At 41.6% G+C, this 60,948-nt stretch overlaps 2 protein-coding genes across 7 annotated transcripts in view; one reads left to right on the top strand and one right to left on the bottom strand.

Moving 5' to 3' along the window:
* Positions 1-9,043: 9,043 nt before the first annotated feature.
* On the top strand, positions 9,044-43,318 carry zmym2 (zinc finger, MYM-type 2). Of its 4 annotated transcripts, XM_082507902.1 has the most exons (26): positions 9,084-9,148; positions 16,698-16,790; positions 19,681-20,370; positions 20,811-20,979; positions 22,350-22,504; positions 22,833-22,981; positions 23,226-23,388; positions 24,430-24,642; positions 30,299-30,449; positions 30,897-31,012; positions 31,611-31,736; positions 32,162-32,312; positions 32,511-32,683; positions 32,778-32,943; positions 33,148-33,176; positions 33,636-33,777; positions 34,786-34,907; positions 35,072-35,222; positions 35,400-35,531; positions 36,413-36,591; positions 36,673-36,865; positions 37,034-37,176; positions 38,100-38,214; positions 39,027-39,269; positions 39,663-39,804; positions 40,163-43,318. In XM_082507902.1, the coding sequence occupies exons 2-26, from the start codon at positions 16,737-16,739 to the stop codon at positions 40,395-40,397; spliced, it is 4,302 nt and encodes a 1,433-aa protein (XP_082364028.1). In that variant the 5' UTR covers positions 9,084-9,148; positions 16,698-16,736; the 3' UTR covers positions 40,398-43,318. The 4 variants fall into 4 exon arrangements, with proteins under 4 accessions (XP_082364029.1, XP_082364028.1, XP_082364027.1 ...); XM_082507903.1 differs by lacking the exon at positions 16,698-16,790 and having other exon boundaries at positions 9,044-9,148; XM_082507901.1 differs by lacking the exons at positions 9,084-9,148; positions 16,698-16,790 and adding an exon at positions 9,675-10,163.
* Positions 43,319-59,922: 16,604 nt separating this feature from the next.
* LOC309691367 (gap junction alpha-3 protein-like) overlaps positions 59,923-60,948 on the bottom strand; it is a 6,436-nt gene continuing 5,410 nt past the window's right edge. For all 3 annotated transcript variants that reach the window (XM_082508984.1, XM_082508985.1, XM_082508986.1), the window contains one exon: positions 59,923-60,948. This exon is cut by the window's right edge. The gene's annotated coding sequence lies outside the window, so the exon portion shown is untranslated.

Genomic DNA, 60,948 nt, shown 5'->3' with positions numbered 1-60,948 from the left:
GCCGATGCTGTCAATGCAGTCTTCCATACGAGGAAGCGGAAAAGAGTCAGAGACCGTTACAGCGTTTACCTTCCAATAATCTGTGCAGAAACGGGGTGTGCCATCAGACTTAGGTGTTAGTAGACATGGGGAGCTCCAGGGGCTACAACTAGGTTGTGCCAAGCCGTTTTCTACTAAGTACTCAACTTCTTCTTTCATGACCTCACGTTTGGTGAAGGGGCAATGATATGCATGCTGCTTGATTGGGACTGCGTCTCCAACGTCAATGTCATGCTCACAAACGTGGGTACGCGAGGGTACGTCACTAAAAAGAGACAGGTAGGAGTGCAGCAAGTCAAGTACCTCTTTACACTGGGACGGAGGAAGGTGAGATAGGTTGGCCTCGGCCTTAGCTAAAAAAACAGAATTTGACAACCGCCCACATTGCTGTCCCTCAGAAAGGGTACCCAGATCATCATCACCCTTAACTTCAACACTTAGCAGGGCAACAGCCGTCCCAGCAGTGTCTGATGATTCTGTCATGCTGGTGTCTCTGGTATGGTATGGTTTCAACATGTTGACATGGCATAGGCGAGTCTTCCTTCTGCGTTCTGGGGTGTTGAGAATATAGTTGGTGTCAGACACTTTTTTCACTATCACATAGGGGCCTGAGAAACGAGCCATGAGGGCAGAACTGGGCACGGGCAACAACACAAGAACTTTGTCCCCAGGCTGGAATTGTCTTTCCACTGCTTTTTGATCACATCGTTTTTTCATGTTTGCCTGGGATACACAGAGAGCCTCTTTTGCTAACAAAGTAGCCCGTTGCCACCTGTCCTTGCATGTTTTTACAAACTCCACCACAGTAGTTTTAGGCACACAACCACTGAGAAAACTCTCCTTCAGCACCTTTAGCGGACCCCGCACGTCATGTCCAAACACCAGGGTAGCTGGGCTGAACCCCAAAGACTCCTGCTTCGCATCACGTATAGCGAACAATACAAAAGGGACCCCTTCATCCCAGCTTTTTCCGGTGTCGTGGCAATACTTACTCAACATCGCCTTGAGAGTTTGATGCCACCGCTCCAGTGCACCTTGTGACTCTGGGTGATAAGCACTAGACACAGAATGAGAAACTCCAAAGGACCGTAGAGTCCGATTAAAATCCCTGGACATGAAATTGGTACCCTGATCTGTCTGCACGGTTTTCGGGAGGCCAAAGGTGGTAAAGAATTTGACTAGTGCTTTGGTAATGCTTGCTGTCGTGATTTTCCGCAGAGGAATCGCCTCTGGGTATCGAGTGGACACACACATTATGGTTAACAAGAACTGATTCCCTGCCCGCGTCTTTGGTAAGGGGCCAACACAGTCTACCAGGATATGCTCAAAAGGTTCACCGACAGCAGGGATAGGACGTAGGGGGGCGGGGGGCACCGCCTGGTTCGGTTTACCCACAAGCTGGCAAGTGTGACAGGTGTTACAAAACTGCACTACATCTGCTTTCATTGCCGGCCAAAAGAAATGCTGCAGTATACGGTCATATGTTTTAGTGACACCCAAATGACCTGACCATGCGTGATCATGTGCTAACTGCAGCACATGCCACCGCAGACTGGTCGGAACCACCAACTGCCGCACTACGCTCCAGTCTTCTCCAGGCCTTGGGGTCCACTTGCGCATCAATAAACCTTCCCAAACGAAAAATGTCTGCCTCTTGCTCCCCTCACCTCCCTTATCCTGAGCTGCTGCGGTAAAACACTGAACTAATGAAGGGTCTTCTTTCTGAGCCTTCACAAGTGCTTCCCGGGTGAGCAGAAAAGGAGCTCCAGACACAGGAGCTGGCTCAACCACACTGTGAGCTAACTCTAAGGCTCCATTATCTCCCTCATCGGTGCAGGGCATCACATCCTTCTCTAGAATAGAGCCGATCACTGATTCTGACAAATCAACCCCCCCACCTTGTTGCTGGGCACGTGAACGAGTCAGAACGCTCACCGGGAACACATCCGGGTGCTGCAGGCTGAGGGCATCTAACACAGGCTCTATAACAGGATTGTTGGTCACCTCAGGGGTAGGGTAAAGTTTCCCACCCGCGATATCATTTCCCATTATAAAATCCACCCCATTAATCGGGAGAGAAGGCCGCACACCCACTGAGAAGAAACCACTCACCAGCTCACTCTGTACCCAGATACGATGGAGGGGAGCAGGCACAAAATTCATCCCAACACCTCTTACAATGATGCTAGAGTCACAGTCAGACTTCTCATTAAATTCTTTTTCCCCCCCCCCCCCCGATATTTTTATTAAAGTTTTTGCATCGACTTTTACAAAAGACAAATTGAACAATATGCCGTTTTCTTTTTAAAGAACATAAAGCAATATAAGACATACACTCCCACCTCATAATTATAGCAGTACCAGTGGGTGTACAAACAGAAAAAGGAAAAAAATCCAATCTAATAATACTAGTAACAAACCCTAGGGTACAAGACAACAGTTCCTGAGTGTACAAGGGAGATGTGGAGAGTATCCAAAACCCCCACCTCCACACAGACACATAAAAACCAAAACACACAAAAAAAAAACAAAAAAAAAAACAAAAAAAAAAAAAAACACCCCACACATGATAAATGGTCAGCTTAGTTATAGGGATAAATCAATTCTGTTAGAGAAAAGAAATATGTATAAAGTAGTTAAATAAATACCATCATAGAACGCAGGCACAATAGAATCCATATACTTAAACTTAGGCCTCTTACTTGAACATAAGATAAGAAAAAATAAAATATGATAGAGTGAGCTGGCTAATTGGGAGCATTGCGAGACCGCAAAGTCTGAACATGATCAAAAAAGGGTTGCCAGGTCTTAAAAAAAAAAAAAATTTGGCCGTAGACCCGCGCAGGGTGAATTTAATCTTTTCGAGTTTGCTAAAATGCAGAACGTCTCTGATCCAGATTTCCCAGGATGGGGCAGAAGGGGACTTCCAACATAGCAATATTCTGCGTCTTGCCAATAAGGTGAGAAATGCGACCAGATCCGCTTGAGGCGTCGGCAAGGCAACTGAATCAGGAAGAACCCCAAACAAAGCAGTTAAGGGCACAGGTTGGAGGGTTAGCTGGATGATCTTAGATAAAATCAAGAAAATATTAATCCAGTATTGTTTGAGGGATGAACATGACCAAAACATATGCATTAAAGAGGCAGGTGTTTGATGACAACGGTCGCAGTCAGGGCTAAGATTGGGGTATATTTGAGCTAGTCTGGCCTTAGTCCAATGTACACGGTGCAGAATCTTACATTGAATCAGCCCATGTTTGGCACAGAATGAGGAGCCATGGACCCGGTAAAGAATTTTATCCCAAGAGTCATCCTGAATCACACACCCCAGATCCTGCTCCCATGCCAATTTAATAGCCGAGATTGAAGAGTTGCCAAAGGAACATATTCTCCCATACAAACAGGAGACATGATAAGAAGGTCTAGATGGGAACTGAGAGGATTTCTCCTTAACAAGACTCCGGATTTGTAAATAGCGAAAAAAGTGACTTTTTGGAAGGCCAAATTTCAATGAGAGCTGTTCAAAGGAGGCAAATGTATTCTGAATGTACAGATCAGAAAAAGACCTGATACCCAAAGAGGCCCACAAATAAAAAGCACCATCAGCTAACGAAGGCTGAAAAGAGGGATTTTTCAAGATGGGTGATTGAAGGGGAAAAAAGGTCAACTTAAAATAACGACGAAATTGATACCATATTTTCAAGGTAACTTTGACAATAGAGTTATTATAAGAGCCTGTACTCGAAGGCTGCTTTTGGGCATAAATCAGGGCTGGTAAAGAGGCTGAGACACAGGAAGAAGTCTCCAAACTGAGCCAGGCCGGGGCATTATTCGTGTCTTCCCCCTGTAGCCAATACCTGAGAATACGAATATTACATGCCCAATAATAGAACATAAAGTTTGGTAAAGCCATCCCCCCCATCTTTTTCGGTCTTTGAAGATATGTCTTGCGTATTCTGGGTGTTTTTTTCTTCTCATTAAATTCAAGCACACTAGCTAGTATGAGGGACTGTGAGCCACCAGTATCACGCAGAATGGTCACTTCACGCTTATCCTCGGTCTTACCAGAAAGCGAAACTATCCCCTTAAAAATGAAGGGCTTAAAACACTCATCCGGGGTCTCAGGGGAAGGGGGCCTACTGACAGGAGGCATGGTTTTAATCAGCCCAACCCCTTTTGGTTTACGTGAAGACGAGACTGATTGTTTCCGTCTGTAAGCTTCACAATCTGCGATCAGGTGGCCAGACTTAAAACAGAAAAAACACTTTCGGTCTGCCTTGGGACGAAACACAAGTACCTCACTCTTTGGGTGCTGTGCAACTGGCACCTCGCTAGCCTTCACTGGGGCATCGCGCCGGTCATACCTACTGACACTGGTTTTATGGACGAGCGCGAACTCATCAGCCAGCGTCGCAGCCTGCTGTAGCGAGGAAACCTTCTGTTCATTAATATATACCGCGATGCGCTCAGCAATGCAGTTCTTAAATTCCTCTATGAGCATTAGTTCCCGGATCGAAGCCAGGTCAGTGGCTTTGCAGGCCACACACCACCGATCGAAAAGAACACCTTTTTCCCTGGCAAAATCAAGATAGGACTGACCCTGACCTCTTCTCAACCCCCGGAAACGCTGCCTATAGGCTTCTGGGACCAGCTCATAGGCCAGCAGGATAGCCCTTTTCAGCTTGTCATAGTCCAAGCTGTCCTCAGCTGACAACGAGGAACAAACTTCTTGAGCCTTACCCGCCAGCTTACATTGGAGCAAAATGGCCCATGAATCCCGTGGCCAGTGCAAGGCCGTGGCTATTCGTTCAAACGACTCGAAGTAGCTGTCGACCTCAGTGTCACGGAACATCGGAACCAGACGACTGTTTTTCCCTACGTCAAACGGGGTGTCTGCCTGACGAATGGAGGCAGTCGGAGGAAGGGAAACCTGCCGGAGTTCCAGCTGTCGCAACCTCACAGCTGTCTCTGCCTCCACCTCCACCTTCCTCAATTCGACCTCTCTGGCTCTAGCAAGCTCTGCGTCTAAACGCCTAAGCTCCAGCTCTTTCTTTAGCTGGAACTCCCTCTCACGGTCCTCCTTTTCTAACTGGAGACGAGCCAGGCGTACACGGAGCTTAGCATCCTGCTTCGAGCCTTCACTTGATTCAATGGAGAGGGGTTCGAAGCGAGGCAATGTCATGGGTTTGTCCTCAGGCAGCCCCTGATCAACAGGTGTCGACACAAATGGACCTACAGCTTGAGCTGACGCCTGCGGAACAGGCTGAGACGCTGCCCCATGCTCAAGTGGACTGGCAGATACTGGCAAGGCCACTATCCCTTTCTCCACCAAGCCAGACACAAGAGCAGCTTTCAGCTCAGCCTTACGCAGAGCTGTGGAAACAGAAATGCTATAACCTGATGCCACCTCATGCAAATCCCTCTTCCTACAGGCGTCCAGTTGGACAAGCGAGGGGTTTTTCTTAAACACGGCAATATCAAAGGTAGCCATCAACTCTAAAAACAAAAAACTACCTGAGGCTAACAATAACAACAAAGAAGCACCACCTCCAATACACAAATGAGAAAACAGGCGGGAAAAGTGTGGCCAGAGGTTAACCAATAAATAAAAGTACCGCCGACCCTCTCCCTAGACCTGCCTACTAAAATCTTAGCCTAGTTAGCTTCTGGAGTGTACCAGGCTCGAGGCAACTTTAAAGGCTAAGCATCAAGTGCACAAAGCACCGACAAGCCTACCCCCGACAGGGAACTAATCCCCACCCGGGATTACTCCGAAAATAATAAAGGAAAAATAAAAAATGAGTGCCTGAAGGAGGAGCTTACGCTCAGCTAGACACTCCCCTTTTGCTAACTGGAGAGGGAGCGCAGCCGATACAATACAACTAACCAGGCCACCGGCAAACAACTCACAAAAACTCTATTTTCCTTCCATTCATATCCCGGACGAGCCCCCACATTGTTACGTTCCCCCCGAAGGGGTCTAGGCATGTGAGTGAGGGGACCAGTAACAAATGAGTCCAGAATCAGAATGAAAAGGAAAACAGACAGAGTTGTTCTGTATTAATAGAACTTTATTACGAAATGGTACAGGTGGATTACAAACGACATTAACATTAACTTAAAGGGCCGGCAACGCCGTCTTACCAACAACGCCAAAGAAACAAAGAAAACACTCGCAGCCACGAAAGGCAGGAAGACTACCAAACAAACACAATAAAAAAGGAGGCACTTCCCACACTTCCTACCCTACTCCCCACCACGGGGAGACACTCTCAGGGCCCACAAGCCCGTCTGCTCACTGGTCAGAAAGAGGCTGTCTGTCCAAAATCTAGCACAGAACCGCGTAGAGCCACCGAGGAAAAAGCCACCCTGCTCACAGCTCATCCCCAGTTTAAATAGCCTCAGAGGATGATTGCTGACTTGAGTCAGGTGGCAAACGAGGCTAATCAGCAGCAGCTGTGTCCTGGGGAGAGAGGAGAGTGAGAGAGACAGAGAGGGGTAGGAGTGGCAAGAGGGGTGGAGGCGGGGAGAGTGGGCAAACACCCCACCCACACACTCCCACAGCCTCACAGAACGTAACAAACAAAAATCCAGAAATACCATAGGCTGGACCCAAGATCACTATAGGCAAGGAGTTTTATTGCTGCACATATAACTTGTACACCCATGATCATTACTATCATATGAACATGCTTTAAAGCAAAACATCAAACATCTGTTTCAAACAGTGTCTTGCATCTTTAAGCAAGACCATGCCAAACCACCAGCAGCATGAATCACAGCAGCATGATGGATTTTACTTCTCTGGGAAGCTATTTGAGCGAATCCATATAAGAAGGAAGGACCAACAACACTGCACGCGTATGAAAGAGATCTCAAGCCAAGAGCCCCGGAAAAGACATGGAGCCTTTCTTTTAATTTGTCCTTTTTAAATAAAGTAGATGTTTTAAGGAGGGAGTTTGCTAACAGTTGTTGTTAATTAATGCAGTTTTTACAAAATGTGTTCATAAGTAGTGGAGCAGTAGGGACATAAAATCCTACAGCTAAAATGCAGCATGTATTCACACTGCACAACAAAGTTTAACTTCCAAACTGATGGTTTCCAGTCGCCACTGTATCCTAACAATGTTATCAGCGTCATTTCCTCTGTGTTAGTGGTAATAAACTGCTGCTTGGTCAGTGTAACTCAGGGCAAAAAACAACAACAAAAAAACGCACAATTGTTTATTAAAACCGCGTGAATTACAGAGAGGCTGATTACATAAACACTGTGAGTTCATAATAGCCAGTGTGGCACATCATCTTCGATCTTTATCCAGGATCGTATTTAAAAAGAGATTTCAGTGTGATTTGCGCCTGTGAGAAACTGAAATCTCCGACATTTTGTGCAGCGGCGCACAGCCAGAGGATCTGGCAACCAGACACTCAGCCTCATCAGACTGACTTAGAAATAAATCCGTGTATCTTCCATCCATTGCTACCCCTCATCTCGTGAGTTCAGAGATAGCCTGCGCGTAAGGAGGGTAAGGAGGTGGCGGTCCTTTTGTAATTGTTCTCTTTGATCTCTTTGGGCAGCCGACCCTTTAAGTGAATCTGATCCGCACGTTTCAGTGTGACATTTGAACGCACCTGATCCGCCATATTTAACAAACGTGATCACGGGCTCATTCCACCTTTGAGCCACCCCGATTTTTTTTTAAGTAATAACAAAATTACTACTAAACTATAGATTACCCACCTCTACATGTAATAATTTGCACATCTGCCTACTGAAATCAGTAGTTACTTAAAGCAGTGCAATTTGATATGGGCTTAATTTTGCTTTGTAAAGGTGTGTGCGGCATTTTTCTAACACTTTCTGGTGGGCGTCATTAATTTCCCGCCGCCGTTTGGTTTCTGGTGAGTCTCTGGGTGAAATTATGAGAGGAAACCCATGTTGAGCCGACACAGCTGAGAACATGAACTCTCTCAACCCGGATCCTTGTTCCTGATTGGATCCGAGCTGTGTACTTCAATGCAGCTTGTTAAGCTTCGAGAAAGGGGACCCAAAATAAAAAATCAAGAATAACTAAGGTGCATTTCTAGCAGGACTGGCCACACTTGACCTGGGATACATGCTATATATCGAGGATAAGGTGCGAGCATCTTAATGGATTTTTAATTGCTTGCAATGCAGCCACTGATTGGACCTCCTGCGCAGGCGCAAGAGGAAAAGAAAAGAGGGTGAATCGTAGAGGAGCTCTCACTCCGTAGTTACTTCCGGTTACAATAAAAATAAGAGGAAGTAGTTGTTTTGTTTTGTTTTTTAGGAAATTTGAGCTCCTCGCGGTGTATCATTTTTATTTCAGTCGTTAATTTCTATCAGCTGTGTTTTAGATATCGGAGAGTAACCTCAATATAAAACGTAATAACTGTTAATAATGAAAATTACAGATTCAGACCGATTGAATATAAAATTTATAATTACATAAACGGCTAGCTGTGAAGGTTAGCAGCGGGGCAAAAACTAAGGGGTGATTTGCGCGGGACAAATTATGCAATTTGTACTCTTATTTGAGGTTTTACCAGCAACTGTTTACCTGTAGTTTCAGTTTATGTCCATTTTCAGTGTTGAAAATGTGCCAAACAAAAAAATCGTTTGGCCTTTTTAAAATGTATGTTAACATTACATTTCAGAGCAGCTTACATATTCTGTCCAAAATTGAAGGATGCCCCAACAACCTACTTGCTACATCACAATGGACTATGATGGAAGGACATTGTGTAATAAAGTACAAAAAACAAAAATCAACAGCATTATAATAGACAACATTCGGCCTCCCTCACATTTATCATGAGTCCACAGAGTAACAATTACTGACTTAATAAAATCACTCCTCCGAATCCCGTCTCACTGAGAACTGTGAATAGATATGTTGCAGGTAAACACAAACCATAAATGAGTTCTCAGAAATTCATATCTGTTTTTGTACGCGAGTGAACGTGCTGTTGACGCGTAGTGAGTGCTCTGCTCAGTAGATGATCTTGGATATAAACTTGTGCGCACGCGCTTCCGCGGATTAATGTCAAGGCACAAAAGTGGCGCTACACCGTTTTGAGCTCTACTCCGGTAAGCGAATTTCACAGACGTTTTTCGTATTCTACTTTTACGCCTAATTGGCCAAAGTTTGGGGAACTTGTGCGGGGGGGTTAGCCGGATGCCCGGAGAGTTTCACAGTACTCACACTGGGGCGTGAAGACTCATTAAGGGATGAATAAACAGTTAATTTTAACAGATTTGGTCCTCTCCGTCTCTGCGTGCTGTAGCTACTGCCGCCTCTAGTCTTCAGTATTGTTCAGTTGGCTAATGGCGGACGGCAGGCAGTGCTGTTTTCCGCTGGGGGAGGAGGAAGGTGTGTGGTGGGGGGGTGGGGACAAAATTACTCTGGTTGTTATAGTAATGGGTTCATACCTAGTTACAGTTTAGGTAACTCACAGGATGCTCACGTAAAACACGATAAGAGAATTTCTCCGGGTCTTGTTTACCACCGCATGACACAAATGAAGCCAGTTCATGTGATATATGAGAGTAGGGCGCCCCTTGCGGTTGCCGAGTATATTTTGCCAGTGATTGCGCCAGGGTGGACTCCGCGTAGGGTAACTTTCCAATTAAAACCCCCATCGTCACAGGTATCGCAGAAATCGGGCTTTTTATTCGAAACCCGGGTCTGTTTCGCTGGCACCGGCATGTGTGCGCCTATAGAGCAGATAATCTGGACAAGAACAGGGGTTGTGGAAGGGGGGAAACACGTTTTCTTTTTCCTTTTTTTAGGTGTTGGGGACTGTGCTTGTCAGTGGCACACTGCATTAGCCCATCTTGATAAACATTTGCTTCTATTTTAATCTGTTATATGCGAGCAAGTTGCAATGATTTTTGTTGGTATTTTAACAATGGCGCAGTCTGTGTCTGCTCTCCTCCCCTCGATCTGCCGCTAATCCAATGGCTGTTTGCGGCAGGAAGGGGCAGGGGAGGGAGCGGAACGGAACGGAACACCCTGAACCACGTTTCTCCTGGACCCCAACTTGGAAGCCAGTCTAGCCTCTCCTTTTTCCCAGGTTATTTATGGAAGAGCTGCGCAGCTCAGGTAGTGCTGGTTCCGTTTATTCTCACTGATCAAAGTTTTGGATCTGCTTTTTATTGCCAAGTTTGTTAAATATAAATGCCGGGGAAGAGAAATGGAAGCTATTTCGGGGTCGAGTGATAGTCGCCGCTGTAGCCGGGGGCACGGGCCGGATTTTGTGCTGTGGTGGTCCTTCCAAGCGGTGTTGATAATCAAGGGCACGACCAGTGGGACTCCGGCGGCCCCCGAAGGCTTCGTACAGCCTGTCCTTCATTGGGTGTTTTCTAATAATTCACAGGAGGTCTCTACAGCTGTGTATAGCAGGGTTTAGTTTTGCATTCAGGTAAACGGAATGGACCATTTGATTTTGTGTTGTGTATTTTTTTTAGCCCATCAGCTGGCTTGGGGATGCTCTGATGGCTGCGCATTACGCATCACTTCTCAGTGACATAAGTCTTATATAATAATCCCAGGCGTTTAATTTGAATATTTTATTAATCGGCTGTTGTCTGCGCAAATACTGGCGCAAACAGCTATCACATCTCCACCTTGTGACCTCCCTGGGTGGCAGAGACGGGGAAAAATGTCAACTTCTGTGGCTTCATGCGCAAACTGATGCAGTTGGAAAGGTAGACGAGCACCTCTGTGGGGTGGTGATGTGGCGCAGGCGTTGCTTTAAACTGCTAGTCTTGTTGAGGTGTGTGTGTGTGTGTTGCATGGAGGCAGGCTCGGCCACAGCGCCATCCCACCTCTCCGTTCACCTGGTGTTGACGTTGGGAGTCAAGGTTGCATGTCAGAGCTCATTAATGCTGGGTCCTCGTTTTCATCTCATCCACGTGAATGCAGGCTGTCTCGTAGCTCTGCATTGCAGTCTGAACTGAGTCTAGACCAGGCTATCCCCCCCCCTATTGAGTTGCTTTGCACATAGATTTCTCTGTTGGTGGAATATCAGGCCAGAAAAGCATGAAGCATCTATCTGCAGCTCAGCTTTGCTTTGCTTTTGGGAGGTCTTGCAAATGGGGGAGTGGGTTCCTTTGGGTCTCCTGGCTAGTATTTGGACTCCAGTTAACACCATGGTTACGGACATGTTATTGCCTTAGCGCAGGTTGTGTTTATATACATTAGCTTGGGTTGTCGCTTCTAAAGGAAGAACCTAATTATAGTAAGTCAGTGACTTGGAATTCAATCCTTCTTTTGAACAGTCAAGCATATTGTATTGATCTTGAATGTCATTCTGTTTTGCCTTGTACTTCCTGTCACATGGTCACAGCAAGTAAGTGTTCCTTATTCAGCACTAGTGCTCTACAGTGGAGCAGCTCTTTATTAGCAGCAAACATATACACCTCTGATATAATGACTGCTGAGTTTGCAGCCGTGGCATTTAACAATGTGAACTCCTATATTTCTCTACCAAGCATACAGTTATCAGAGAGTCTTTGTACTTTGATAAAAAGTATAGGACAGATATGCAGCCCATTTTTGCATATTGAAATTTTTCTTCGTCTTCTCTCTGCTTGGAAAATACCTGCAATGAAGAAGTACAGTTTAAATAAGCATGAAATCGCTTTAGTCATTTGTAACGCAAAATAGCAGTCTGGCTGGAAAAAAACGGGTATTTGAAAGCATCAGAGCAGACTGAGAATTTGTAGCGGGAATGTTTTAACTTTTTTTATTATTCATTTTGTCACTTTTTAGTTATGAAGAAATTTGGCAAAAGAAAATGATTTTTTCTTTTTTGTTTTTTTGCTAGTAATCTGCTTAAAAATCTTGGGAAGACATGGGATGGGGTCAGTCTTTGTTAATTATCCTGCAGCCGATTTCCTGACTTAGTTGGAAACTTGACGTGAGCGCACTGCTTGACTCCACATCACGACCATGTGTCTCACGTGCTGGATATGGTGCTAAGAGAATTGAAAACGATAGTTAAATTAACTTTATTTGAAAATCAGGTCAAACATTTTTTTTAATTTCAGCACCAATATACTGTTGAGGCCCTTAATATTTGACCAAATTTAATAATTCAACTTTCATAGAGATGTGTTGTCAATGTAAAATGTGGTAGAGGCAGGATATTCTATGAGCATGCATGGCTCCCAGTAGCAATGGATGACTAGTCTTTCCTTACAATGTGACAGAAGCCCAACACATTTTCTCTGGCTCAAATGTAAGTGGAAAATTAAAGGAAACCCCGGCTATTAAGACATGTTTGCACTAAAATATGTACTGTGCTTTCAATAAAACATATGTGGTATTAAAATACACCAAATGTTTTCCTTTTAAGCACATTTTATATAAAACCGATTTACCAGTAGGTTGCCATTGTTATTTATTTCTCAATGCACTCTGGGTAGTGAGGTCATACGGTTGCACCGCATCCAGTTCACAGTTAGCAGCGCACTGGAAATGGCTTCTGTTCAGCCTTTCCAGTTTGAACCAGAGCAAACCGAGAGAGAGCATGAAAATAGTCAACCACCACTTAGTTTAGGTGAAGATGAAAACAATCCGTCAGACGAGGACGAGAGAGTGAGGGAAAACTACTGGTGTCTATGTGGCTACTGCTTGCCAATGGCAACGGCGACTGAGAGCGTTTGTTGTAAAGTACCAAAACCTTTTGAAGCCGTATGTCTTAATCCAGATGTTCTTTGGGCAGCACTTGTCAGCCTCCATGACCGGTATCCGGTCTTTAAGTGATAACATTGTGAATCCTGCTTGCGGGCCCAAAGTAGTCTGCATTTAATAAGACTGTGTTTTTAACATGTTTTAATGCCTTGTTGAGATTAAATCGAACAAGATACAATCTCCTAAAAACAGTCAGTGATCACTGCCGGCTTCTCACGGTTTTTATTACTGCTAATCATTTTAAAGCTCAGTTTTTAAACCCTTACGATGTAACTAGCCCAGCCCTTATATTGTGGATGGATTATCTCAGTGGTTCTCCTGACTGACGTTTGGTCCATTTACAGGATCTTGCCATTTACCCCTAACCATTGGGAACCCTCATATTAACTTTTATCGAGTGGAAAAAAGTCTTCCATTCGTTAGCGTTCGTCCTCCAGCTTTACTGTTTATGTTATGCTAACATAGCTTGTCGTGCTAGCGATCACGTAGCACATCATTATATACAAGCTAGCCCAACTTCAGTAACTCTACAAACGTCACTGCTGTTTACTTTCCTGTCATTATTTATGTTGGAAGTGATAGCAGAGCTGTACGTTTTAATTTGATAAAAAAATCTCTCAGTCAGAACATGGTAAATTATATTTAGATGGAAGCTAGCAAGCTAACTCCCTGCTGGCTTCTAACTCAGTTAAATGTCATAAATCCCATTTTCATGGATGCCACGTAATTGTTACACCTGGCAGAGCAGCCACACTGATCATTTTATTACAGATGAACAAATTTAGACAGTTTTTCAACTCTTAGTAATGCTGCAGTGATCCTTTGACTTTTGCAGCGGAGTTTGGGCTCAGATATGGCTAATAACGCCAGACCAAAAGACCGGATAGTGCTGGTCTACCAAGTCGTAACCAGGTCACTAATAGGCAAGTTAATTAATACGGTTGCTACACTTTAAAAACCAAAACAGGTTAGCTGAACGAAAGCACCTATACTACCGACAACCAATACACGTCATCGTCCCAGAATGCATTGTGTGCGAAAAAACATGGCTACTCCCATGGCTCCAAAATAGTTTTAAACACCAAAGATTTAATGAATAACAAAAATAATTTGTAACATATTTAGAGTAACTTGTCATAATAGTCGGGGTTCCCTTTAAACATAACCCCACAGATGGGTTTCATGTTTGATACTTTGAGTATCCTTTGCAGAGAGAAACCACCTGAATTCTGGAGCCATCACCAAACAAGAAGTTTCCTCCTCCTCTATCGTGGCCTTTGCTGCAGCTGTCTTCAGTTCCTGTTTGTTCGTAGAGCTTTCCACCTTTAGTTTTGTCTACAGCAAGTTGAAGTACAGCTTGCTTGGGTTGACATCAGGTGAATGAATTGGTTATTACAGAATATTCCACATCCATAACTCCAGCTTTCTTAGTATGTCTTGGGTCATTGGAGAGTGTTACTGTGAAGCACTATCCATCAACTTTACTGAATTTGGCTGAATCTGAGCAGCACTGTATCCCAGTAAACGTCATCTGGCTGCTTCTGTGTTCTGTCACATCTTCAGGGAAGACTGGTCACACATTGCTACTGAAAGCCGTGCATGCTCTTACATTACACTGCCTCCACCATTTTTCACTTCAGATTGTCATCTGTTCCGTGGCTTCTCACTACTTTTATCTGCCATCATTCTAGTACAGGTTGATCTTAATTTCATCGATGTGTTCTTGAGTCTGGTCACTGGTTTGGTGACCCTTGTGATATGTCCCTGATCAGAAATCACATTGTGTCTTCCAGCCAATGCTACCCTTGCATTTGTGCATCTATTAGTGGGCTTCTTATTGATAAGAAGCTTTTCTGGGCCTAAACTACAACCACCTTCAGTAGCTTCTGTTATTTTGGCCTTCCTCAAATAATTTTCATCTTCAGTATGTTAACAGCCGGCTGAGATGGGTAAAGGTCAGAGGACTAACTCATTTGAGAAAATTTTACATCTTTGTCTTATGCAGCTTTTGGATCCTTCTTGTATATTTTGTGTCATCGTACTTCTTTATCGTGATTCTTTGTCCAATCAGTTTTGGAGCATTTGATCAATTGTTTAACTCAATGACACGTCTGCTAATTGGGCCTCTTGAAGCAGCAGCCAATTTTTGGGGGAGGGGGGCTTCTGGTGTAGCCAGCTAATACCCAGTACCAGGGGTTCCTACGTTCACTACAAATGGATATCAGAAAGCTTCAAACACCCAGTAGTCCTCTTCCCTTTTCCTACTTTTTCTGCACATGAATTCAACCAAATGCAAATCTTATTACAGAGATTAGCATTTGGTTGAAACGGAGCAGGCTTATAGCATTGTACACTGTTACTTCTATCAGTAGTCACATCATCAGTAAGAACTGGTGACCCGGTTCCATTCGTGACATGCATGCCCAAACGCTATAATTGGAATTCTACAAATTTACACTGCTGAACAGCCTCTTGTGCAACGCCAGCTAACCAGATAGCAAGTAGGCCTGCAGTGATTTGTCGGCATAATTGCTGACTTTTATTGTCAACCCGTCGTATACTAATACCACGTAAATGCGTTTTTGTAACTGCAGTCAACTACAGGAACATATGGGGGCAGTAACGCCTCTATTGTCTGTCGAGACTGGAGTCAGAACTAATGGAGAAGAAGAACGTAGTGCGACCCACAAAACGGGAGGATGGAAGAAAATGGAAACTGATTTTATTAAAAAATGTGAAAGCATTTCAAAGAAAACAAAGTTGAATGCAGACTGTGGAAAGCAGAGCATTCCTTCCACGACAGCATTAATGCAACGCAAAAGCATTTAAAACGCCGGCACCCTAGAGCTGTGACGTCAGCTCTGGATGGGTCAGTTTTAGAGAGTTAAGTCAGGGCGCGCATTGATACCATGTTTATGATAATGTCTGAATAGTAATATTTATGTTTGTAAAGTAATTTTTATGTTAGCTTGCCTGTTGAAAACCTCTCAGGATGATACTTGCTAAGCAAACACCTTTTTAGTTTTGTTAACTAATGAGTCAAATGCAAAATCAAACCATTAATCAGGAGTAGCTACACTGCCTCCTAGTTTTTATATATTTCTATATAAAATATAAAACCAAATTTGTGATTAGTAACTGTCTTTTCTCATTCTGTTTTGTTCTGTTTTACTAGTATTAAGCACAGGTGTATAGATGAGTTTGTCCTGTAAAGAGGCAAATGCACCTTTCAAATGGCTAAAGTCATGACAGAGTCATCTTTAGCATGGTTATCAGCAGCTGGGAACATCATCTCAAGGATAAGAGAAAGCCTTACTCCAGAGGATGTTCACTGCAATCATGAATTCATGAACTGAATCATCTGTAAACTTTGGAAACTTGTTATTTTGGAATGGAAAATAAAATATTTTTGATTTCATTTGAAGCTTTACTTCAACTTATGGACAGAAGCCTTTTTTAGTTTCCTATTTGAAATTTTCTTTATTTTAAGTACTACTAACACTTGTGTGACTTAATATTTCTTATTTATTTAATTTTTATTCTGATGGTTTGAGTATTATTAAACAGACATTTGATTATTTTCAAATTCATGTTTCCTGGGTCATTATTTTAATTTCCTATGGGATGAGACTACATGGTGATATTCACAGGTGGGCAGACTTGAGCAGATGTGGCACTGGAGCCTAGAATAGGAGGTTTGCCCACAGGAAGCAGAGAGGAGTTATTGAAGTAGTTATTGACTAATGGAGGAAAAATTGGCAGAGTAGTTACCTACCAAAATAATCTTTAGTTGCAGCCAACAACAGCCTTTTAATGGCTGGGATAAGCTCATCACTGCAATAGATATATGAACAAATAAAGCACCAGAAGCACTTTTGCCAACCAGAAGTCTGCAGTTTGGAAGTTGTTTAGTTTTGCTTTTGTCTGTCTCTTGGGCAGGACATAACTGCAGCCACAAACTTTGGAAGATATGTCCAAATGGAGTGCTTTACTTCACAGCTGTCCTGTGGGAACATTAAAGCCAAGGAGCTGGTATGTTGACTGAAAAACTGTGTGAAAAGTGACACAACCTGAAAACATAACATGTTAAAGTGTTAATGACTCCACCGCTGTGCCAAACACTTATTTAAAAGGTGTTTTTTCTTAACAAGGCCACAGAGTTTGAGTTTTGTTGTTTTATTTATCTAATTATATTTTTTCTTCCTAATGTTCTGTCCACTTCCGAACATACACACATGTTTTCTGCGGTGGCCTCTTAGGTCTCAGGTCTTCGCTTAAGTGTCTTACTGTTTGTAAGAATGAACCATGCCTTTTGTTGAATCTACACCTGTTGCTCTCCAAGTTGAGAGCACCCGTGAATCGTTGTTAAAAACTAATTCAACATTTGCGGTATATTTATGACCTTTTGTCACCTTAAGCTGACATCAAATAACAAGGAAAAAAGCCACACATTGCAGTGAAAGAGTTTTCAGTGCCAATATTTAAAAATTGGATATTGGTAATTTATCAATACATCTGTACTGGTATTTATAACTGTGGATAAAACCACTCTTTAACCATGTCATGAGTGTTCATGTTGCATAGTTTGTCCATCAGAGAGGTATACAATGAAGCAAGTTTAACTCTCATAACAAATATTTATGTTTCATGTGTCTGAAAGAAAACTCTTGACTGATATATCAGATTTTAAAATCTGTATTGGTGTTGGTGTTAAAAGGCCTATATTGATCTGGATCCATTCAAACAGTTAAAGCGGTAATTATGAGCACGTTTTCTATACAAAGCTGTGAGATGTCACTGGTTTTTAGGTGCATGTTTGGAGGTCAGGGTGACCTTGACACACAGCTAAGCACCTTTGCTATTTCTGATACTGGGCTTAAAATCTGGAAAACCAGGGTAAATATATATGGGCCGAATCTGCTCATGCTGAAGTCTTGCTAAACCAGTTTGTTCATTAAGCTAACGAGGCAACAGCTAAAGTTCTCTTCATATGTACTGTAATAACCCAGTCATTTACCTGCATCCTTAAAGATGCTTGTGTACTGCTGCGAGTTTTATTTGATGCGCCCCACAGTGCTGAGACCAAAATGGCCACCACAGTGATGTCTGGCTTCCTCTGTAGCTCTTTTACAACTCAGATCGTGTGTTCAGGTGCTTTCAGGCGCTTCCTCTTCTGGGCAACTGTTGGCGTAATTAGCAGAGCTACAAAGATCATTGTCACCATAGAAGTGTGTCTATGAGCGAGCATCTGTTAGTGTCGTGTGTGTGTGTGTGCTGCAGCTGTCAGCAGTGATGTGATATGTGGCTTACAGCCACCCTCACTGCTGTGTTACATGAAAAGGAGATTTTGACAGAGAGGGATCAACAGACTGCTGACTTCCCCAAAAGTGCCTTGAATATTATTTGATTCAGAATGTGGCACTCATTCAGATCACTCCATTTTCTGTCCTATTTCTTCTCTTTTGGATCGGGTAAGATGGTTAACAAATTAACTTGTTTGTATGTTTTTACACTACGTGCACGTACATCACTGCCGTTTAGTTTACGAGACACACACATGAACCGCACAACCATTTAAACGTTGTGTTGGTCAACTCAAGAGCACCCAGATGTAGTGCACAAAACAAGTCCCTGTGGTGGTGGTGGGCTTTACCATCACCACGGCAACCAAGGTGTAGCTTCGCTGGTTGCCAAGGACAACAAGAGAGTAGCTGTGTTGAGTGATACACAGGCGTAAGAAGCAGGGAGGGCGGAAGAGACGTGAAAGGCAGCAGGTGAAAACGAGGAGTAGAGTTGCCTGTAGTTGGGTAAGGAGCTTAAGGGAACGGGAAGAGAGAAGAAGAGGATGAAAGGAAGAGGCGTGATGGTGAGGAGGAGGGGCCCCCGTTGCTGGGCAGGCACATATGCTCACCCATGGAGACGTCACCTCTGCCGTTGCATGTGTTGAACATTAGATTCCCGCTTTCTTGTGGTAAATGCAACCAGAGAGGTTTATCTGTAGAGAACAAAGCCCTTCACCGGCCTACATCCCTATCATTTAAATACTCTTCTGACAGTATTAGAATCATTAGGAAAAAATGTAGTAGATTAAGACCAAGAAAGACTGCTCTGTTTACATGCTTTGTTAAACTATGAACAGATTTTTAATGAATCTGAGTGGAGAGAAAAGTCATGGGAGTTATCATATTGTTAGACTGATCGATAAATTTGAACCTCTGTGTTTAGTACAGCTGAAGAGCTCTGAAATGAACTCCTTGACCTGTTCTTTCAGGAGCAATGTGAGTCATTGTTGAGGAAAACCCAGTTAACGGAAAGTCTTAACCAGGTCCATTATTGATTGAAATGTTTTTGTCATTAATTTTTGTGTTCTTGCAGTTATTTTATTCTATTTTATGTTTTCTTGGAGTAGCAGTTTTTCCATCTTGATGGCAAATGTGCTCACAGACATTCTTGACCTAAATGAAGTAACACAGCGGAAACATTCACATCACTGCCCCAGCATCAGCAAGGCATCCAATTTTGCTGTGGATGTAAGCAGAGCATCAAAGTTATGGCTGTATTTGTGAAATGAAGGCCTCACATCTGGAAGTGGTTGACATTTAGGCGGGCATTTCAAAGAGTGAGCTCACCTAAAATGCCCCACAGAAGGGAAAATCTGGTCGGACTTTTTTCTTTTTATTAGATGATGTGAATGGTGAAGTAGCCATTAAATATAACTGCCAAAAGCAAGCCAGTAAAGACAGGCAGGGTGGTGATTGTAACAATGACTATTACAGCTGTAGGGCATCAGTTGGCTGTGTGGGGGAAGCTTGCGTCTAGGGACACCTGAACTACCTGTAATGCTGTCAGACGTCATTAAACTAATTAGTAACGCCAACTTTGCATAGCTGTTTCCTAACTGGCTTTTTGTGTGCGTTGTCAGGTGGTTGCCTTTGTGATGGACGGGGAGTCGGAACCAAACCCTGTCGTGGCAGAAGATGTAGGGGAGCGGGTGGAGCCCATGGATGCCACTCCCTCTCCCCAGCAAAACCCCACGCCTCCTTCCGAAGAGTCTAGTGAGGCAGTTTCCATGGTAACGGAAGATGGAGCCACAAAGGAGGGTGGCACAGAGGACAATGATGATGATGTGGTTCTTGTAGGGGAGGAAGCTCCCCAGCCTTCTGCCACAACCCTCTCCCAAGACACGCCCAGCACAGACTGCCCAGAGCTGGCAGCTGCTGTGGCAACTGTAGACACGTCCACAGCAGCAAAGACCCCCGGCTCTCCTGCATCTTCCAACGCATCTACAGCAGCAGCACCGCCGAAGCCTCCAACCACAACAACCGAGCCTATTGTCATTGACGACGAGGAGGACTCTGAACAGAGAGACACATCCTCGTCCACTCCGGTGCCTCCTGAAGGCACATCTGCATCCCACTCCCCAGGTGCACTCAGTAGCACTGAGCCAGATTCTGAGATCAGGATAGCCAGTGTCACTACATTAGGGTCTGCTAGCCAGAAAGGAGGCTCCACAGTAAATTCCCCTCCACATCCAGAGGATGCTCAGCCAGACATGAACCTGATGATAACCTCTGTGACATCACTGCAAGGAGGAGCAGCAGCTGTCGCAGCAGTAAGAACACCCACAACTTTTTTTTCTTTTTTTTTGTTGCTGTCGAAGTTTTCATTATGTTTTCATGTTTTGTTTTTTAAATATTTAGTATAATTCAGTTTTATTTATTTTTTTGCTTCCACCTAATTTTTAGTGCCGACTTTTTATGATGTCTACTAGTAAATGTTGGTGAAGGCAGGTGTTTGTTTTTTTTCCTTTTTGGCACAGCGGTTTTATTCTTGGCAAAGAAAATAATGATTTCTTTGTAATGACACCTGAGCGAGCTGCTATGCCAGTATCTACTTATCAGATGCATCAGCAGTTACTCTAGTTGATGTAGTTGGATTCAGTTTTGGTTTTGTGTATCGCAGTGAATATGACACCCGCGTGTGTTAAGTTTTCCCTCCTCATCACCTTGTTTCTAATATTTTGACACTAACATAACTAACTTGTGTTTTTAGGCAGGTGAGGGCCAGGTGGAAGAAAATGGTCTACAGATCCACAATACGTTCAGCCTGAATCCTGACACCCCATCTGGTCGACCAACTGCCTCCTTTAACCCTGGGCGGGGCTCAGGTCCCATGGGCCAACTGGTACAGAATGGGGACATGGGCACACACAATAGAGCAGGTAGGAACATAACATTTTTCTCATGTTAAAATGCTGAAATTGGCATAAAAGGAATGTGATGTTTGGATTTGGTTACGACATGGTGTGTGTGTGTGTGTGTGTGTGTGTGTGTGTGTGTGTGTGTGTGTGTGTGTGTGTGTGTGTGTGTGTGTGTGGGGGGGGTTTGGAGAAGTTGTTGTGTTTCAATACTTTGCCTTGAAATCGCTCTTTAGCTCTGTTCTTAATGACCAACTCATTTTGAATGGAGGGTTGCTCATACTAATTCAAATAAAAAAAGAAAATGGGTGCTGGATGTCTCGTTGACAATTAATATAATCACAATCCTAGAGTCAGTCAGGTGCAGATTAATATCTTTGGCCAGAAACTTTAGACAACTTTTGTGTTCAGGTGGATTTTATTCAGATTGGTGATGCTGTTTTCTGTTTCTGTAGTCATTTTAACTCCTAACTTAAGAGATCGTCGATCTCTTAACTAATGATGGAATTAAATAATACATAGGTGGGAGAAAAATGTCCTTATCTGTTTAGACAGGTCACAGGATAATGTCAGGTCAACAGCCACAACGAATCTTTCTAATTAAATGGTTCCATGAATGTCATGGTGTGGATTTTGTGTTTAAGTTTTGCAGACACCAGCACATGCGGCAGACAGTAGTCATACCCATACAACAGCTTGATAACCTGGATAACAGTGTCCATGTGAACACACTCACTGTGTTTTCATATGTAAACCTTATGTAAATTAGCATCAAACCTTTCTCAGTTGGAATTACCAGAAAGACAGTTAGATTGTTGGTCAGCCTGCATTTCTTTATGTATTGTCTAATATGATTTCCTCAAACTCAGATCCGTCTGACTGAAAGTTTAACACAGCTCGACTTCTGTAACAGCACAGTGTGTCATTCAGCAAAGCATTGATTTGACCAATCAAAAGCATGCTTTTGATGGAATCTTTGTTTAGGCTGTGATTGTAAGAATTGATTAAATTAGTTTTAAAATCCTTGACTAACAGCTCCCCCTCCACTCTTTTACTTTTTGAAAAATTTGGTGCTTAAACAAAATGTGCGATATTGCAGATCTACAGGAAGTTTGGTGTTTGCTCATCATACACTTTCTGGACTTGAGTTTATATGCCAGCCTTTTGGCAGTTCCTGTCAACCTCCATGTAGACTCTAGATGGTGCTGTTGTCAGGAGCTAGTCCTCTAAATATGACTTCTGGAGGTTTATTTCTTTATTTACTTAAAATTATTGTTGTCATTGTTTCATGTCTGTATAGCAGATCAATGTTTAGTGCAGACATAGCATTATATATATTTATATACAATTTTAAAAAACATTCCAGGTAACTTTCTTTCCATCTTTCCCTGCAGATTCTTGGATTTCTCAGTCAGCTTCAGTCCCCCGCAACCAAAAACAGACAGGGGTGGACTCTCCATCACCAGCCACTTCGCTGCCCAAACCTCCAGGCCAGTCTTCCTCAACTACTTCCTCCTCAGGCTCCCAGCCACAGCCCAGGACAGTCAAGGTGATCCACTGTGGTCATTCAAGTCCTGTGTAATTGCGTTAGTTATAGTGCAAACGATCTGGAAAATTTTACATTTCAGAATTTAAATCCAGGGTTGAAGCAGAGTGTTTACTTTTTGTGTCTACCCTTTTTATATTTTTAGTAAAAGTATGATTTAAGTATAAACATATTTAAGTATGTTAATCTAATCTGCTACCCACTTCCTACTACATGCTGTACATAATTTATGCAAACAGTGCACTGAAACTTTCTTTAGAAATTTTTAAGACCCTTTCCCTGTATTCGTTACTTCCTGCAGCTCAATCATTACTATGTTTGCTCGTTCCAGGTGACCTGTGCAAACTGTAAAAAGCCTCTGAAAAAAGGCCAAACAGCCTACCAGCGTAAAGGCTCCACACACCTTTTCTGCTCCACCACCTGTCTGTCTGCCTTCTCACACAAACCTGCCCCCAAGAAGAGCTGCACCATGTGCAAAAAGTAAGTCTGACGTTGAAGGAGATATTTTATATTTAGGATTTACGATTATACAGTGCATTTGGAGTTCATTAAAAAAGAGTAAAGTTGCAACAACAGAGTTTATTGAAAGCGAAGGTTTAAAAAAAAAATAAAAAATCTTATTTCCAGTTGTCATAAACATGAATGAGCACAGCTTTTATTATGCTATCTAATCCACATTCTCTGGAGATGTTTTCCTCACAAAGCCTCTGTGTTTGTTTTCCAGGGACATCACAAACATGAAGGGTACCATTGTGGCCCAGGTCGACTCCAGCGAGTCTTTCCAGGAGTTCTGCAGCACTGGCTGCTTAGGCGCATATGAGAACAAGCAAAATCCTCCCAAATCAAACCTCAAAACCAAATGCACCGTCTGCGGCAAGCACACGGAGGTCAGTCTGTCTAACTTTCTTAGCACTGGGTTCTGATGACAACAATGGAATAAATAATTCAGTGGCAATGAGTAAAACCAAAGTAACACTGGGGTTAAACACATGAATTTTACACTGACTCAGCAGTGTTAGGTACACCTGCACAGTGGAAAGGTTCAGGTCTGTGTGTGTGTTTTGTAGTATCCATGGTCTGTAAATTTCATCATCATTTACCTAAATAGATGATGGACTCTCAACTCCACAAGCAAGCTCCTGCAGCATGCAAAAGGGAAAAAAAGCATCAGAAAACCAAACGCCTTTGACCGTAATGTGGTGCTAACACACACACGGAGCCTCAGGGCTCGGCTCTTGTTGTGCTGGGCTTCAACATCCCTTCATTATTTACATCCTTGGCTTGGGTGTTTGTTTTGAATAAATAAATATTTCATGCTTGAATCCTGTTGCACTTTATCAGCCCCCCCTCTTCCTCGACTCTTAATAAACATAGTCAGAAATGGTGGTATGACAATTTCGCTCTCCCTCGTTATCTGATTTATTATGTTTCTCCTAACCACACTTTCATTAAGTATTTTTCTCTTGCCTGGCTTCGCTGTTTGTGAGCTTAGCCTTTCACATCTTGCTTTCTTTTCTGCACCCCTCTCTTAGTCTCGTAACGATCACATCCAAAAAACAAACTTTTCGGTTAAAAATATTTTTAAAAATGTCTTTCTGGATTGTTTTTGAACGCTCTACCATCATTGTCTGTTGTTAGTTTAACAGTAGTCCACTAGATTTTATAGTCTGCATTCAGGATTTATCATATCTTTTTGTTGATTATTTCAACAACACAAGTTGGAGATCTTAGTTGTGTATTTTTTTTTTTATTTTATTTATTTATTTTTTATTTTTTTTTATTTATTTTTTTACTGTTGGATGTTTTCAGCAAAGCTAGAACTCCATTAGAATTAGTTGAAACAAAGTATGACCCACACCAACCAGGAGAAATGTCATTTAAAATGTGAACATCTCTTCTTGATCCTTCTGATGTTTTGCTGTCTGCAGATCCGGCATGAGGTTAGCTTTAAGACTGTGACCCATAAGATCTGCAGCGACGCATGTTTCAACGTTTACCGCAGGGCCAATGGTCTGATCATGAACTGCTGTGAGCAATGTGGTGACTACCTTCCCAGCCGGGCATCAGCCAATCACTCGCTTCTGGTCGACGGTCAGCAGAAACGCTTCTGCTGCCAGAACTGCATCAGGGAGTACAAGCAGGTGAGCCAGTGGGAAAGCTGTGATCCTTTTATTTTATTCAGTGGATTTTAGGACATCATGGTGCTGCTTTGATGGCCAGAACTTTGAGGAATTTTAATTTATCTGTGGTGAAACTCTTACTTGTACAACACACACATGCACACAGATAAACAGGAAGCTGTTCTCTTTTTGAGTTGATCCATTCTCTTCTTGGAGATTTTAAAAAATGGCACCAAGAGAAGTATAACTGTAAATGTAAAAATGGCAGAGAATACTTTGAGTCATTGCAGGCTGATTCAGTGTGCTGTATGTGTGCTACATTTCTAGGATGGTGCACGTAAAGTCACGGTGTTGGGTTTCAGAAGCGTTTTCAGTCATGACGTACATCTGTCGCAGATTCCATGTAAAAGTATAAATCCTGCATTACTCATCCACCTTTTTTAAAGAAGAAGTTGGTATTTAAGTAACACTGCTGTGCTGTCAGCAATACATATTCAAGTGAGGCACAAAATGAATGAAAGCTGGAGTGAGTCAGTCCTACAAATTTTGTACAGAAAGCAAAATGGCTGCTTGAATGATCAAATGTTTCACATATGGCTTGAAGGAGGAGTGCAGACAGAAGCAACGCTGGTGCTTTTAGTTTGTCTTACACCACCAGCCCTTTTAGAGATTTCTGAATTTTATGAAGTCATGTCACAATTATTTCTAGAGTACATTTCAAAAGTTCTACTATATTTATTTTACATACTTAGGAGGATATTTTTTGAGTTTCTGTCTTTGTGTTGTTTTGTAGAGTTAGAAAATTCAGCTGTCATTGTTTGCCTGTCACCCGTTAACCAAATGGCAGGTCAGAGATGTAGGTCTGTCCTTCTTGCAGTTGTGTTGTATGTTAGTATCCAAGCAGAGCATGCCAGTGCTCGGCCCACCTGTTTTTTTCTCCTCAAGCTTTCAAAATTATTAATACATTTTTCCTGAACATTGTACAGCTGAATTATGTTGGAGAGAAATGTTTGTGAAAAATTGCAGGTTGAAATTTAATTTGTTGCTTGGCAACGGCAACCTATTGGACGTTCCTCTAGTAATTGCAGGAAACCACTTGGACACTGTCAGTGTTAGAAAGCATGCAGATAACAGGCCTGTGTGTCCAATTCTGGGCTGTACTGTTTCTTTATCAGACAGATTGTGAATTTTCTTATGCAACTAAGAAGTCTGTTTTAGAGTAAGAATTGAAGTCCATATTTTCAGTTCTTTGAAACTGTGGAATATAATCCACTAAAGCTTTGTTTACACATGCAGGTAGGGATGGGTATTGATAAGATTTTCACGATTCCGATTCCATTTTCGATTCTGTTTAACGATTCGATTCTTTATCGATTCTTTTTAAAAAAAGGAGAACACTAAGGTCGATTAGCTTAGAACTTTGTTTTATATCTTCTCTTTGAACAAGATAGAAATTTAGGAGTAACATGGCCTTACAAACCCAACAGTGAGATCTTAAGAGATCCAGCCTACGGCTCTTCAATGGGGTGTCACAGGGTCCCCAGGGAAAAAAATTGTAAATGTAAAATAATAAAATCAATATTCTTCTGTAGCAATAACAAAGTGTAATATAAAATATTCTATAGCAATGACACAAGAATATCCAGTAATGTCCCTGCCTACAATTAAACACATTCACTTACTGAAAATCATCTGCTGTGGCAAATGGGTTCAAGCCTTTTACCACAAACTTAGGCAAGGCAAGTTTATTTGTATAGCACAATTCAACAACAAGGTGATTCAAAGTGCTTTACAGAGACATTAGAAACAAAAACAAATAAAAAGCATGATTTAAAATTGATTAAAGCAAACAAACTAACTAACTAACTAATAAACAAACAAACAAAACAGTATATAAAATCAGAATAGTAGATAAAATCAGTAGTTAAATGCAAGTTTTGAAATTTAAGCTTAAGTGTGGATTTGAATAGAATAGAATTCAACTTTATTGTCATTGCACATGCACAGGTACAGGGCAACGAAATGCAGTTTGCATCCATCCAGAAGTGCTTTAGTGATATAGATATATTACAATATATATTAGCAATAATATAGATATGTGAGTATATTACAGAAATGGGTCTATTATGGTATGTTATAATGTACACGGTATGAAGTATGTTGTGAATATTCTATAACTATAGGTATGTACAGGCTGTAGTGAGTACAAGCTATGTACAGGATATAAATATGAAAAACTATACAGAATATGAAATAAATAACTTTACAGAATCTGAGATATACAGCTATACAGAAATATGAACTATGCAAGTTATAAACAGTTGTAGAATTAAAATTATCGTATTGTACAGAATGATTATTTATACAGAGCTATACAGTAGTGCAGGTAAGATAAGTGAGATGTGTGGATAATTTCTACAGAGGCTATATAAAGTGCTGGTGGTTGTGAGTGGTGGTTCAGTCCATGTTATTATTGTGTGTTTGAGGGTACAGTTGTCCATTGTGGGTGTGTGTATGTTCAGTCCATGAGTTTAACGTGGGTCAGATGTCAGGAGGCAGAGTTCAGGAGTCTGACAGCTGTGGGGAAGAAGCTGTTCCGGTACCTGGTGGTCTTAGTCCGGAGGCTCCTGTGGCGCCTCCCAGAGGGCAGGAGGGTGAAGAGTCCATGTGATGGGTGACTGGGGTCTTTGATGATTTTCCCAGCCCTTTTCAGACACCGCTTCCCGTAGATGTCATTTATGGCAGGAAGTGGTGCTCCGGCGATGCGCTGGGCAGTTTTCACGGCCGTCTGCAACGCCTTCCGGTCCGAGGCAGAGCAGTTCCCGTACCAGACTGTTATACAGTTGGTCAGGATGCTCTCGATGGTGCAGCGATAGAAGTTCACCAGGATGTCTGAGGACAGGTGGTTCTTCCTCAGAGTCCTCAAGAAGAAGAGGCGCTGGTGAGCCTTCTTGACCAGCTTGGAGCAGTTGGTCGTCCAGGTGAGATCCTCGGAGATGTGGACTCCCAGGAACTTGAAGCTGCTCACACGCTCCACAGCCGTCCCCTTAATGTGGATGGGTGGATGTGGGTCAGCATTCCTCCTGTAGTCCACGATGAGCTCCTTGGTCTTCTCGGTGTTAAGCAGCAGGTTGCTTGTGTCGCACCACTCAGCCAGACGATCCACCTCCTCCCTGTAGGCGGCCTCATCGTTGTCACTGATGAGGCCAATCACCGTGGTGTCATCTGCAAACTTAATGATGGTGTTGGAACCATCAGCAGGTCTGCAGTCGTGGGTGAAGAGGGAGTAGAGGAAAGGGCTCATCACACAGCCTTGTGGTACACCGGTGTTCATCGTGATTGTAGATGAACAGTGGTTTGGTGCTTTATTCAAATGCAGCTGAGAACAGGTGAGTCTTCAACCTGGATTTAAATAAACTGAGTGTTTCAGCTGATCTGAGGCTTTCTGGGAGTTTGTTCCAGATATAAGGAGCATAAAAGCTGAATGCAGCTTCTCCGTGTCTGGTTCTGACTCTGGGAACTGATAAAAGACCGGATCCAGATGACCTGAGGGATCTGGAAGGTTCATACTGGGTCAGGAGGTCACTGATGTATTTTGGTCCTAAACCATTCAGAGCTTTATAGACCAGCATCAGAACTTTAAAGTCTATCCTCTGACGGACAGGCAGCCAGTGTAAAGACCTCAGAGCTGGACTGATGTGGTCCACTTTTTTGGTCTTAGTGAGGACTTGAGCAGCAGAGTTCTGAATGAGCTGTAGTTGTCTGACTAATTTTTTAGGTAGACCTGTAAAGATGCTGTTACAGTAATCACTAAAGATGAATGCATGGACTAGTTTTTTCCAGGTCCTGTTGAGACATCAGATCTTTTATCCTTGAAATATTCTTGAGGTGATTAGTCACTGATCGGTGACTTTCGTCTATCCTGGCCTGAAAGGAGACGCTACCAGTAGACTGCAGCAAGAACTGCCAGCATGTGAGCCAGACTCTGTCTCTCTCATCATGGTCACCTAAATGCACAGTAATGGCAGGTTTTGTAATAAGGCAGATCGCGCTAACATAATATGCACTGTTAGTTGATTATTTACCTGCCGAGTTAACGGGAGAGGACGTACAAACGTTACCGCTGCTGCTGGGTTGAGATTCACGAACCCGGAGCGGAATTAAAAACACGACATTCATTTAAGGTCATCGTGTGTTTTGTGAGCAAATGCTTTTGCATATTCGTAGTGTTTCCTCCCTTAAATGAAATATCTACTTTGCAAGTATTGCAAGTTGTCCTGTTGTTATCCGTTCTCGTAAAGTATAACCAAACTTTTGAGTGTTTGAGCCGCTTAGGTACCATGTTTCCTGCCAGGTAAATGACGCTCCGCAACGTGGTGACGTCATTTGGGGCGACTGGAATCGATAAGGGAATAGTTTGCAAAAATGGCAAACGATTCCAAGGAATTGAAACAGTGGGAACCCATCCCTACATGCAGGGGATTCCTGAACCAGCTGAGCTGTGTATATAGCAAATATTTAAACAGATTTTAATTTTCCAACTCCTTAATACAAAGTGTGTGATGTCCAGTTAATCTTGCAGAAGATTTGTGCGTCCTGCCTCCTACATGCCTTTACTCAGGCAGCATCCCCACCTGAGGCCTGATTTAGACTCCTTTGGGGAATCTTTGTGAGTCTATGATTTAACCCACGTAAGTGGTGGACGTTTATTTATGCTTGTGCTGGTGCATTATGTGTTAATTACCATATGATTGTGTCCCAGTGTTTTTACATGCAGTGCCACACAATAGAAACAAATAAAATGCCCGGTCTTCTTTCCCCCCTGGATCCTTGCTCCTTGTTTTCCATCATTTTTTTTGGGTCCTAAAGTTTTTTGGGTTTTTTTTCACTTCTTTTTTCCCTCATGTTCATTCTGAGTTTCTGATTTTGTTGACATTTGTGAGTGTATATTAATGCTATGATTAGCATGAGATGATTGTGATATTCTCTTATTGATAAAATCAAAAACTGTGGCAAAAAAGTAGCTGGAAAAGCACCCAAGGACTCAACAGTACTGAACCAACCAGTCACAATCGTTGCAGGCTGCGTCAACGCCGTGCGTAGTTATTGTTCTAGGGAGGTGCAAGTCAGATTACACTATAGATTACATTGTAGGGGTTCAGTGTTGGTGTCCCACTGAAGGATAAATCCACAACAAATGAGTGAATGAGAATGACCCTGAGATCTGCCAAACCTTACTATTCTGCCATTGTGTTAATGTTTGTTTTTGTTTGTTTTTTCAAAAAATGTCAAACTTTTCTTACAAATGAATAACAAGGCAAATGGCATAGTCTCAAGTATTCAGTTCCATTTTCACAACATTTGTGAACATATTGTTCTTTTTGTCTTTCAAAGGTTAAACATTCATTTTATTAAGAAAACCAGTGAGTAGTTTTACAGCCTGAGGTCATCACTGCAAGTTTCAGTAATAGTTCTAATCTCTGGGCCAAACGGTGGGAAATGGATCTCAAAACAAACATGTGGACTGTTGAAAGCGTTCATCAGAAGTCTAAGATGCTAGCTTCCCAGAAGGTTTACAAACATTCAAAACATTTTGTTGTTGCCACATTTTGTATCTGTTAGCATGATCAGTTAGCGATGTCTTGTTAAGTTGTGGTGCTTTCCCTGTCTCTCTCAGGCTCACAGTAAACTTGAGAGCTGCCTGTCTTGCAAAACACTGATTAAGACGGGAGAGGTACTCCATAGCGTCGGGGCAGGTGGCACCATGGTCTCCTACTGCTCTGTTAATTGTATGAACAAGGGCAAGCTGACAACAACATCCATCATCAGTGAGTAACCACAATACACAAGCAGCAACTTTGAAACAGCTCTCTCATAATTTAGCTTTCACTTTCAGCCTTTTTTTAGTCCAGAGACTTAACCTAGAGATCCATATTTCTGCACAGGTACCATAAGATGTTGAGCTGGCATTAGGATAATTAACACTGCAAGTGGGGAGCAACATAATAGGCATTTAGTTTGAAAAGTGCTGGGTTGCTTATTGTTTGTGTTCACAATCAAATGATCTCCCTGTGTGAGTGCATTTAGGTTGACTGGTTTGCCGGAAGCAGAAAATGGCTCCTTTGAACTAGTATATCCACACCTGCTCATTAGTTTTTAGAAAACCGAATCACTTTACCAACAAAATGAATTGAGTATGAGAGTTACTTAGAAAGACCTGCGTTTCAGATATGCTTTTATTTCTGTGTTTTAATGCCTAACACCTGTGTGTGCAGGCACAGAGCCCACCTGTCATTTCTGTAAGAGGAATTCTTTACCACAGTATCAGGCCACGCTACCAGAGGGAAATGTCCTTAACTTCTGCAGCTCACAGTGTGTAACCAAGTTCCAGGTGAGACTCATTTCAAACAAATCTGGGCTCTTTAGAAGACATGTTGGCACAGTAGCTGTTTGATGTATCTGAATGAAACCCCTTATTGTTATGTGTTTGATGATGAAGCAGGATGCTGCTGAAATGAGGTAAACGGGTATATTAATACCATTCTGTAAATATTTCAATAACCTGATTAAATTCTGCTCTGATGCCTGTGATACTTATGCCTGTGTTCATACTTATCTATAGGAAGATTGAATACATGTGGGATCTTAATCATAACAGTGGAGATGAGAATCATCAAAGTTGCAGAAAATAAAACCAAGATTATTTTTTCATTGAGCTCAGCAGCTCAAATACTGCAGGTTTCCTCTGTGGCGTCTATGGCCTGATTAGTTTTTAAGACTCATGTTGCATTCATTTACATATCAACGAGGAAACAGATTTTGTACAAACTACTGTGACTTCATGTATTTTTATAATATAAAATTTTCTGTAATACCAAACACGTGTAGAGATGAGCTTGTGGATCTAGCTGAAGCTGGTGATGTGTTTGGATATACCATCAGGATGTTTGTGAAAGCATGCATGTTTAAAACTTTTTGTTTTTAAACAGAATGCTACTCTTCAGACAGCCACCAATGGACAGGCACCTTTGTCCACCACAAACAGCACAGTCAAGCTGAAATGTAACTACTGTCGAGGAGTGTTCAGCTTAAAGCCTGAAATACTGGAGTGGGAGGTGAGACCATCCTTGAAGTGAACCAACGTTCATAAAGATGGAACACGGAGTGCCTCTTGTTTTCTACAAATATCACTCTAAAGCAGTGTAAACTATTTTAAAATCTGCTAAGCTTGTCTGAGAACTGAACTTTTCTTTGCCTGTTGTGCTGCACAATTCCTTTTAAAGGTCTGCACAAGAGGAATGTACGGTTTACGTTAAATTTTGTGCAAATTCACGTCTATATTTTGCATTAGAAAGCATGATGTAGAAAGATAAGTTCCTAATACTGCCTCCTGTGATACAGTGAGTGATGTCATGTGCAGTGAAAAAAGATGGAGAGGTGCAGAAGCCATGGGAGCATTTCTACTGTGTGAAGATGTAATTTTGATGTATCTTAAAACAGAATGGCTGCAGTACGTTTCTCTGAATGTGTGTGCCTTCAGGATAAGGTCTACCAGTTCTGTAGCAAAACGTGTTGTGAAGACTACAAGAAGCTTCACTGTATTGTGACATTTTGCGAGTACTGCCAAGAGGAGAAGACACTACATGAGATGGTCAAGTTCTCGGGGGTCAAGAGACCATTCTGCAGCGAAGGTACTCATCGCCTGTCCTCTTCTCTGCTTGAAGTAGAATTGGCAATTTGATGTCATCCCATGCTGGCTGTTGGCCCATTTAGACATTCATAGTTGTCATTTGAACCCTGTCTCATTTATCTGAAGTCATATATATCCTGTTTGTAAGCTTTAATTCATTTTCTGTTTGTTTTGTTTGTTTGTTTTCTTCCCTCCTTAGGTTGCAAGTTGTTATTCAAGCAGGATTTTATTAAGCGTTTGGGTCTGAAATGTGTGAGCTGTAACCACTGCAACCAACTCTGTAAGAGAGGTGTAACCCGACCGCTCGGAGGTATGACCCGGGACTTCTGCAGCGAGGCGTGTGCCAAGAAGTTCAACGACTGGTACTATAAGGTCTGCTGACACGCACTCCATGAAATACATGTTTTTTCTATGTGGAAAAACAGTGCGAGAACATTAACGAGAGCTATGTCGTCATGTCCACTAGGCGGCGAGGTGTGACTGTTGTAAGGTGCAGGGTAACCTGACAGAGTCTGTGATGTGGAGGTCAGAGGTGAAGCAGTTCTGTGATCAAGAGTGCCTGTTAAGGTTCTACTGCCAGCAGAATGAGCCCATCATGGTCACACAGAAGGGCCCTGAGAATACGACCCTAGGTAAAAACTGTGTGTGTGTCTCTTTGTGTCCCTGAAAGAACCAGGTTTTTGCTTCAAAGTGTCGCTCTTGGACATATCTACATCCTTGTAACAGAAGTTGGTTTTGTCAAATATCAGGAAATGTTATCCAGTGCCAAAAAATGGAAATAAAGTCATGCTTATATGTGAATGTTAGTTGACATATATTCCATTTCTGTCTTACAGGGATTGATGTGCCAGGGGCCAAGCTTGGGGTAAGTAAGAATATTTAAAAGGTGACTTGATCAAAGCACTTGTTTTTAAATCATGTAGCACTAGTTGCCTTTTGAAAGCGTTTTTAGTTCATGTAGCAAAAAGGACCTGTGAGTTTTTGTCATGGCGAGATATCCATCTGTCCACGACAACTGATACTCCTCCTAGGGTATTGGTCAAAGTTTAATCAAACCTATACTCACTGACCACCTATTAGGTCTTAACCCAAACTGTGGTCAAGCTCATGTTTGCTGCTTTATGGGCAATAACCTGCGAAATGGGATGAATTGTAAGCTTGATGAGCAGCTACGTTATTAATGTTCTGGCTCATGTATTTACTACCTAATAGTTTTGAAATGTAGCCTGTGGAACTGATTTACTTCCTGGAAAAACACAGATCTTATTAGTTCATCTAAAATCAATTATTCTTCTGTTGATTTATTTTGTCTTCTATGTTGCAGCTGGTAAACCAGAGCACTGCGGCATACACTGGCGGAGGTTTGGTGAGAGATGTAAAGAACAAGGCGGTGCTCTGCAAACCACTCACACTGACCAAGGCTACCTACTGCAAGCCACACATGCAGAGCAAACTCTTACAGACAGGTAAAAACACAATCGTTAACAAATTCCTGGCACTCATAATTTTAAAATCATTTCTTTGTGTCCCATTAATACAGTCGACCCCATGAAATTTGCAGGGTTTACGATTCTAGAGCATTCAAAAAATGAATATAAATGCCTGTTGTTATAATATAATAAATATGCATTTGGGTGGCACCCTTAGGGCTTTAAGAAGAACAAAACAGGAGAGACAAGAACACTCAGCAAAGCATGCCGGGAATGCAGAAAGGAGAGACGAATAATGTTCTTGGATTGGCTACTTTCAAACCTCCTACCTCTCGGTACAGGGATATTTTGCCATCCCAAGCCGTGGTTTCCTCTTTGAAACAATTGGAGGATATTTGTGCTTTATGCAAAATTGTGGTGGAACAAATATTTGTTAGATTTTAAGGAAAATACGTGAACGACCGAGGACGTGAACTGTGAAACGCAACTTCAGAGGTACGCTGTACGAGTTTGCTTATGGCAGATATGTAGAGCTCATTTTAGTTCTAAGATCTTATACAGTCCAGTTTGATCTCAGGCTGATAATAAAAACATTGGATTCAATTGAATTTTGTCTTCCAATAATTTTTACCCCTCCGTCATAAAAGGCTGATGGGATTTTGTAGTCACGCCACCAGGATGGTGGGTGGCGCAGACACCCAAGTTTGTAAATGTGATAATTGAAAAACGTGGTGACGTAGGATGTTCAGGTTGATAACACTGCTGCATCTACTAAAAAAATCCGATTAGTGTGAATGCCGGTGTCCTTGACCTTAAGGTCAGACAGAGCAAGTTGTTTTGTGGTTTTGTTTTGTTTTTAAATCTTGTGAATGCAATAACTTGAGAACAAGGTGATTTAGGATTTTGGAAATTGGTGTGTCTGCTTGGAGGCTGAGAGGAATCACTGGTTGAAGATTAGACCCTCTGGGTGCCCAGCTCTGGTCCACAAGCCATATGTTTGAAACACCCGGCTTACATAATGATTTGACGTGTGTGTTCCCACAGATGTAGATGATGGTGTGAAGAGGGAGTACGTGCCTGTACCTATACCTGTGCCCGTGTTCATTCCCATGCCTATGAATATGTATTCACAGGTCACTCCCACTCCTCTCTCTCTGCCTGTACCGGTAAGACTTGAGCATACTGCATATGATTTATCCTTGCTTAAAATTAAACTTATAAAATTTTAGAAGGAAAAAAATAATTAAACACAAATTTGCGCAAGCTATAAAGATAAACTTGCAAGTCGGTGATCTGATTACTAATTAATTTGATACCCTGTCCCCTCCAGGTTCCTGTGCCTGTGTTCTTGCCCACTACCCTGCAGGGGGCAGAAGAGATCGTCCAGACCATCAACGAACTGAAAACCAAGGTGCCCTCTGATCCTCTGGAGGACGACCTGATCACCATGGCTGAGGTGATAATAGAGGATCGGAAGCCAGGTGAGCCCACGCCAGGATTGAATATACGGGTTAAAAGATTGCTTATCAGAGAGGTGCCGAACACAGCCCTTATACTAGCTTCTGACGGTTTCTTTATATATGCTGATAAAAAGAGAGAAGTGGAAGAAAGCTGCAGCAAACCATGACAGTGAGGATCTACCCTTCTTTATGATTCAGATGTAAAACCTGTGAAGGTGAAGAGGGAGCCTGAAGGCCAGGAGTCTTCCAGCAGCACCAGCAGCAGCTCTGAGGAAGAAGAGGAGGAGAAGTATGAGCCCGACCTGGACTTGGAGGCAGACTTTCCTCAAGGTAAACGTCTTCTGAGCATGTAGCTGTAAACCTGAGAATACTGGATAAGAGGCACAGAGTCAGGAGCAAGCTGTTTTAAAAGCAGTTTTATAGTATTTTGTGCATTAACAATAACTGCAGTTTTTTTTCTTAACTGTAGTTTTCATCGCTTGCTAAGAATTACTGATCCCCCAAAAAAATAAAATCATACAATTCCTAAGGATAATTTCTAATAATGGCTGTTCATAGCTTGAGCAAACTATTTTTATTAGATCAATTGTTAAGAGCCACCTCTAGTCCTCTAATGAACCTTATTTCAGGTGTTCAGATTACCGATTTTAAGACTTCGTATATTTAATACTGTGCCTTTGTTGCCCACTCTGACCTGCTCACTCGTCCTCTGTGTTCATCTTCCCATTTGATTTCTTGTCTTATGTAACAACATCTGACTACATGGGGTTTTTAATGGATCAGTAGAGTAATTGAGATTAAAATTCTTCCCTCTGGTTATTTCTGGAGCTGCTGTCATCACGCCTATCGGTGTAGAGGTTTTAAGCTTTGGCTTACTGTTCAAAGGAGTATGAAGTCATCAACTGGCCCTGCAATCCAAGTTTTATTTTCCTTCTTTCTTCCTTTTTCTGTGCCTCATTGACATCGATGGTTTTAATGTAAGGATTTTAAAGAGTGTTAATAAGTCGTTACACCATTTTCTGGACACAGTTTGGATCGATGAATCTGTCCGATTTATGTAAACCTGCGTATTGGGTGAATTCCACGTTTTCCAGCTTTAGTTTGCTTGATTGGTTGATTTGCTTTGATTTCCTGGATGTACTTTTTTTTTTTTTTTTTTTTTTTTTAAACCATATTACATGAAGGCGTGTTATTTCTTCTCTCAACCTCAGACCCCGCTCGTGTTCCAGAGGGAAATGATGAGGATATGGGCTTTGCTTTACCTCCAGTTCTGGCAGAAGAGAAGGAGGAACTGAAGGAAGAACCAAAGGAGGAACTGAAGGAGGAACCGAAGGAAGAACCAAAGGAGGAACCGAAGGAGTCAGCACCTCGACCGCAATCCAGGAGAAAAGTAATAACACGTGTGTGCCAGAATATTTTCAATGGCAAACTTAGTTTGATTGTGTTAGTAATGGGTTTGTTTGCCTTGAAGGGGAACAAGAAGCTGGCAGTGGAGGAGAAGCCAGATGTAGCGTCGTCCTCTTCTTCAAATGTAACAAACAGAACCTCAGAAGGACGATCACTGCCTCTCAAAGCTCGCTACGGTATCAATGCCTGGAAACGCTGGGCACTGTCTCCTCCTGATCAGTCGGATGACACCAAAGCACAGGAAAGCTCCAAAGCAGGTACACTGAACCCCTTCATTTCCCACCTGCCCTGTTCATTAGTTACACTAAGAGAGTCCAGGTGCATTCCTTTGCTGGAGAAGAAAAATTGATTGTCCTGTTGGGAAACATAAAAAAAACACTGCATGTTTGCTAACATCAGTTGGTGATTGTTCCTGTCTCCTGCAGCCCGGCCAAAAAGGAACCTCTTGTCAGTGAGTTCAGAGGAGCTGAATGTGGCTCTGTCCCGTTTTGTCAGGGAGGTCTGCAGGCCCAGTGGGGAGCGCTACTCTCCAGACAGCATCCTCTACCTCTGTTTGGGGATCCAGCAGGTTAGTATGAAACGGCTGCCCCTCTCGAGAAGGCAGCAAATCATCAACTGTAAAATTCAACTGAGCATTTTATTTAAATTTTTTTTTAATGTTCATGTCTTGTAGATGTTAGCAGTAGGTTTGTCACAGTAATAGTTTTAACTTGTCTGTCATTACCACATTTCATTAAAAAAATGTGGCCAAACAGAATTCAAAAGCAGGTAAAAAAAAAAAAAATCTAAATACTTAAATTATATACACAAAATAAGAATCGGCTTATTAACCTTTTTAAATTCTAGTGTCATTCCATCTGTAGTAATTTTTTTAGTAGGAACTAATTTTCGAGTGAGGGTTTCCAGTAGGACCCTTAGTACTGGTGCACATTCTTTTCCCCCCTCCTCTCACATGCGAGTAGTCATCGAGCATGGCTGCTGCCTGGAGAGCGGGGTCATTCAGAGAGCTCTGGAGTGTGATTTTTCTGCCACAGAAGTGTAAGGCTGACTTTATCTGTTTGTGGAAACGGATTAATCGGGTTACTTATCGTTGTGTTGGGATATTTGGCTTCAAATGGTTGAAAATGTCTGCCCCTCTTTCCAGGCCTCTTCTTTGTCGATGTTCCTCCCTCCTTTAAAATCGTCACTGTTCAAAAAGGGAATTTAAGGATTTTCTGTGCTCACTACATCTTTGCGGTCATTTTCTTTCGTTTTTTTAATATTTATTATATTATTCCTTTTCCTTTCCCTCAGTCTGACTTTATAGATTAGTGTGTCCATTGATTATAACCATTTGCTGTTCACATCCTGAAAAGCAGTGATGAGCTTTTGAATATGAGGACACGGTTTTAAACTATGTGAGCAACCACAGACTGAAGCTCTGTGATCCTTTCATTTTCTTCATTTTTTTTTTTTTTTAACTGATAGTTTTGTTTTGTTTTTTGTTTAAAGCATCTTCACTCCAAAGGCCGGAAGGATGACCTGTTCAGTGATCCATGCTACCAGCAGTTTGGAGAGGAGCTTAACAAGGTCCTGAAGGACTGGCAGCCCAGTGTACTTCCTGATGGTGAGTGTAATCCTTAGTAAGACCCTCCTTGTGTGCCTGCTCCACTTGGAATTAGCACAGTTTTGAGTACTTTGTCAGATTTTAATATTTCTTTCTGGAAACGATTTGATTAACACGATATTGCTTTATCATGAAACTGTACAGATTTGAGTACTGAATAAAGACTGCAAATCCCAACTTTATCCTCATCATGCAGTCTTTCTCATTCTTTATGTATTCATGAAGTTTCTATAACTCTTTCATGGACATGACCATGGTCAGAAAGCTCATTAATTTTGCCACTTTCACAGCAAGATGGTCTTAGTTTTTCAGGTGACTTTACATACTGTATTTTGACATAAACTCATGTCCTAAATTCCTCATTTTTCAGCAGCAACAATGTGGATGAAAAAGGCAAAAACAGATCGTCTCAGATGTGAGACAGTATCTCATTGCAGTGTGGAATGTGGAAGCTATGATACTTGCTAAGAAACTCATCCCACACTGATAACGATGACACTGGAAAGTGTGTTTGAATATATTCTTGTTATCACCAGCTAGTGGCACGGTGCTGTTAAACAACCTGTTGTGTTTCTCGATATTCTGAGCCGTGTCCAGTGATTATAACTCTTCTGCTGTTCACATCCTGACACGTTGTGATTGCACTATGATATAATATGAGGACACCGCTCCAACACGAACAGGTTCCATGTCTGCACAAGTAGTACCCAGGTAGAAAATTATATTTGGCAGATGTAAATGGTGGATAAAGACAAGAAAGAACTGATGAGTGTTGTAGATGTTGACTGTGGAATTGGATCGTCTCTCTTTAGGCTCGCTGTGGGGTCGAGTGGAGGAGCAGAGCTTGTGGAGCAGTCATCATCTCGGGGAGCAGAGTCCTGCCGCTCTGCTGCGCTCGCTCGTTTACCTGAACACCAAATACTTTGGCCTGCGCACCGTGGAGCAGCACCTGCGCCTCTCCTTCTCTAACGTCTACGGCCCAGACACACTCCATCCTGTTACCAAGGAGACCACAATCTGCATCCGCGTGCCTTCCGTCTCTCAGGATCACCATGGTGAGGCTGGAAAATGCATCATGTTGATATGCTTCGTATATATTGGCCATAGAAATTCTCATCTAGCTGTGATGGACGATTGAACTTCCTGTTTGTGAAATTCACACATGCACATTATCACAAGATGTATAATTTAGCATTCAGTGATTCATAGTTTTTATGTCCACATTAGATGCTGAAACATTTCTGATTTCATATCCAGTTTGTTAACATTCAGAGCCAAACAATTCAAAACCATAAATGCCCGTGGACCTCTGTTTGTGTCTTTCAACTTGATTTTCCATCATCTACAGTTCAAAACAAGTGTTAGTGGTTTCTGCATATGTTAGTTTTAGACGCAGAACCTTGAGGAAAATTTTACAAAAATTTCCTTTCTGTCTGTTGGACGATCAGTGCAAACAGAGTCGAGGAAGAGAAAACGAAAGGTCGAGGACGACGAGCAGGAGGAACGCGACAGCAACTCTGGCGGCTCCGCCCAACGCTGCCCGGCTAAGAAGCACGAGTGTCACCTCTATGAACTCTACAGATCCAAGTGGTGGGTTCAGTGTTTTTACTGGAATAAATCTTAAGAGTGGCTGTAAAGTAAAGGCTTGAGTCCTGTGATTAGAACTCATTGCTGTTCACATCCTGAACTTCAGTGCTGACTCTTTAAAGATGAGGACTTGCTATAAATTAATGTCATCAAAATTTTCTCCTAACTGTTCAAGAGGAAACTGAAACCAATACATGCATTCATTTTCTCCCTCCCCTGTGCTCTTTTCCCTGCACTTTTCTCCCTTTTTCTACAATACCTCCTTTTTGCTTGTTTCTAATACTTTTCTTTTTTTGTTCCTTCCGCTTGCCTTTTTTTTTTTTTTTTTTTTTTCCCCTCCTCCTTACCTACCTCCCTGCAGTCCTCTCCCGTTGCAGAAAAGCCTAGATGTGTTTTATGTTCAGCCGGATCCGGACTGCAGCCCAGATGACCCGCTGTGGTTCAGCTCCACACCGCTGGACCGACGAATCCTGGAGAGCCTCCTCATCAGAATCCTCCTCGTCAGGGACATTTACTCAGACAAACAACTTCTGGAGGAAAACACGGAAGAAAACACGGAGGAAGAGGGTGGGGGTGAAACAGTTGGAGGGGAGTAGCAGTTGCTTGGACTTCTGTTCGTAGAGTCTGCAAAGACAGGAGAGGAGGGGGACACGTAGGGTATATAGTAGAATGTCCTCTTCACCTGTCTTATCTTGTAGTCCTCGTTTCCCTCTTCACTGACTTGCTGTTTCCTCCAGGTGAGGAACATTTACAACAGAAAAAGCAGAGGCTGATTAAAAGTAGTGGTCAACAAGCAGCCCAAACTTTTACTTCTGCCTCAGAGAAGAAGCTTGAGGAGGACAGGCATAGAGATGAACTCCGATAAATATGAGGATGAGAGGGGATGAAGAGCTTACTGTCACAATTAAATCAGGTAGAAAACGTGTATTGACAGTTATATTTTCATGACAGAATTTTCTGTTGTGCATTTCCATGGAGTCTGAGTGTGTCCATTATGCTCAAGCAGCGTAAAAACATTAAAGATTCGACAGAATCCCACTTTTTAAGAAGTTATAGCAGCCACTGGGAGACCACAGGGCAGTACCAAGCATCACAGAGGCAAAGGGACACAGTTGAAACCAAAATTACCACCCAGAATGGGAAGACAGCAGGAAGAAGTGCTCCCCAGCTGTGCTGTTCAGAATCCCATCGTTGAAGCAATTGGCAGTTCAGCTTTAAAACAAACAAACAATAAACACTCCTGGTTCCAGTTTAGCATGTCCATGTCTGACAGAAAGATCGCAGCTTTGGCCGCAGACATCTTTTCAGTGAACGTAAGGGTGTCATTTTTGTGTTCAAGTAACATTTGGTTTAGACCTGAGATTCATGCTTAAGTAGAAATTTGGTGTTAAAGTGCAGTCAGACTGCTTTTAGCCTTGTGACATTTTCACTCATTCAGTCACATCGCTAATGGCAGCAGTTGGGTGGAGAGCGCTGACGTTTATCCCCACTGCTGCTCGAGCTGTTTACACACACAAGTTGTAAAACAAGAAGATACAGAATCGCCAACAACCTTGAGATTTTGTGCAAAACACAAACACCGGGTAAAAATTGGAAGTTGGAGCAAATGTCTCTCGATTCATTCTGAAAATGAACATTGACTAATTAGTGTCTGACTGCACTTCTGTGTCAGTTTCCTTTCTTGTATTTAAGTTGGCATCACACAAGAATCACTTTCCTGCTTTCCAGCTCTGGTCAGACTTAACCTTTGACAGGGCAGATGTGTTTGAGTGTGTTTTTTTATTTTATTTGTTTTTGTCGGTATTGTAAATGTGTGCCACCAATGATGTCAAAGTCAAACTTTAGGTGTGAGAAATTTTCCCTGCATTAAAGTGGAATTTTAGAATTTCCAGTACATGTGAGAATGCAGCACAAGATCAGCACCCTTTTTGTCCCATTAACTGCGACCTGTTGTATCCCACATGTTCATTATGGGCCGCTTTCATTCTCCCATGAACCCACACGCTGCTCTTCCTTTGTCAGTACTGCTCTCAGGCTAAAACCGCTGCACCACAGGGGGACTTCAGCTCACAAGGGAAAGGAGTCAGGACTGATCCCAGGACAGGAAAGGGTCTGACTCACTGCGGTGCGGTGGAAAGGCTCCCTGCCAACATGCTGCGTTTCTTTATTGGACATTAGGGAAACCTCCATTCATGCAATGTAGCATTACATGCTTACTAAGCCCAAATTGGGTTGCTTTGACGTGTAAATATCTCAAAGGCGAGGCGCTTGTTTGAGATGGAGACGACACAGAGGAACACTGTAGTTTGGGATAAAGAAAACGAATTTGAAAACCCGCCTCCTGAGAAGCCTTGTTCTGTTTTTTGTTTTTTTTAAATACAGCTGATTATTTATTTCTCATTTTATTAGTTTGACTGTATCCTCTTTACACATGGGTTTGATTTTCTTGTTTTTAAGTGGGGATCATTTCCTCCTCTTGCCGTTCATTGAAAATTTGCTGCAGACCTGCACCCTCCCTGCTCCTTCTCTCCCGTTAAAAGAATTCTGGTGAATGATGAAGGCCGTGGATTATACAAAGTTTAGCAACCCACTGTTTGCCCCTGTGTTTGTATTTGTAGTTTACTTTCAATTTAACTTAGTTTAAGTACTGAGCATGTGTTAAGTGTCCTGTTCTTTGCTTTTGTAGAGCGGTAACACTGCAATGCAAAAGCTTGCTTCATGACATGTAATTGGTTAATTTTTTTCTTTGGTGAACTGAACTTGTTTTTTAAGTTACACTATTTTTTTTTCTTTTTTTTTTTAAACTTGTTCTCCCTTTTTACGATTTAAAGTTTGATTAAATTTCATCAAGTAAAAATTACATTTAAAATTCCAGGTAATATAAGATTTGGAGTTGAAAATGAGATCGTGTAAAAGCTTCCACAGCCATTCCTCAAAATATAAGGAATGTCCTTTTAATGCTGAGTTTGACGTTTCCATGAATGCAATCAACATCTCAAATATATCGCTAACCTAAAACTTGTCCTCGTGCACAATCCACATCACACCCACCTGACTGAAGAGGATTTAACTGGTGAACAAAGTCAGGGAATACACTTCCAGAGTTTTATTTTCCCAAAAGAGTAGGTGCTCCTGTTCATTTGTACAACTGTTTGCATTTATTGGGCTGAAACTGCAGCATGACATTTCAGGAAGAACCGTTTGTATTTGGATGGAGAACACTGGTCACAATTTCTGACTCCAGATCAGTGTGCTTAGAACATTAATTTCGTCTGTGAAAGTTTGAAACAGACCTTGGATCAGAGGACCCCAATTAAGATGGCTGACTCATAGGCAGCAGCCAAATATGCCACAGGTTTGGACCTACAGAAGATGCTGTGGCTGGCTTTAATGCCTAATGTGAATGTGCCTATCTGTATATACTGAAAGTGAGTGACTGTGACTTGAGTCTGATGCTATGTGTGTGGGCTGATATGCTGATACGGTCATGTTAAATAAAGAAGTCATTTTCTAACCAGCTTCTTGATTGTGTTTGGATTTATACACACAGATGCTAAATGTAGAAAGCTTATTATACTGTTTTTATAAACTGTATTTAAAATTGTTATGCAAAGTCCTTTTACTAGAGGTGAGTAAAACATTTGTTCTTTTCTAAGTATAACTAGCATCTTTATTCTAAACTAGAAAGGTCAAGTGTTTAATTTAATACACTTTGCAGTATACCACAAAGTCTGGAGCTGTGGCTTCAAGGCGCTTGGTGCCTGTCGCGGTGCTAACCCCAAACCAGATCATGGACACCAGAGGGGGAGGGGGCTGTGAAGCTCATGGAGTCCTATTAGGCATAGTTAGCTTGTGGGACTCTAGAGGCAGCTGACAGGTAAGGTCAAGGAAAAAGTGCTTTGGTCAACACTGATTCTGTTGATAACTTTAATGGGTAAAATGTCTAGACGAAGCCAAGTGGCAGAGGATTTCCAGTTTGCTGACCTCAGAATCCCATCTCTGCTCTTCACAGACGATGTGGTTCTTCTGGCCTCCTCAGGCAGTTGACTTCCAACAGGCTTTAGGGCAGTTTGCAGCTGAGATAAAAATCCGTACCAGTCTGAAGCCATGGTCCTCAGCCGGAAAAGGGTGGAGTGCTCATTTAGGGTAAGTTGTTGCCCAAAGTGAAGTATTTTAAGTATCTCGAGGTCTTGTTCACTACTGAGAAAAGAGGGCAGGAGATTTACAGATTAGTGCAGCATCTGCAGTTACCCTGTTGTGGTAAAGAAAGAACTGAGTGTAAAAGAAAAGCTGTGGACTTTTACCAGTCAATCTACCTTTACTTATCTCCACAAGGTTTGGGTAGTCACTGAAAAAGAATGAGACTGAGTATGCAAGCAGCGGAAATGACTTTCCTCTGAAGGAAGTTTCCTGGGCTGGGCTGGCCTCTCCCTTAGAGATAAGATGAGTTCAGTCATTCAGGAGGGGCTCAGAGCAGAGCCACTGCTCTTCCACATTGAAAGGAGCCAGTTGAGATGGTTCAGGGATCTGACCAACGATGCCTCGTGGAAACATCCTAGATAAGGTTTTTCAATTCAATTTTATTTATATAGCGCCAAATCACAACAGCAGTCGCCTCAAGGCGCTTTATATTGTACAGTAGCTCGTACAATAATACATACAGAGAAAAACCCAACAATCATATGACCCCCTATGAGCAAGCACTTTGGCGACAGTGGGAAGGAAAAACTCCCTTTTAACAGGAAGAAACCTCCGGCAGAGCCAGGATGTATCTGCTGCTGTCCCCACAGTCCAAATCTAGATAAGCAGGAGAAAATAGATCTGATGTGTGATTAAAGTTATCCTTTAATGTCTTTGAGAAGTGTATATCATATTATATTTTAACTTGATGAACTGACCTATTAAAGAATCAGGGTTACCTGCGAAATCTGCAAAATAGAAGCAAGTAGTGAGCAAAGGGGAGTGAAAATCAGACAAACCTTTTGACTATACACACTACAGGGTCACAAATATGTGGGTATCTTGAATCTTTTATGCAGGATGTTACTCTTTCGTAACATAATCCTTTAAATATCTATCATGGTCACCTAAACCTGAAGTCTGTTGAAAGGAACTACTGTTTCCAGTTTGAAAAAGTTAGACATTTTTACTTTTAAGACTTCTTTAACAGTTTCGACAGAGCTAATCTGAGAGCTACTCCAACAGTTGTTGAGAGGTCTTCTGATTTGGTTCGTTCTCCTAAAAATCCGTCTCTTTTCAGTTTCTTCCGCAGCTGGATGACTTTTCCATCCAGAAAATCTTGATATTCAGGGGGTTGGGAAGCGTATCTGTAACCGCAAGGTCGCCGGTTCGATCCCCGGGCTTTCTGTCCTGGTCGTTGTGTCCTTGGGCAAGACACTTTACCCTACCGCCTACTGGTGTTGGCCAGAGGGGCCGATGGCGCGATATGGCAGCCTCGCTTCTGTCAGTCTGCCCCAGGGCAGCTGTGGCTACAACCAGTGTGTGAATGCGAGAGTGAATGAATAGTGGCATTGTAAAGCGCTTTGGGTGCCTTGAAAAGCGCTATATAAATCCAATCCATTATTATTATTATTATTAATTCATTCTCACTTTCTCCTGTGCCGCTAGCCGGCACTCAAACCAAATATTACCAACATACCTTTGGTTTGTGGTTAAAGAGCAGAATATATCCACAGCATTTGTTTCCAAATAACTTTAGCCTGCCTGTATGTTGCTTCGAACATTCTCAGGTTTGATATCTTTGTATAATCATCAGTCACCTACAAACCATAGTTAGTTTGATTTTTACCCACAGTTTAGAGAGTTGTGCTCTGGAAATGTCAGCCAAACAATTACTGACCTGCATTACAAATCCTAATGAGCTATTAAGGCCTAAGAAATGAAAGCACTTGGACATTTTTGTGGAGGAGCCACACAAAAATGTAACACACTGCATGTCGACCGAGAGACCCTCTTCCTCCATAAACAAGTGTAACGCTGCCTCCACACACTCCCTAGAAATGCTATTATCTAGAGCCGTAGTTTGTGCTCAACAGACAGCTCTACACGGGGGCCTCTTCACCGTGTTCTGACCTTTTTCGCTATCATGTCCCATTTTTACAAGGTGCCAGGTGGACATGACACTGAGGCAGGGAGAGTTATCTGCAAGATGACAGACAGCAGAGGAGGAGGAGGTGTGGCTTGTCAGCACCCGGGGTCAGCGTAGGGGCCGGGGAGATGAGCCTCAGGGTCATAAGACAAACTGGCCAGCACTCTGTGCGCAGCTTTTTAGGGTACTTGAAAGGTCGGATGTACCAAGCATGCTGGATAACCTGCCTGGAGATTTAGGCTGTCCCAGTGTCTCCTGTCTCAGGTCTGACTTTGATGTTAAAGTCTGTCTCTGTGGGAACTTGTTATTCCTTGTTTACTTACTTTGTTTTGAATAAGACCACCCATTAAAAATAAGACAGGATTTTATGACTCAGGGTGTATGTTTGAGCCTATTTTTACTAGTGTAGAATATAACTGCGACTGTCCATATGATATAAAACTATACTAAAATGTAATAGAACAGTCATATGCCAACAGATCATGCATTAATCTAAAATAAAATAATTTTAATAGAAAAATGCAGGAACATACACCTTGAGAAACTCTTGGGTTGCTTTTCCAGTTTCCTTTGGATCATTAACCATGCGTACTGTGACTCGCTGAGCACAGAATATAGTCGTGTACACTTCAGATTACATCCTGCGACTTCTATCAGCAGTGATATCACAAATAAACAGAGGTGACCCAGCTCCGGTCGCTGTAGCTATACATATCCATGCCACAACATAGTCTCCACCATGTTTGATAGATAACATGTGCTTCAGATCATGACCTGTTTCTCTTCTTCTACATACTGTTCTCTTCTTATCATGCTATTTTTTCAGACCCATCCAGATTTTTTTTTAGCTCTTTTCTCCAAAGTCTAATCCAGAGGTGTGAAACATAAGGTTTGTGGGGCCAGAATCGGCCAAAGATTCCAGTGTGCTCACTGGATTAGTTTATAAAATGTAAAGGAGGGTTTACATTTTTGGACTGTTAAATGTGTTTTAATACGTTTTACAGCATTTTCTGCTGATTAAGACAGCCCTCGTTATGAGGGATCAAAACTTCTGGAGTGTAACCAGTGGTTTGCACTTTGTTCTAAAGGCTCTATATTTCCATTCATGAAGGCGTCTCTTGTTATTAGACGGTGACAACGACACGCCAACCTCCTCGAGAATTTTCTTGACTAGTTTAGATATTTTGAAGCTGATTTTCTTAACCATGAAAACTTTAGTTGTCATCTGTGGTGTCGCTAAGCTGACCAATGCATTCCTTCTTTTTAAGAATGAACCCGATTATTAATTTGGCCACTGTTAAAGGTTTTTGCAGCCTAACCTTGGCCTTGTTCGCTTGCACTGACATCACTTTGGATGTCATATTGAGAATTTCAAAACACAGCTATCAAATACAAGTTTAACACATGAATCAACTTCAGATCTTTTATCTACTTATTTTGTCAGGGAACAATCAGGGAACCAGCCATTAAACTGTTTATTGGTCATCTGTCCAATCCCTTTTAAGCCTCTGAAAATGGAGGACTGTGTACAAAAACATCAGGTTGAACCCTTTTTCATTAAAGTTCAAATTCTGCACTTCATTCTTGATTTTAAATCAATAAATTGGTTCAAAATGCACTGTGGTTGTGTAACTGTCCAAATACTTATGGAAATGATTGCATATGAATATAATAAAAGTGCCAAATGTACTACTAGTTTAATTTTGTGCAGTTCAGTAATTTCCAATATCACCCACATAGTGTACTAAATTATCAGCAGCACTCTGAAGTCTGAGTAGAAAAGAGCAATGCGTTTTCTACTCCAATGGGGGGCACTGCGCTCTCGTTGTGAACCCGTCCCCAGAGACTGCTGCGTATCCCATGGCTCCTGGTTCATCAGCAGACCCATAATCACCAGACTTTTGTTAAATTATAACACCCATCATTAGCTGTGGGACGAGCTGCTGCTTTGTCCAGCTTCCATGTCAGGAACCCACGTCCGACAAGAGGTTCATCTGCTGTGGATGACGCAAAGCAGCCTTCCCTCTGCCCACCTCTTCCTCTTGTTCCTCCACCCACAGCCTCGCCTTCTCACCCTCCGCACAGAAAACTCTAATCTTTAAGGGAAAATAAAAGAAGCATTCCCTCATTTCACCTTGCATTTTTCTTCTTCTTCTTTTTTTTTTTTTTTTGAAGTGAGGATGGGTGGAGGTACAAAACACAGTGACAAAAAACCAAAATTTTTGAAGAGGCATGCTTTTTTCTTTCTGTGCTATCTGTCAGAGTTGGCCAGACTCCAGTAACTTGCCCCATTGATCGAAAGCTAAAAGGGTTCGGTGAGCCCACACAGCCAGGCCTGCGAGGGAGCGTGGTGGGTGTAAAAACATTTTTTCACCCTCGTGTTTTTTTTTTGTTTGGGCTCAATCCCCAGCTCTGTCAGGGGGCATAAAGAAAACGCTGTGCTCAGCAGGGTCATGTAGGCGAGGCCCGGGGGGTAGACTATAGGCGGCGATTAGGGCCTCTAATGTGCAACGAATCCTCTTCGAATCACATGATATGAACTAATGTCGCCATTTATTGATAAAACAACAGCGCCTGGGAGGCAAGAGCTGCTGCTCTGTGTGTGTGCGTGTGTGTATGTGTGTGTAGTATACAGCTGCAAAGAGGACAAGAGAGAAGGAATGGATGACAACTGCATTTCTCAGGTTGTGTGCCTCAACACATGGCACAGGACTGGCTGAGGGATGGGCAAGAGTTTAGCTGCGAACGCTTGGATGTGGGTTAAAGGGCAGCACAAATATTTTACTCACACACCTACAAAAGACGTCTACTGATTCTTTTTTTACTTAAATGTTATACAAATTTCCAAACTATGGCTGGGAATGTTTGGAGTACATTTGATAGACAACAGCTTCAGACATACACACAGACACAGGTTAGTGTAATTATGGCTCCGACTGCTGCTGTGGGTGAGTCGGAGGCTCGGATGAGGTTAAAATTCAGATGGCTCAATCCTATTTGGTAAGTCATGGTGGGCATTGACTGCACAATCCCCTCAGTGCAGTCACCAAACTCCTCTTTTTCCAAATGCCCACTGGATGACACAGTCAGTGTAGGGTTTAGCCTTAAAACCGCCTCCCAACAGCCCCAGAATGTCCTGACTGTACATATGAACAGTTTTGCGTCTTTTTCTTCAAAAATTACTAAACTTATTTGTGTCCACCTTCTAGAACCCACCTTGGAAGTGCCAATAACTGCAGTTCTTTGAATGGCGGCTTGAGGCTGACTTCAAAACGAAATCATTCCCTGTCCCTGTGTTAAAATGTCCAACTTTAGAGAAGAAATAAACATGTTTACAGCCCTGTACAAGAAATGGTTTTTGCTTTTATGGTGAAGTTCTCTCTTCTCTTTAGGTATTCAAGCTTAAAGTTATCATTATTAGAATCATGACTACTTTGACTGCCTAGTCTGCTTCTAATAATGCAGCGTAGGCAGCTGTCCACAAGGCTTCTCCACAATTCAGCCCACAGATAATATATATTACTGTGTAAAAGTCTTTAGGCACCACTTATTTCTTCGTATTTAACTAGGAAAATGTGAGGATAGGTGTAGCCATTCATTGAAACAGGTGCAAATATTCATGGAAATACAGGATGTAAGGCAAAAATGGAGTTTGAAAACTCTAACTCTGGTTTGAGCTCCTTTATTTTTCAGCACTGTCTCAACTTAGGGAGCTTTCCTGTAATTTATTTAAGTAATCTTCAGAAATATTCAGATTTTCTGAAAGATACATGGATGTTGGCTGCCTTTTGTCTCATTTACTTCGTCAATATTGTTGAGGTCTCTGGGGAGGCCAGTTAAGGACTGATTTGTCACTTGTGTGTTTTTCTATCCAGGTGTTTTTGGAATCATTATCATGCTGAAAAATGAAGCCGCGGCCAATCAGATGCTTTCCAGATGGTTTTGTACGGTGGATCAAAAATCATCTGGATTCGTAATGTAATCAACTTTACATTTCATGATCACCAACACCACGTGGGTGAAATGCAGCCCCAAACTATGACAGAGCCTCCACCATATTTATGGATGGTTTCAGACACTCACTGTTGTACCTCTCTTTTGACCTCCCTCATACATAGTGATTTCACATTTAGATTCATTACTCCACAAGACCTGTTGACCTGATTTGTTTCTATTTTATGTTCATGAAACTATGTTAGCTCTAGCATTTTTTGTTGAATCACCTAAAGAAATAGAAACAAATGACATGTTTTTACGACAGGCTGTTAGTGACAAAGTGTTTAAAGATACAAAGTAAAATTAGCTCTTTGCTAAGTTGTCTGTTATGTGTTGAAACAACACTTGCTCATCCTTTGAGTTAGCTATCTTTTCACCCTTGATTGATTTACTGGCCATTGTTGTTGGTTTAACAACCAAAAAACATTCCTCTGAAAATGTTAATATAGAAGACTGGACTGAAAATGAGTGAAAAAGCAGCAAATGCCCAACTTAAAACTTAAAAAGACCTTTGGAAAATTCCTGGGTTGCTAAATATACCAGCAGCTCATCGGTGGTGAACTTCAGATTTGATTTTGTACATTAGTTCAGGTATCAGACACATGTATTCTTTGAAAACACCTCGTCTGCTACATTTATTGGACACTTTCTCTCTCAACCCTCTCATCTCTAAAGTCATTTGTGGAACAACAAAAAGAAGAAGAAGAAGATTTATTTTATGGGGACTTGCTTTTTGTCCACAAAAGGTAGCCCAGTCTCCACTATGTCACTGTGTAAACAGATTTAAGTTCTCATAACATGAGTAATGCAGTACGCCACTGTCCTTTGAAGCCAAGATCACTTTCACCTCTCCCATATCGTCACCAGGAGCAACTCTCCTTTTCCTCACAGTAAAAGTTGATATGAAACAGGTCTGTTGATCATGTAAATTGTTCTTGTGACTTTAGTGTAGTTTGATGCTAGCTGAAAGTCTAAATGCATAAGTATCCTGGACAATATTCAATTCAATTCAATTCAATTTTATTTATATAGCGCCAAATCACAACAAAAGTCGCCTCAAGGCGCTTCATAGATACAGAGAAAAACCCAACAATCATATGACCCCCTATGAGCAAGCACTTTGGCGACAGTGGGAAGGAAAAACTCCCTTTTAACAGGAAGAAACCTCCGGCAGAACCAGGCTCAGGGAGGGGCGGGGCCATCTGCTGTGACCGGTTGGGGTAAGAGAAGGAAGACAGGATAGAAGACATGCTGTGGAATCACCTTTCTTTCCAATTTTAATACTGGGTTTAAATATCTGCACAACTTTTTATTATTCTTGACACACCAACGGGGCAAATCTTCCACAAAACAAATGATAAATTCATGACAGAAAATATTTTTATAGTTGAAAATCCTCAGGACACGCCATATAAATAATCTGCTGTGGTCTCAAATGACGCCACTCAGTCACTGAAGGTTAAACATTTGACTTTTTGTCAAAAATGGGAGTCTATGCAGCCATTTGAGGGAAACTTTAATGTTGATTATTTAAAGAAGAGGGACAGACAAATGTTTTTAGTATCAGTCACTGGGTGATTAGAGCAACCTGCTGCATTCAGGAGCCAGGTGGAGTCACCGAGTTGCATTGTGGGTATCATGTCCATGCCCTTGCCTGGCCTGTAGGTGTCCCCGCAGAGCTGAACCCCCCCTCCCGCTGCTTTCCCTTCACATAACTGTCATAATAGTTTTTCTCCCTGTGGAGCCCCTCCCTTCATTGTATGGACAGTCAAAACAAGCCACCCGACATGACTACAAAGAGTAAGTGCTGCAACATTACATCATATATGGTATCAGGAGGCACTGAGTTTATGGAAAAGCGCTGTGTTTAGGTGAACTGTATGTTTAAAATGTGTCAGCAATGTTTGCATCAGATTTTACTAAATTCTTTGTTTTGTCAAGTCATAGTTAAACAGTTGGTTATCAAAAGGAGTTTTGAAAAGTTATTGAATTCATTTAACCAATTATGGCTTTCAAGTTTCAATGTTGTTATCTGACCACTTTAGTTTTAACAGAAGTCTGATACACACTGAGTCCAAGACAGGACCGAACACAAAGGTCATCACATCTCTACTTGGTTTCTAAATGACCCGAGATCATGTGTACATTTTTATTGACACAAAATCCACCTAATGTGCTGATTCAGACACTATTATTTGTTCATCACTTTTAGATTGATGTTTTAGAGCAGACAAAAGAAAAAAAAGTATTAAAACTAGAGCAACCAGGATACACAGAGGACATTTGGATTCTTAACTCTGAAATCACTGATGTGTCTTTAGTAATGAAACATTAAAATGAGAGACTGTGGCGGACTGAATTTGATAGTATATACAAATATAAATAAATAAATAAATAAATAAATAAATATATATATATAAAAAAAAAAACACCCAGCACGCCCCTGCGGGCGGTTTATCCTTCAAGCTCGGGTCCTCTACCAGAGGCCTGGGAGCTTGAGGGTCCTGCGCAGTATCTTAGCTGTTCCCAGGACTGCGCTCTTCTGGACAGAGATCTCCGATGTTATTCCCGGGATCTGCTGGAGCCACTCGCCTAGCTTGGGAGTCACCGCACCTAGTGCTCCGATTACCACGGGGACCACCGTTACCTTCACCCTCCACATCCTCTCGAGCTCTTCTCTGAGCCCTTGGTATTTCTCCAGCTTCTCGTGTTCCTTCTTCCTGATATTGCTGTCATTCGGAACCGCTACATCGATCACTACGGCCGTCTTCTTCTGTTTGTCTACCACCACTATGTCCGGTTGGTTAGCCACCACCATTTTGTCCGTCTGTATCTGGAAGTCCCACAGGATCTTAGCTCGGTCATTCTCCACCACCCTTGGGGGCATCTCCCATTTTGACCTCGGGACTTCCAGGTTATACTCGGCACAGATGTTCCTGTACACTATGCCGGCCACTTGATTATGGTGTTCCATGTATGCCTTGCCTGCTAGCATCTTGCACCCTGCTGTTATGTGCTGGATTGTCTCTGGGGCATCTTTACACAGCCTGCACCTGGGGTCTTGCCTGGTGTGATAGACCCCAGCCTATATATATATATATATATATATATATATATATATATATATATATATATATATATATATATATAATTACTTAATTACGTAGTGTAGATAATGTGTGTGACTGAAGCGGCATCATAGAAAGCGGCATAACTTTAAGTATGTGGGGGTTGCACTGATGAAATTTTAACCACAAGATCACTTATTCCTTTTATTTTGTAATTCTTTGTTAAAAATAACCGAGGATTCGTGATCTAGACTTTAAAGAATGCAGTCAGACCAATAAGTCTGGTACCAAACTAGAAAAGCTTCTGTCAAACAAACCAACATCTTTCCATGAGCCAGCGGTCAGGCCTCCTAGAAACAAATTCATCACACTCCTGAAATACATAAAGAGGGCCTGAGGTATTTGTGCTGTGGACTGAGTGTGAATTTGTTAGGTGATTAAAGGCTAAATATAGCCTCCTGTCTGCCCTGAACTGCAGACTGGTGACTCAGTGACAGACGTTCTTGTTCTCAAGAAGTCACTTTTCCATCACAGGGGCAAAGTGGGGCTTCAGAGTGGATTAAAACCATTATCGTGACCACAGGTCTGAACGTATTTACTTTCTGGATGTATCGTTATTATTTATTATTTTGTTAAATTCTACAAATGTTTTACATTAACAGGCAATTTGTAATAAATCAGTGTGAGGCGTTTTAGGTTTGAGTCAAAGTCTGTGCAAAATCTCAAAGCTGCTGTCTAAGCAAATAAAGATATTTCTCAAAATAATTTATGTAGCCTTTTCAAAATAAAAAAAATAGGAAAATCATAACAAAAAAACAAACAAGAACATATAATTTAAATTTACAGGCTAGCCTTTGGTCGCCCTGAAAAAGATTTCAGCTGAAAAGCACAGGACTGTTATTGTTGCCTAGTTACCAGTTAACAAAGAACCAATGTAGTTTGCAATAAGTCAAAAAATCTTGTTTTCTGCTGGTGAGCTTAATATGATTTGTAAGACAAAAGTAACAAATTCAATCAGCTTTTTAAAAAAGGTGTAATAAAAATAGAATAGAATAGAATCCCTTTATTGTCACTGTACAGTTGTACAATGAGATACATCTGTATGTATAGTGACAATAAAGTCATTCTATTCCATTTTTATTAAGCATAAAAAAACATTTATTTCTAACAAAATTTCTAAAAACATTTCTTTAAACTGTTGGGGATCAGAAACACAAAATGGCAAAGACATGGTCGAGAGAACTAAAACTGTAATTAAGTATCTTCCTTCCATTTGTGCATTATTAACTTGATCTACAGAAGAACAGACACAAAAACAGGAACAACGTGAATCAAATGAATCCTGCTACGAATGTTTGGCCCTGAAGTGGAAACAAAGCCACTGGTGAGTGATGGGTTGAGGCCTCCTGTTAGTCGTGCCAAAAGATCATCTATCTCCCATCACTCTTCAGCCACTGGACCCAAGAGCGCAGCACTCATGTACTGCACTCCCCTGTTAGACACACTGCCAGATTTCTGCACTAAGTAACCCAGTGCTCATTTTCTTACTTATTGAGGTTTTTGGAGTCCTTTCACAGCTAAAGAAAAGAGACTAGTAAACTATGTCTGCAACATAACTGACCTTGCAGAGCTTGTGTTTACAATGAAAAAAAAAGATGCTTTGGATTTGCATCTTACAGATATGCATATGAAGAAATATGCTGCGCCAAGAAAACATTGGGGCTTAGAAAATGTAGTCTAATCTCTTATAGTCTCATTAGTGTTGACCTCGCTCATCATGAAAAAACTAACTTTTCTCTATGCTAGTGTGCTTTTGCATATTTGAAACCTCCATTACTTAAAAGTTCATAACAAAATAAAAAGCACTGTTTTGATTGCAGATAGAAGTGTCGCATCAACTACTTTACAGACATCTCTGTTACAGCAGTCTGTGGGCAAAACGCTTGTTTGACATGCAACCACCTAGGAGATTGTTACCAAGGTGATATCACCTGTTGGTTTTGGCCTCTCCATCATGATGAAACGTAGCTTTTTTGGCTTCTGTGTTTGTGGAGCTAGAAGTGACCATATTTAGACAACAGATTAGAAAGAATGTTATCAGCTAACACTAGCAAGATTTGTTAGAAAGCTGCATCACTGTACAGTAGGGGTGCATTGCACTCTTACATATCTGCTGATTAATCCTAATTATTAATGTTATTAAGATGAATGCTTAAGTAAAAGTCTAAGAAATTACTACAATTTCACTCACCCAAACTGAAATACACACCACACACAGTCAGGTGGGGCACTGGCCACCATTCAAAATTTCCTGGCCACCCTAACCGGCAAGACAGTCCTATGTTGGTAGTAATTTAATAAAATTGCAGAAAACCTGGTTCAAATCCCTGACCGGGATGACCGCTCACACTCTTGCATGTTCTAATATTTATTTGTCTTTCCTGGCCAAGTTTTGCTCTTAAAGTTGACTCCATTCTGGGAGAGTGACTCTCAAGATGCTTCTGCTCACCTCTGCTGAGAATCATTAAAGCAGTGGTTGGGACCTCCAGTCAATCAATCATTCAGCCAATTAAAGCAGATTATTCTAGATTTCCAAATCTTATTTGGTTTTTATATGTACCTATTTTCAGTGATATCAACGTTAATAGCAGGAAATAAACTATTTATATCATTATTCTCTTTCTGTCTTTTTTGTCATATTTTTCATGTAACCTAAATTTGAAAACAGCAATTCTGTTTTTGGTGTTCCACCCCTGTGAAAAGATTCTGGGGGCACTCCTGCTCTCAGCAGGTTGTATCAATAAAATGCTTCAATAGGCACAAACATGATGGAGAGATCCAGTTCAGTCTATAGATGCCTGCATCTGGACACCTGTCAGTTAACTCGAGCGTTCAGGTAGCAAACTTCACCCCCCGCAGAGTTGTTATGCAAAAGGAAACATGAACTATAAAGCTCTTTGGCACTTTAATTTGTCAGCCTGAGGTTGCTGCTTGGTTTGGCATCAGAACAGACTGATTGTAGCCTGCAACACGACTGCACTTGTGGAAGGAGGAAGAGGACATGTAAGCAAAATATACAGCTGATTTGGCAACATTTAGCTGCAATGCTTCAGCAACACTAGTTTCAATCCAGTTTGATATTATTACAGACATTGACTAATATTTATTAAATAATACATAAAACACTGTAGCATTAAGAATATGAATCATGTGTGTATATAATAACTACCAAAGGTCCAGTCTGAGCCCAGCGAGCAGAGGTAATGCTAACTGAGCCAGCCACGGTGATGAAATAGCGAAATAGCTGAAAATACTAACATCAGTATCGAAAATAACTTCAAATCGAGCTGTAAAACTTTACATTTACAGTTTGAATTCATAGTGAGCCCGAGTAAGACAATGAGCTGCTGCACAAAGCTGGAGTGGGGCCCCTTTAGAAAGGTTTCCTACTCAGCAGTCACTGCAAATTATCCATCAGCTGTTTAAGGTGGGGTGGTTGCAATCAGAATGACCTCCTATAGGAGAAAACGTTTCACCATTGTCACAGTTTTAGTTTGGTTGATGGTTCTGAGTTTCACAGACCCGATCAAAGATGTTGACACTGAACAAACAGACCTTTAACGTCAAGGAAGTTTTATTACAACAACTCTACTAGACTGCATCCTCTGTTTGCCAGTTAGAAGACAATAAGAAAAAGGTTAAGCGTAAGAGACACACAAAGCACCATCCAACAATCTAATACGGTCTCCACCAAAGGATTTTACTGATTACATGGTTTACAGATAAGTACACACAATGAAACAGGAATATCATTTACATTTCCATATAATGTAGATAGATTCATATTAATATTAAAAGACATGTTTATATGTAGGTAAAGCTGTACGTTAAAGAAATTTGTGTGGGTGTCAGACCTTTTTATAACCTTAAATGTTCAAATGTTTTTAAAAATTTTAAAAGACATGTGAATTTGCTTATTTTATTACAATAGATTGATCAAATATAAAGATTTTTATCCAAAATTCTCACTGGACAACTGCTGTGTGGCAAAACCACCCCATTAGGCAGATTTTTGCTAATGTCACAGGCAGATTTGAGGATGTCTCTTGTTGTTTTTTTAGTTGACACGAGTCCCAAATAAACAATTCAGCTTTTATTCTATGACTAAAGCTTTTAAATATCATCAATATATCATTATTTAATATAATTATGCCTTAGGCTAAGCTTTTAGAAACTGACATGTGTACTCAGTGTTGGGAAGGTTACTTTTAAAATGTATTCCACTACAGATTACAGATTACATGCCCCAAAATGTATTTTGTAATGTATTCCGTTACGTTACTCAATGAGAGTAACGTATTCTGAATACTTTGGATTACTTAACATATTATCATGCTGTTTACAACTACATGAATGTACTATTGCTGTGTGATTTATTACTGTTACTGAAGGTCCGCGGCTCCGAACTGTAGTAAAGGACCTCTGACTAATACGGCGGGGTCCCTGTCGGCTCGTAGCTGAAAACTAGCTTTACTTTGTTGTGTGGGTCAAGTTTGCTTGCGAGAGACAGAGAGAGGCGTTGAAAGGCTGCTCCAACGGAACTTATTGTTTCGGAGGAAAACACGAACACAGCGTACAGTCGAGTCTTAATAGCTTACTTACAACTGGGCTCGTCAGGCACTCTTCTTGACTGCAGTGGTTATTATTATATTTACATGCTTCCAGCTCCCGTTTTTGCTCGATGACAGCTCGTGCTTTCCCTTTTTCTCCCTCGCTCACAGACACATAACGAGTATGGCAGTCCATTCTCCCTGCAACACGGACTACACTGCCCGTGAGGCTACATTCTGCATTCTGCCTATTAGCTTAGCACAACAACAACAACAACAACAACAAAAAGGTGCTCTCTCACCCAGGAAACACGCAGAGAGAGAGCGTCACCCTGTAACCATGGCAACCGCAACGCTGCCGCCTGGAACAACAGAACGTAGCTGTCAAACAAAACCAAACAGTCCTGACCCGCGACAAAATGAAACAGGGAAGTACCACCGTGTAATCCATTTATTTCAACAAAGTAACTGTATTCTAAATACCACCTTTTTAAACGGTAACTGTAACGGAATACAGTTACTCATATTTTGTATTTTAAATACGTAATGGCGGTACATGTATTCCGTTACTCCCCAACACTGTGTGTACTATGGCTCTCGTTGGGTACTAGACATCACTATTAATCCTTCAGAAATTATTCAGGACCACTAAAATTTAGCACTGAGATTAAAGGAGTTTCTTTGTAAAATAATTATCATTTGAGTAATATTATGTAAAAAGGTCTATATAAGGCCATTAATTACAACCTCCATTTACCCAAATGTGCATCCCTTCACATTTACTTAAAAGTATTTGAAGTACACATTTCGTTAAGTCCGCATTTTTCTCTTTGTATGTTTGCTCACTGTGCTCAAAGGAAGTTCACACTGAGCTGTAAATTCCACCCATCAATATCATGCATCGCACAGTGTTGTAAATCCTCAGTTCTTGTAATTGTGCAGAAAGTGTTTGCGGTAGATGTTTGACTCCCAGGTGCAAGACTAACACAGCCGTGTCATTTTAATTATTTCTTGATGTGGTTATGAAGTAACTCTGAGTCAGCGCCACTTTTTAATATTTGCTGTCGGAAGGCAGCGTGAGGGAGTGAACTGCGGAGGGTTGAATGTCAAAGAGCAACAAACAGGAAGCCGGCAGTATGGGAAATGACAAAGGAGGAGGAAAAAAAACATACATACATAAAACTGAGGATAGCCTAAAAAGGAAAACACTTGAGAATGATCCTTATGATCTTTATAACTGAGCCAACTACAAGCACTCACGACGGCGGATTAAAATATCTGAAAAAAAGCAAGTTCTGGACTTCATGCATATTTTGTTTTTGTCATTCTACTTTTATTAGAAGATATATGAATTCCATCTGACCATGACTTTTAAAAATGTCAGCCTAATGAGTCTATTTGATGAGTAATGTGTGACAACTGAATGTAGTGCTGTTGAGGTTAAGTGGCAGATCAAACCCAGACTGTGCTTCTGATAAAATTCTGATTAAACTGAGTTTAAAGTTTGTAGAATTTGCATTTGTTAAAAAAAACAAAGTGTCTTACTTTTTATTGTGTTTACACCATAAAACCAGTTCAATTAAGGGAGGGCTGGGGGGAGGGGGTGTATTTATCCTACTTTTTGTCATCTTATGACTTTTGTGTTGTTCAGGTTTAAATTTAAAAAAGGGGGTGGATGGAAGGGCAAAAATCCTGGAAGTTTACCTAGCAAGTAAACATCTCGTGAAATCTTTCCCCCAAAATTCAAACCTCGAAGTCTAACATTGGGTTCCAGTTTTGCTGTCTGTCCCATTATGACAAGACATTTCTGTCCAAGTTTGGAAAAAAGTGTTTCTCCAAGTTTCTCTAAGTTAACCAAGAATTATCAAAACCTCATGTTACATAAGGTAATTCGGAAATGGGCCTCTGGAAGTGATTTTACATTTGGACAAACAGCTAATAATTAGCTCTCTGATTGTGATCTTCAGATTCATTTGTTCTGACAGACTGGAATAAATGTGTTTAAATTGAAACCTAAAAAGCACAAAGCGACTCTATGAAGTATTTTATTAATTATTTGTATTTTGTCATCTTAAAAATAGAACAAATCACGGCCTCTGTCACTCCATGACCCCAGTCCAAGACTGAAGATAAGATAAGATAAGATAAGATAGAACTTTATTAATCCCTCGGGTGGGTTCCTCTGGGAAATTCGACTTCCAAAAAGCACAGCAACGACCGAAGTTACAGTTACAGAAGCCTGCAGTTCTGATTTCATTCATCATGTAAAGCAAACAAGAGCAATAAATATGGTACAAAAAATTTATTTAGTAACAGTTTTGTAAACATTTGAGGTAAATGAACATTTACATCATCTTGTTCTTACAAACAAATAATTCATACACAAGGCACTTCTCTTATTTAAGACAGCACTGAAAACAGGTTGCTGTTGTGAGCATTGTGAGATGGTTCCGACTCCCTGACGAGCCAGAGAAATCATGCTCTGCATGAAACATAAGAGGAGAGAGTTTGGAGGAGTCACAGGGATCACAGGCTTCGAACAAAACATCCTGTCAGGGCTTTGTATGCAGGGTTAGGGAAGGGCCAGCTACCCAGCTAACATTCTCTCAACATTGGAGCCATCTGATGTGACGTCTAACCAGAGTCCCGACAGTTCTGTGAGAACATACTGAGTAAACAAACAGAAAATTACCCCAGCTGTTATTCTCTCTCCCGCCACTGTATTGTTTTTTCTCATCATCATCTGAGCTTGAGATAAAATCTTTAATAATACATTTTCTGTGAAGAGTGACTGCGCTTTGGTTTAAGACATGTTTTTCCCTTTGAGGATCATAAAGATTGGCGTCTTGCTCTCTCCCTGTCACTCGACTGCTACCAACATGAGCCCTGCAGAAAAGTAGTTTTGTTTTCTAAATGTGCAAATCTTTACCAACTACCAAGTTGTAAATGCAGATATCAAAGAAGTCTTTGTCATTTGAATGGGAACCATGGATTTGGAAGGGCAGCTTTAATCTACGCATTTTATATATTCTCTTCTTCGAGTCTCTATTTGCGCTGAAAGAAGCTAAATAAGTAAGATACAGTATCACACATGATACTCCTGTGGGCGCTGAGAATCTCAAACCATACTGTGCCATCATTCTGTAACCCCACCACCACCACCACCACCCTGACAAATGGAAAGACAACATTTTTTGCACTGCTCCTACTCCAGTGTATTAACCAATACACAATAACTCATTGAAAAGTACTGTTCCTACAGACATATTAGTAATCAGCTATGATGTTATGCTCTACCAGTGCAATATCTCCAATGCAGATGGTTAACTTTTCACACAGTGCTGCTGTGTGAACTCTGCCCCGG

This window comes from Aulonocara stuartgranti (genome assembly GCF_965226115.1).
Source record: "Aulonocara stuartgranti genome assembly, chromosome: 16".
In the NCBI taxonomy this organism is placed as follows: Eukaryota; Metazoa; Chordata; class Actinopteri; order Cichliformes; family Cichlidae; genus Aulonocara; species Aulonocara stuartgranti.
The sequence above is the reverse complement of the archived record's forward strand: the minus strand, read 5'-3'. Positions and strand labels throughout refer to the sequence as shown.

Excerpts from the sequence above, each read along its gene's own strand:
- zmym2 (XM_082507901.1), top strand. The coding sequence starts at position 9,930 with ATGCGAGCAAGTTGCAATGATTTTTGTTGGTATTTTAACAATGGCGCA. Across the intron at positions 22,505-22,832 it reads CACAGCCCAGGACAGTCAAG|GTGACCTGTGCAAACTGTAA; the intron begins GTGATCCACTGT and ends TGCTCGTTCCAG. Across the intron at positions 37,177-38,099 it reads TCTGTTTGGGGATCCAGCAG|CATCTTCACTCCAAAGGCCG; the intron begins GTTAGTATGAAA and ends TTTTGTTTAAAG.